A 60,948-nucleotide genomic window follows, 5' to 3' on the forward strand; every position below is an offset into this window, starting at 1 on the left:
TTTGCCTTTTTTGACCTAATTAGTGAAACATAATAATCAATATTTAGCATTATTAATGACATGGTATTAAAAAGAAAATCCAAAACAATGCAAGAATTCAATTCAATTCTCATGTTTGAAAAACAACCGTAATTGCTAAATTTAAAATGTTCTTTTTTTTTTTTTCTAAAAATAAGTAGTTAAAAGACATGTAAGGAGGTATTTCCAGTAAAGTTCTAATTGTTCTCATAAGACATACAAAACATAACAATCCAAAGATGAGTTTGAGAAAAGAAGAAGAAGAAGAAGAAGAAGAAGAAAGAAATTACCTTTCACTCTCCTCACTCTGCTCGTTTTCATCATTTTCTTCTTGTTTTTCATTTTCTTCAGCGGCATCGTTTTCATTTTCATTTTCTTCTTCATTGTGCATTTCATTCTCTGGTTTGTCTTCTTCTTCGTCTTCCTTATTGTCATTCTCCAGGGTTTCGAGGTAACTGTCGATTTGTTCCCTAATAAATGCTTTCCTATCCGATAAATCAACGCCGAAAACTTCCTCCAGTTTCCGGCGGACACTGCCAGCGGTGGCCGTGTTAAGGTCAGAGTCCTGGAGAATTTCGCGAAGTCGGGTCACGAGGTCCGAATCTGAAACCATTTCTTTAGTCTCCTTCGTATTCCGAAGTGGACGATGCTACTCCGGGGTGAAAGTTCAAGTTTTTTTTTTTTTGTTTTCCTTTCCCTTCTCGTGGAGAACACAAAAACTTTTTTTTTTTTTTTTGAGTTTTTCCAGTCCGTTTTCTTTTTTCTCTCGAAAATGGCATGCAGTGGAAGTGTTAGCGAGGATATTTCTCAAAAAAAAAAAGAAAAAGGTATTGAGGGTATTTTCGGAATCATGAGGAGGTTACCGAAACGACATGGTATGCATAAATTTCATTTTTATCTTACAAATGAGGTTAACATATTGCTCAGCTCGGACTAAGCCAATAGGTCCTTTAGCCAGTGGCATTAAAATTGATTCTAAAATAGACATTCTTATGGTATAATAAGATTATGAGATTGTCCAACTATAAATGCAATGGATTATAGTCAATTAGTAGATGCCTTTTATTAATTAACCCATTTTCATATGCTAAAATTATAAATTGTTATAGCATTTTATTAATTCTAATTTTTTATTTATATAATTAAAAATAAACAACTATTAAATTTTAAAATAAATATAGAATGATTAAGAATCTTAATAAAATTAAATATCTAAAATTAGGTTTAATATTATTTATTATTTATTAAATTAATAAATAATCAAATTAATTTGATTAACTAATATATATATAAATTTCTGAGACTTAAATTATCTTGACATGTATGCTTAATTTTTGACACATAATATTTAAGTTTATATGTGATTTCATAAAAAAAAATTATTAAATTATTTATTCATAATTAAACACTTATTATAATGCTAAAAACTAGCATAATAATTATATTTTAATATTACATTAACTAATAAATAGTTTTCTAATAAGATAATGATATTAATTCTATCATAAGAATTAGCATTTATTTATTCATAATTTACATCTCTAATTAAGCCATCACTCTAATTCTAAAAACTAGCATATTAATTATATTCTAATATTACATTAACTAATAAATAGTTTTCTAATCAAATAATAATACTAATTCTATCCTAAAAAGTAGCATATTAATTATATTTTAATAATTTATTGACTAATAAATTAGTTTTGTAATTAAATAATTCTTCTAATTCTAAAAGATAACATTCAAATTATATTTTTAATATTATATTTAATAATAAGATAATTTTTTAGTTATATAATAATTTTTAATCTTAAAAAATAGTAATATTAATTAGAGTAATATGTTAATTTATATAATATTAAATTTAATAAATAAATTTTATATTATTCTATTAATACAATTTTAAAATTTTAAAAATTAAAGACATTTAAAAATAGTTAGTTTACTATTATTTTTAAAAAATTTATAAATCAATATTAAATATTAAAAATTTTATTAAATTAAATCCATCAACTTGATTTTATAATTAAAATAATAATAACGCCGTGCAACGTACGAGTAAACAACTAGTATATATTAATTTATGAGATCTAAATTTTTTTAACATATGTGTTCAATTTTTGACACATAGAATTGTTATCTTGACATATATACCTACTTTTGATACATGGGATTCAAGCTCATGTATAATTTTATAATTTTTAATATTAATTTATTGATTAATAAGTTATACTCCTAATTAAACACGCATTCTAATCCTAAAAAATAATATATTAATAATAAATTAGTTTTCTAATTAGATAGTGATTAGTTTTCTAATCAGGACAATAATATTTTAAAATATTATATTCACTAATAAGTTAATTATTAATTATTTTAAAAAATAGTAATATTAATTATTATTGATAATATTAATTTATATAATATTAGAATTAGTAAATAAATATTTTAAAAATAATTTTTATATTATTATACTAATAAATTTTAAAAAAATTAAAAATATTTAAAAATGTTAGTTTATTATTATTTTTTAAAAATATTATAAATTAATATTAAATATTATAATTTTTATTAAATTATATTTATAAATTTAATTTTATAATTAAAATAATAATAACCGCTGTACAATGATTCTTTGTTTATATATGATTTTTAAAATTTTAACATAGCAAAATTTGAATCCATTAACCTTAGATCATGGAGTCTTAACTTTAACCACCCTGAAAATTTTGGCTTGGGTTCAAAGATTCTTTGTTTCTTAATCATTCATTGCGAAAGTATTGCAGATCGTCAGGAGCCATCCGATTCCAGAAAAAGAAAAAGAAAAAAACAAAAAACAAAAAATGCCAAAAATCATGGCAAGAGAAGAAATAAAGGAGAAAAAAAAAAAAAAGATATTAAGAGAAAAAGGGTTAATTAGTTTTTGCATTCCCAGCGAGGTAAAGACGACATAGCAGTAGCAGTAGCAGTAGCAGCAGGGTTATCCACAACCACAAAAAGAAGATGGCTGCATCCCAATTCGGTACTTGTCTATTTGATAACACCAAAAGCCACGAATCAGAGCTTCAAGACTTTAATGCTGGCCATAGACCACAAGAAAATCGCAAACATAATACGTACATAACTTTTCCTTCCCCGGACAAGAACGATATACTTTTGTCCCTTAGCAACCACCAGGCCCATTCCTGTCCTTATTTCACTATCTTCTCATTGTGCAGCCATCAGAAACACGACAAGGTTTTACTTGTTAACAAATTGGTGATCAAAAGCTACAGATAGGAGTCTATGACTATGAATACAATCACCATTCACAACACAAATATCATAAGAAGACGCACAAACATCTTAAAGAGGACTTCCAGTTCGTTGGAGGAATTTATTGTGTTTTTCTTTTGGAGGATGCCCGAATATATTAAGAGGACTAGAAAAAGAAGATCTATTTTGGGATGCATTTCTTTGACATTGTTTTTGTCAACTTGTTTAATCACATAACTACACTTCGTACTAACATTAAAATGTACAACTCTAAACTACTTGATAAGCACAGAAGGACCTGACTCATGAATCTTTGTCAATGGATGTGCTGAACGACCCTATGCGCAAGAACACACTCACAAAAGAAACCCTACCTATGAATTATGATCATCACTGTATTCAGAATCAGAACCGCTATCAAAATTTATATTTTCTGCACTATACTCCAAAGTCTGATCACCTGCTTTTAGAAAAAGTTTCAAGTCATCCAAAATGTAGGGTTCCACCAGTTTCCAAAACCATACAGAATCATTTCCCAGAAAGCCTATCCAGAAAACTCTTCCTTTTCTTTTCACCTTGCAGTTGAGAGATTTTGATTTCAATGTTTTGAAAACCTTTTCTACACCCTCCCTACTTCCTTTCAGCTTCAACAAAATATCCCCTGAAGAGGTTCTGTGGCCTGCATACATGTACCAGAAGGCAAGAACTTGTGGCGACAACCACCGATGAATTAGCTTTGGTATCATGGGCTGACCTTTTGGCCAAAACTGCTCGGCATAGAAACTAAAATAAGAGTGCGAGATGGTAGAAAATCTGTAAGAAGCACCATCGCTGCCATCACTAAGCTTACAGGAAGGATGTAACCACTCATGGTACTTGTCATATAGATGTCTCCTCAAAATGGCATGCGTGCTAGAATTTTCATTGAACTCAAACCGAATCATGTGTTTCTTCCTATTGTCATCTGATTCAACTCGCAAACTACCTAACAGCAATCCCACTAAAATTTCTCTTTGATCTTTGCTTAGCTTGAGGCTTAGAGGCTTCTTAACCACTTTCCTGCTCAAACTCAGCACATAATCAAGTTTTTCCATTAGTGAGGGTTCGATATCATATTTCTTCTGGCACATCAGATCATATATCTTCTCTGCCTTCACATAGTCTCCAGAAGAGAGGTATCCTCTTAGAATGGTATTGCATGATCTTATGTTGACACCAACCGCTTCATTACTACACATATTGTTGAAGGCCTCTTCTGCCTTGTCAAGATTACCAACTTTGACTAAAGAATCCAAGTATACATTATAAATATTCCGGTTTGGTCGACAGTTCTCCAGGCATGCAAAGAAGGTGGACTCCAATTTTTCATGTAAATTTAAATTAAGGTACATATTCATTAGATCGGTAAAAGATGGCATGAGGGGCTTCAGACCACTCTTAATGAATTCCTGCATTAGTGATTCTGCCAATTCCACTTCTTGAGCTTGACTTACCACCTCTATGATTTTATGATATGCTGCAATGCTAGAGGAACCCAAAAGTTCCTGCATTTCCCTGAATGTCTCCAAAGATTTCATATGCTCTCCAAGCTTTGCAAAGACTTCCATTCTATAGACAAAAGCTTGTGTGGGGAGACCACCATCAACTTGGAGGAGTTTGAGCCACGTTCTTTCTGCTTCCTCCACATCACCCTCCTTCGAACAAGCTCTCATAATGGACAAAAGAATTTCCCTGCCTTCCATTATTCCTGCTTGCTTCATCTCTTCCCTTATTGATGCAATCCTTACTTTATCAATGTTGTCCTGATAGCTGTGTAGCCAAATTAGTCCCCCATAAATGTCGTTCTGTATCTCAAGTCCAGATGTCACCAAATTATGATAAATAAATTCAGCTTGCTTAAGATAATGTTTTGCAAATCCTCCTGGTTTGCTCACAAGGGCTCTAAAGAGAGAATTGTGCAAACTCAGCCGTGGCTGGTAACCTCCTAACTGAATCATACGATTGTATATGGTACATGCTTCCTCCAGGCAACCTTGAACTGGCGCGCTAAGATATGCAATGATCAAAATGTGAAAAGTGGACTCGCTAGGCACACGTCCCTGATTAATGATATCATCAAAAATCTCCCTACACTTAGCAAACTTCCGCTCCTTCCCCATGTAGTCTGCTAGCTTTGTAGCCAACCCAAAATCAAATCGATACCAGTGTTGCTGCATCATCCATTTATATACCTGCGAACAACCAAAAGAAAGATGAATGAAAAAATCTGCTTTATTTTGTTCAATCTATTTGCTGATACTCTAGCCATAAAAATTGCATTTCATAACCAAAAAAAAACAAATATATACATTTTGGCTTCAAATTACCGTAAAGTTGCATGAACTTTGAAATTAAACAAAATCCTGAATCTCAATTTCCAAAAGGCAACTCAAAAGTCATAGATTCAACTTACTCGTACTGTTTGAAAAGTCTAAAAATGCAAGAAGCCTACTCAACTGAATTCCATTTAGTTAGTTCTCATGCTCGGAAATGTTAGTCACAAGAAATTAATTCTTTCAGCCTGAAAAAAGAAAAGGCATTTTGAAAATATTAAACTATGTCATAAATGACATGTTTTTCAAGAATTTGATTCCAATAATTCAAACCATCATTTTCCCAACAAATACTCAATTTATTAACTACCCATTCAAAACAGCTCATAAAAATGTAAATAAGAAAAATTAACAAAAACAAACACAATCAGATTTAATAGTACTATAAACCATCTAAAACCAAAGTATTCATTTAGATAAAAGTAAGAGAAGTACCCTAAACCCAGCCTCATTTTCGCGAATGCGCATGCAATGAACAGCAATATAAGTAGCATCTTCTTGTCTCATCCACTTCTTCTGGGCATTAAGTATTTTCACCAAAGTCCCGGCTTTATGCGCCGGCAACTGTTTACACAACCAAGCCAATCTCGCTCGCCTCCATTGCTCCGGCAATTCTTGCAACTCCTTCACTTCCAACGCCGGCGTATCCAAGTGCTTTAAATCAACACCCGCCCCGGAATCACCATCGAACTTAAAGATTTCGTGTTCATTATCATTGTAGCTAGAAATATCCCATTTCTCTTCATTTTTTGAAGGAGATAGTGACTCGCATGCCAACTGTTCGGCAGAAGTATTGAAAGAGCTTAGAGTACAAAATGAGGAAGTTTTTTTATGTTTATTCGGAGAAATGTGTAGAGTGCGAAGAAACGGGCGGTGTTGGTAGCAGTGATGATGGCGAGAGAGGGAGAGAGTGAGAGAACGGAGGAGAGAAATAGACGAGAAAGACAAGAGGGAAGTGCGCATAGGGGGAGTGAGGGTTGTCTTGTTAGAGTTAAAGTTAGGGGTAGGGTTTAGGAAGGGTTTATTGTGGAGAACGGTGAGTGTTGAAGGGAAGTGCTGTTGGGCTCTGCCAGTGCCAAGGAGCATGGCTATTGGGTTTAATTATCACCGGCGAGGATAGGGGAATTGATTTTGGGGGTTTAGAAATGTACACTTGGTGGGGCGAGGTTTGCCCGAACCCGTAATTGAATCGATTTTCATGTTGACATTTTGTCCTCTACCCTTTTAGTTATTTTCCCTTTTTCCTTCAATTGTTATAACATGGACTCCGGTCCAGGATTCTATATGGACCGGAGTCCATAAACATATGTAGGGATGAATTTTTTCAAAACGCAATGTCGGCTATTTAAAATTAAAAGTAAATAAATTAAAATTTTATAGTTTTAGTCAAGAAAAATAATCACATCTCACGTGTTTAAGAAAATATTACCTTCTTTATTTATTTTTTTAAAATTGTATCGTTTTCATTTATTTTTAAATTATAATAAAATAAATTTATAAAAGTTATATATTGAATAAATTTTAATATATTTTGTAAAAACTAGTCATTTATTTACATGTTATATGACTGCTATAATTATTTTACTGTCGCTATTTTAAAGATTTTAGTTTTGACATATGTATTTATTTTTGACACATGAGATTTTTATTTTTTAAAATTTTAATAATGAATTTAAAATTAATATATAATTTTAAAAATAATATTTTGAATATATAGTTTTATATATTTATAAAGACTTCTCGTTTACCTTCTATTGTGCGACCATTGTAATTATTTTGATTATAAATAATAATATAAATTAAATTTTTATATATAATTAAATAGATCTTTTAATATTTTATAATTAATTAAAATATTTAAAATAATAATAAATTAAATATTTTTGACATATTTATTAGTTATTTTATATTTTAAAATTTTATTAATACAAAACTATAAAATTTATAAAAAGAATTAATAGAAAAACTATAAATTCATACATAAACTTGAATTTTACATGTCAATAATAAGTACACGTATCAAAATTAAAAATAATGTGTTATAATATAGCAATATATGTCAAACAAATTTTATTAGACTAGATACATATTAATATTTTTTTTTTTCATTTACATGTACTAAAATATTCATTTTCTATATGTATAATATCTATTATATGCAATATTCTATAATAATTAATTTTTTATCATATCCACGGAGATACCTTACTTGGTTCAAAACTCCATACCAATGGACACAGGAGCTCCTTAAGCTTATTCATGACAACAGATTATTCACAGATAATAATCCTAGAGCTTCTGAGTACCATGCCATTTTCATCTTGCACAGGCCTTATCTCCAATTCTCGGAAAACACTTATGCAACTCAAAATATCTGCCATTATTGGAGAACACTTGATAGTCCTCTGCATCTAGCTCCTCCAACGATCAAAGAAAATCTAAAGCGGGCCCTGCAACTTAGAAATGAATTAAGGACGACTGATGTCTCTGCACCATTAGTCTGCACCTTCAATGGACATCTATGGACTGGACAACTCAATGAACATTTCACCTTTCCTATACTTCCGACCCCACTGGATGATCCAAGCCTGACCAATGAACAGAAAGAGGCCATCATGCAAGACTCTCAGCCTATGGATGATGATGATAGTATTTTCTAACTACTGATGGACGTATCCTCCTCAATAATCCAAAAGATAGTGGTTGTGTATGATAGACATCAAGACAAAGGAAGATGAGATGTCAATTCCATCTTTCGGTGCATTATTCTCACATGGGTATAGTAGCAGCATTATTGGGTCTTTTGTCTTAAGAAGCATATGAAGCTGTCGGCCATTATTGGAGAACTGTTGGCCATTATTGTTCTTTACTTTTACTTTTATAAGTGGAGCATTATTAAGACTTTGTCTTAATATGCATGTGAAACTGTCGGTTCATGTATTATTAGCTATCAGTTAGTATTATGGGTCTTACTTTTGTAAATGGGAAATCGAGATAAGATTCCCACGGTCTCTCTTTGTCATTTTGCATGAACACTTCTCCCTATATAAGGAGAAGTCTATTGAATAAAAGACCAAGCAAGTTTTTCTTTCATCTATGTCTATCATACTCTCTCTTATGGCTTTCTAAACCTCTTCTTTCTCTTCTTCTCGATCCATTGGCAATGAATTAATTGTTGCTACGATCTGTTTCTTCTATGATCCAAAAGAGCTAACTCGGTTATCGAGGTCCAAAAGAGCAGAAAGACCCCCATGGCGAGGTGCCTCTTTGTGGTCTTAGCTTGAGGATACTCTCTACCTTGAGTTTACAGCATGAGGATTATAGAATGAACAGCTTTCGGCTCCTAATTGGTATCAGAGCCATTGGTGACAGAGAAGAGAAATCCAACCATAATGATTTCAGAAATCACTACCTACACTTCAACCCTGCAACTCTCTCCTTCACGTAAGAAAACCATATCCAACAAGATAGACCATCTTGTAGAAATTTCTCATATACCTGAGAATGTTCAAATAGAAAACACCCTTGTACTCTCTCCTAATTGGTATCAAAGCCATTGGTGACAGAGAAGAGAAACCCAACCACAATGACTTCAGAAATTACTACCCACACTTCAACTCTGCAACTCTCTCCTTCATGTAAGAAAACCATATCCAACAAGATAGACCATCTTGTAGAAATTTCTCATATACTTGAGAATGTTCAAATAGAAAACACCCTTGTACCTATTATGAACCCATACAATATCTTTAAAAAATAAAACTTTGTCAAAAAAACCTTTAACCAGATTATCCATAAACAACCTCTTTCTGTAAAAGAATATGTCCAATCTTCTTCCCTTTCTCAATGTTCTCTCACTGCTACCACATAGGAGCAGTATGTTACTCTTGAGATCCCAACATCCTTCATAGAACAGTGGAGGAAACAGGGCTATACGCATCTCCATCTTGGAGCAGTTATACTAGTCCTATCCTATCATAGAAGGATGGGTCTACCAGTTACAGCCCGTATGTCGCTACTGGACACCAGATACCTCAAGTACGAACATGCAGTAATTAGCACGATCGTCACAACACTCAACACAGGAAGTGTTGTTTTGACCTTCTTCCCCAATTTCAATCTATCCCTTAACGATCCCTATCTATCCACTGCACTTAAAGTACAAGTCCAGATAAAAGGAGCAAATCAAGTAGATAACGCTCTCTCTGCGACTCTACATCATCAGATAGTCTACAGATTACAGGATCATGCCTTTAATCTACAGATCCCAGGCTTTCAAGCCTCTTCTGATGCTCTGTTCATTATGGCTGACTCTGGCCAGATTCCTACAATTGTCCAGGCCCCCAGGCAACTGGAAAAGGAAGATCTTCAAAAGTTGATCCCAACTGAATGGGTAACCAACTACGAAAAGCTTCAGGCATCCCAAGCTAAGCCTGTTCAAGCTACTGACCCTCTTTTTGTCAATCAAAAGGACGGGACTGTCAAGACGATCTTCACAAAGACAGGAGAATCTTCTTCTACACCAACTATCTTCCAAGCATCAATGATTCAGCCTGTATCTAGACCCAGAGAAAAGATCCCTATCCACTCATTCCAGCCTTCTGGGCACCAAATCTATGCTGCCAGAGTAAAAGGACACTTCATCTGGGATGTTGACCCAGGAATGTGCCGATCAGGATGCACTTGTGGAGATGATCTAGATTTTGCTGAACCATGTTTTCAGCATTCTAAGAAAGATCCAAGAAATATGACTCCAGAGACTCCATGTTCAATCATGGAACCAAGGCCGGATGACCAGGATCCAGACGGCACTTGGATTGGCATCCACAAAAGACAAAAAGAAAACCAAAACAAAGCTCTTCTCTCAATTTTTAAGGAAGCCTTAGATCTTCTTGCAAAAGAAGGAAAGACTGTCATTGACATCACTTTTGATGAAATGAAGACACTTTTGGCCCAACTGGGAGTTGAATTTGGGAAAAGTCCTTTTGCAACCTATAGAAAGGAAATCCAGGCTGATCTACCAGTAGTACAACCACCAATCCAAGGTTGTTACATGTTCCAACCGGAAGACTTCCCTCCTCTGGAGAAAACGGAGAATAAGAGATCTGAAATCCTTCCTTCAAGGATTACTCCTTCCGGATCTATAGAGCCCCTCACACCACCAAAAGAGGTTCTGAACTGGCAGACCTCCAACTCTATTGTCCAGAATTCCTATTTAAAGAAAATAGATGGAAAACTGGATCAGGCTTTACACCTGGCTCATAAACTGGATCATAAGATGGATACATTCTCTCAAGAAGTACTCCAGCTCTATTCATCGCTCACTGCCAAATATCAAGCTCTGGATAAAGAGCTTCGAGTTCCTCAGCCGATCACTCCAGCCTTCATGCAGAAGGAAAAGGAGATAACAAGGCTAAAAAGGTAAATAGACCAGATTGAGCATGATCTTCGAAAAAATCAGTCTACCGTAATCCCATCTTTTACATCAGCAGCTTCTACATCTTCTGCTATTTCTCCCTCATATTATTCTTCATTTCCCTTCCTCCCACAGCCAGAACAACAACAAGAAACTCTTTATCAGCCCTTTGGCACTTTTTCTCATCTTTACCCAAAAGACTCAGAAATCCAGCAAAAGAAAACTTCTCTTTCTCCAGCCTCTAAAGAAAAACTACCAGAACAATCTCTCATCAGCCCCTATGATTCTGATTCCTCCTCAAACACCTCAGAAATGGCGGATATTACTGAGATCCTGATGAATACTTCTACTACTGATCCCAGACCAGAAGTAGTGGAACCTGAGGATGAGGATGCACAATCATTCTTTACTCCTATTGGAGCTCCTTATCCAAGGTCAAAACCAATAGGACCTTGGTTCTCTTTTGATGACTTGCCTCCATCAAAATGGAAAGACAAGCTTTCTGAATTTCTGGCATGGATCAATCTCCAAATGACCCTTGAAGGGGCCACACTCAAAAAAGTTCTTGCCAAATTCGTCACAAGGTTCACAGGAAGTTTAAGAGATTGGTTTCAGTCACAACCTGAGTATACCAGGCTTCAATTTGTGGCACTGCCAACTCCTTCAGCAGTGGTTACAATCTTCCATAATCAGTTTCTTGGAAGTTATAATCTTGTCATACAACAGCAAAAATAAGAGTTCTTTGATCGAAAATGTTATTCATTAAAGATGAAAGATCTGGAAAGACATTATTCTACTATGTCTAAACTCTATTATGTCATTGGAGGACATGACGGTGATGATACACTGAAGTATACTTTTATCACCTCTTTACCGGATGAAATACAACTAGAGGTCAACAACATGATTGCTGCAACAAAGAAACCAGTCACCTCTATCACACTTGCAGAGATTTGGCAATTCACTCTCTCTTCCATCAAGAGACTTTATGACCAACAGGAATTATTTAGACGGTTATCTCAAAGGGATTTGATAGTCCAGAAGGCTTGTAATAAAAATCATCTCAAGATCAAGTGCAAGGCCTCAAACTGCGTCTGTTCTAATAATAATAAGAAGACTGGGTATCATTTCCAAAAATACCCGCGCAGAAATAAGGAGTTCAGAGAAAGAAAGAAACGCTAAAAAAGATTCAGATATTTCCGGAAGAAACGAAATCAAAGTCACAAATCTAACAGATGCTACATCTGCAAAAGAAAGGGACACTATGCAAAAACTTGTCCCCAGAATCCGGAAAAATCAGCAAGAATGATTCAACAAGTCAGCATGTCTATGTCCCTTCCAGACTCATTTAAAGAGGATATAGAATATCTCCTCTCAGAGCAAGATGATCTTACTCCAGAAAGTCTTTTTGGAATTGAGACAGAATTTTCAGATTCCACAGAATCCTCACAAGAGTCCTCTTCAGACTCGGATGAAAGTGAGATCCCAATTTTGATGATCAGTCTCTCTCTGAGACAAGAAACTGAAGAAGATATTCTGAGAAATGTGATGCAGTATCCTTTCTCTTCATATCCACTCCCTCAGTTATCTCAGTTTTCTACTCCACTCCCATCTCCAGAGTCATCTCAGCTTGCAACCAAAATACCTCCAGTTCCTTATGTTCCCATACAATATCTGCCCTCAAAATATGCAAAATCTGTCCCAGTTATAGCTTTCTTTGACACTGGAGCTCAAAGAAGCATGATGAATCCAGAGGTCCTTCCATCCAACACCGGAAGCCCATAATCGTTTTCGAGGCGTGTGGTCGACCTTCAAAACTACTCGATCACAAAGACAGGGTAAGATCTAATACGCTTTTTCCCCGATTGCATAGTATGGACGCATATCATCGGTTCGGATCTTCCAAGCAAAGATATTCTGATGGGGTTTGATGTTTACCATCAAGCTCAGAAGCTCCAGATTCTGCCAACTGGCATAAAATTCAAAAGACAATTTCGGCCATACGGGAAACCTCAAATCATTTCGCTATAACAGTCCACGAGTCCATCATTCCTACAATACACGGGAAAAATTCCTTCGATTCATCCGAATCTCATTCACACTTCCAACACCTTCTTCCTCTATGGAAAAATCCTCAGTTCTATATCAGCCTCCCTTTCAAGCTCAATGAAGACATCAACCCAACAAAGGCCACACATATGGGAATTTCTCCTACAGATCTGGCCCTTGCCAGATCGGAATGCTTAACCCTGCTACAGCAAGGCCTCATTGAGCCCACAACCTCACAATGGGCTTGTCAAGCCTTTTATGTGGAGAAACGGTCTGAAAAAATACGAGGAAAAAAGAGACTTGTCATATACTACAAGCCCTTAAACCATTTCTTACAAGACAACAAATTTCCTCTCCCTCGAATCTCAAACCTTAAGGTCCATATCCAAAAGGCCCAATTCTATTCCAAATTTGACCTAAAAGTGGGTTTTTGGCAATTGGGTATCGAGCCCTCAGAGAGATACAAAACAGCTTTTTGTATCCCTAATGCCCAGTATCAATGGACAGTCATGCCTTTTGGGCTAAAAACGACTCCATCACATTTTCAAAAGACCATGATTGAAATCTTTGGGCCTATCCTTTATTCCTCTTTGATCTACATAGATGACATTCTTCTATTCTCAGAAACAGCTGAGGAACACCATCAACTCCTACAACAGTTCCTCGCCATCATTCAAAAATATGGCATCATGCTGTCAGAAAAAAAGAGTCTTATCGGCCAACAGAAGATAGAATTTCTTGGCATGCATTTCACGAACGACCAATACACATATGGTTCCCATCTGACGAAGGAACTTGATCACTTTCCAGAAGAGAACCTTTCAGTAAAATAAATTCAACAGTTCCTTGGGATTTTGAATTATGTCAGGGAAGCCATACCACACCTGTCCAGTTACACATGTCATCTCTCAAAAATGCTAAAAAAGGACCCTCCTCCTTGGGGAATAGAGCAAACTATAGCTGTCAAAAAACTAAAAGAGTTGGCCCACAATCCTCCACCTCTCACAATCCCGTCCACGGGAGAACTCATTCTTCAGACAGATGCGTCTGATTATGCATGGGGGGCTATCCTTCTAGAGAAGCTCCATGACAAAGAACAATTATGTGGTTATGCATCTGGACAGTTTTTTTCATTGGAAAAACATTACCACACGACCTATAAAGAAATTTTGGCAGTCAAGTACGGAATAAAGAAGTTCGAATTCTTCTTGATTGGACAAAACTTCCTAGTTCTGATGGATAACTCCTCCTTCCCGAAAATCCTTGAATCCAACCAGAAGGTCTTACCTGAGCCTCAATTATTGCGGCTAAAATCATGGTTCAGTAGGTATGATTTTGAAGTTCAGCATATAAAAGGGACAAGAAATCTAATTCCCGATTTCTTATCCAGACTTTCAAAACCACAAAATCAACCTATAGTTCTTCTCACCTCGACAGTAAATCTTCCCATAATATTTATGGCTTCTTTATCTTCAAGAATCATGCTACAACCTCCCTCACCACCAGATCTTCCCACCAACCTCACAACCAAACAAGTCACTAGTTTTGCCCGAAACATGATGTTCCACTATCTGGCAGCTTTTCAACAAACCTTCTCACTACCAATGCAACCCAACTTCTTCTTCCCAGACTACCCTTGGTGTCTGATTTATCACCTATCTCCTACTCATCCGTAGATTGAAAGTGAGTTATGGTTCCTATGGTGTCTTTCTACCATTTGTCATCATGCTATTGAAGTCCCCATCATGAATCTCTTATATTTTTTCAATAATGAGACAAACTCGGGATCATATCCATGGAGATACCTTACTTGGTTCAAAACTCCATACCAATGGACACAAGAGCTCCTTAAGCTTATTCATGACAACAGATTATTCACAGATAATAATCCTAGAGCTTCTGAGTACCATGCCATTTTCATCTTGCACAGGCCTTATCTCCAATTCTCAGAAAACACTTATGCAACTCAAAATATCTGCCATTATTGGAGAACACTTGATAGTCCTCTGCATCTGGCTCCTCCAACCAAGCGAATTTGAGAAAATATCTAGAAAATGGCATCATCGCCAAGAGGTAGAGTCCCTAGTAGCTAAGGGATGAACGAGGAGTAATTTGTCAGCCGCGATCAGATGGTGAAGTCTTTGAGCTCGTCATACTTATTCAGGCACTCCACTAGCTTCAATGGACATCTATGGACTGGACAACTCAATGAACATTTCACCTTTCCTATACTTCCGACCCCACTGGATGATCCAAGCCTGACCAATGAACAGAAAGAGGCCATCATGCAAGACTCTCAGCCTATGGATGATGATGACAGTATTTTCTAACTACTGATGGACGTATCCTCCTCAATAATCTAAAAGATAGTGGTTGTGTATGATAGACATCAAGACAAAGGAAGATGAGATGTCAATTCCATCTTTCGGTGCATTATTCTCACATGGGTATAGTAGCAGCATTATTGGGTCTTTTGTCTTAAGAAGCATATGAAGCTGTCGGCCATTATTGGAGAACTGTTGGCCATTATTGTTCTTTACTTTTACTTTTATAAGTGGAGCATTATTAAGACTTTGTCTTAATATGCATGTGAAACTGTCGGTTCATGTATTATTAGCTATCAGTTAGTATTATGGGTCTTACTTTTGTAAATGGGAAATCGAGATAAGATTCCCACGGTCTCTCTTTGTCATTTTGCATGAACACTTCTCCCTATATAAGGAGAAGTCTATTGAATAAAAGACCAAGCAAGTTTTCCTTTCATCTATGTCTATCATACTCTCTCTTATGGCTTTCTAAACCTCTTCTTTCTCTTCTTCTCGATCCATTGGCAATGAATTAATTGTTACTACGATCTGTTTCTTCTATGATCCAAAAGGGCTAACTCGGTTATCGAGGTCCAAAAAAGCAGAAAGACCCCCATGGCGAGGTGCCTCTTTGTGGTCTTAGCTTGAGGATACTCTCTACCTTGAGTTTACAGCATGAGGATTATAGAATGAACAGCTCTCGGCTCCTAATCGGTTAATATACTTGTTTATTTCGTTTAATGTATTATTCATTAGTGTTAAGATTAATGTTATTTATCTAGTACTACAATGTTCATTATTTGTATATATAACGTTCATTAATATTCTCAAATAAAAATATTGATTATTGATGAAAGCTTTTATTATTTATATGATGCATATTGAAAAAAATTTATGATTGATATAAACATTCATCATTTATAGGTATAATATTTATTAGTTTGTCAATGGATATTCGTCATTGACGAAAATTATATCCATTAATTCATTTAAATGAACATATGTAATATAAATATAACATAACCTTCAATTCTATGTGTCAATAATAAATACATGTTTTCAAAATTAAAATCATATGTTCTAGAATATAGTAACACATATCAAAAAGTTTTTATTAGACCATATATATATTAATATGTTTTGTGCATTTATATGTATTAAAATGTTCATTTTCTTGATATATAATGTCAATTATATGTAATATTCTATAATAATTAATTTTCTTTATATTGAAATATCCATTATCTGTGAACTTAATATCCATTATGGTTAATATTTATGTTCATTTTGTTTGATGTGTTATTCATCAATGTTAATATTAATGTTTATTATTTGGTACTGCAATATTCATCATCTGTATATATAACATTCATTAATATTCTCAAATAAAAATACGATTATTTATGAAATATTTTATTATTTTTATGATACATCTTGAAATTTTATTAAGATTGACATAAATATTCATTATTTATAGGCAAAATATTCATTAGTTTGTCAATAAATATTTATGATTAATAAAAATCGCACCACTTACTCATTCAAATAAATATATATAATATAAATATAACATAAATCATTCTTATATAATTGGTAAATAAAAAAAACAAACTAGAGTTATACTATAAATATTTATATTGTAGTATACATATGTTTTCAATAAAATTAAATTAACAAACAATAAACCTTTTTACGTTTAAACAATAAAAATAAGTTAATGAATATTTAATATAAAATCAATAAACATAAATACTTTTTTAAAAAAGAATTATATTAGCGTCTGTGTCAGCCACTGACATTAAATTTTTATAAATACAACGATATTAGATGGACCACAGTCCATCTTACAATTTGCATTTTTTGTTTATCAATTCTTGAATTGTAATGGACCCGTGTCCATTATGAATAAACGCGTAATTCAAGTATGGCTTCTTTTTTTTTTTTTCTTTAGATGTTAGAAGCTATTTTATATTATACAAATATTATCTTTTTCTACAGTAAATTTTTTAATAAATTTATACCATATCACCAATAAACTTATAATATATATTTAATAAACTTATAATTTTTAATTATGAATATATCAAATAAAAAAATTTAATATTATATAAAATATAAAAATGATGTCTTAAAATTATCCTTAAAAGTTATTTAAAAAATTTATTTACAAAAGTAGTAAAATCTATAAATAAGAATCATATTGAAAAAATTTATAAGAAATTAACCCATTATTATTTAAATTAATATATATGATATTATAATTGTCACTATTACAAAAAAAATAAAGACAAAAATTCAACCACTAGAAATTAATAAAATTTTAATTAGAAGAATTAAATAAATAAAAGACTTAAACATTAATGTAAGATTTTTTTTTTTAAATCAATATATTTTTAATTATTTCTTGAATACTGAAAAATAAAATATTTTAATTTCAAAAATTACAAATAAAAGATATACTACAAAAGTAATAAAACATTATAAATGTATAGTATGAATAAGAGTTATGCGTTTTAGATCCAGAATTATGATGCATTCAATCTCTAAGTCTCAATTCTTTTCTCCATTCGCTTTAGCTTATAACCTTAGCACCAACTTCCAACTATTTCCTATTCTTAAAAAAAAAAAAAAAAAAAAAAAATCAAATATTATCCTTAGGGTCTTATTTAAAATAAAAGAACTCAATCAAGAATGATTAAGGTTCAATTAAATAGACTATAAAAAGCGGATAATTTTATGTTTTAGTGTAACAATGACTTTGGCTTATGCTTACTATTTTTGTATCTCTTTTCTATCCGTGGCATTCATACAAATGTAATATTTAAGTCTTAATTAATAAACCTAATATAGTTACTTGTCTCATATTTTTAAGGAAGTAAAATGTGAAAGGGTCTAAATTGAAACTTATTAGTAGAAGTTAATTATTCTTCAGGGTAAGTCAACCGAACCAAAAATTACTAATTGAAAAATTGACAAACATCAAATAATTTTTTTAAAATATTATTAGTTATTATTAAGATATTTAAATGTTTATAGTAAGAATAAATAGGTATTTAAATAGAATATAACTATCCAGTTACTAAATACTTTTAAATTTTAAAAAACATATAAACAAAAATAAAAAATGAAAAATATAAAAAAGTAAATCGAGGGAGACTGAAATAACTTGGTTCGATTGATTCTTATATTTTAATTTACAATTCTTTTGAGGAATTTCATTTACTGATTTTCTGAGTTGAGTTTCATGTTGAACTAAAGAAAACGAGAGTTATAAAAAGCAGAGTTTTGCAGCCACATAAAACTGAGGTGCAACAAAACCCTAAGAGACGACTCTAATTTGTTAATCCTACAAAGGTATAAGTAAATTTGATTGGCTGTTTCAGCGGCAACAAGAGGAGGTAAGTAGTTTTCCTACCTATAAGGGAAATACTTTCTTCTAGCATCCCAATCATTGGCTACAAACATCCCTGTTGGCAGCAGCATGGTTAAGAAAAGCAATCACATACTAAAAGAAAAGAAAAAGTATGAAAATGATGGTAATCTTGTCTTATATTTGTGCGTGTGTTATATGGCTGTAGCATTAGAATTAAACTTTTAGAATAGGCAAATGATACTGTGAAAAGCAGACTCTATTAGTACATGGCCACAACAATACAGAGACTCAATTGCTAATTTTAGGACTAACTTCAAATAACATTAGAATTCAAACTTCAAATATGATAAAATTAAAAATAATAATTATGGAACAAATGGGTTGGTTGAAGCATACCCATTTATTTCTTTTCTGAATATGGAGGAAATTAAATAAAATCAGAAATTTGAATAATTGGACCGAGATGAGTTCAAACTTAAATAAGTTGATGTCAAGCCCATACGATGATAGACAAAATTCTTAAACTCACCCAACTTAAAAAGATTGAATGGATGAATTGACAATCTGAGAGTTTTTACAGTAAAATAATAATATTTGAAATGAGGTAAAATAGAAAGGAAGGATAATATATATATATATATATATATATATATATATATATATATATATATATATATATATATATATATATATATACTTTCCAATAAGAAAAAGTAACTGTTATTTTCTCTTATATATTCCCTCTTTTGAAGAGAATATAAGAAAAAAGATTCATCTATGATATATTTAGAATCTACCCTTAATGCATTATGGTGCTGTATGATTTGTCTTATTAAGTAAAAATTAAAACAATAAAGATATAAAACAACAAATTCTTTTTCTTTCATATGTTTCATTTTCATTTATTTTTATTTCTTATAAGAGATAAGTAACTAAAAAAATTCTTCTTCTCACTGTTTTTCCTTTTTAGACAATTTTCCAAACATAATGTAAAGTAAAGCCCTTTTCCTCGTGAATTGTAATACCTTATCCATAGTAAAGGTCCAAAGTAGTCATTTCCCAAGTCGGATCACCTGTGTTTAAGACACAAGCCAAGAAAACGGAAGCAATTCATGGAATGGGCACGACCATCTCTGTCATTTCACCTACACTTCACTGACTTTGAGATAGATAAATAAATAAATAGAAAATACCCTCTCTCTATCCAACGGTTTTGGATAAAAAGGAACCCAGAAGTACTCTCTCTTCTTTCTAAATTCTACATATGTTTCTTATAGAGAAGGAAAGTTAAGCATTTAAAATATTTATGGGTTTTCGTTTTTGAGATGGAGAGTTTAAGTCTTGCTCTTTAATTCATTATTGGGTTTGTTTTTCATTTTTAGAAGGTGAAAGTTTGTAATTTTAAAGTTGAACTCACGAGCTCTAGCATAGCTACTTTTCTCTTTCTTTCTTTACTTTTATCTTCTGCAACTATTTCTTCTGCTATCAGAATTTCTTAATAAAATTAAGCAAAAACCCAGTAGGGGTTGGTGAGTTTTTCACGAGCTTAAACCCATTTCAGTCTCTTTCTTCACCAATATACAATCTTGTGGTCCTCCTCTCGCCAACTGCAACACCAGCACCACCTGCTTCTCCATTCGATTTTTCTCGATCAAGGGTTGTGTCGATGTCATTGATAATGTGATCAGTTCGTTTCAGCTTTCTATTTTTCTGGGTTCTTATTTTCTTTTTTTCTGAAGCGAATACTTTTTAATTGTTGCTTTCTTTAAGTAGAGATTGTTGAGGGTTATATAGAAATGGATCGATCCGCACTGACTATAGGTCCAGGTATGGATTTGCCTATTATGCACGACAGTGACAGGTACGAGCTGGTGAAGGATATTGGGGCAGGGAACTTTGGGGTGGCTAGATTGATGAGAGACAAGCAGACTGATGAGCTGGTTGCTGTTAAATATATCGAGAGAGGTGAGAAGGTTAGTAGAGTGGTCTGTTTTGCATCTTTTTACTAAGTTATATTATTCCTTTGTGTTGGTGTCTAATCAACAGTTTGTTATGCTTGGCCAAATTTATGTTATCTATGGCTTGGATAGGTGTTTGAGCTTAGGTTTAGCCGCTAATCAAGTTTTGTCTGTCTAGATTGTAAGTTCATTTATGTTTCAAGATCAGTAATTCCTAATTCAGGGGAAACTTAGTTGGTCTCTTTCTGAATTGAGTTTGTTTTCAGAGTAAGTGATTTTGTTTGTTCAGTGGCTAATCAGCTTATTGAGAGATTGTATAATTGGATAAAGCCCATTTAGGGATTAATGCCCTGGTGTCTGTTTGAATATACTTTAAGAATTGGCTTGGTATTGGCCATAATTGGTAGTCCAATGTTTAAATAAATTTTACAACTACATGTTTTACATGAGGGTACAATATAGAATTTTATGTCATTTCTTTTCATACATGAGAGTAATAAAGCGTTAATTAAATTGCTGTTAGTGAACTGCAATTACATTGAGGTTTTTGAGGTTCTCTTGTGGAATTGGAGGTTAAAGATTCCGGACCTAGGTGGATGTTAATGGAATCTACAAAAATTCCTATCTGAAAGCAGACAATTTTTAATTTGCCACAGAAGACTACATGAGTGGTAACTTTTCAGATGAAGTGACTTTAAAATCTATGGGGACCAGGAATCTTGAAATCGCACTATTTAGAGTCTCCAATCTGAAGAATGATGTGGAATGAGTCATGTACATTCTGTAATTTGTCACTGCATACTCACCTTTGAAGGTTTTATGCAGTTTTCAGTTTGACATTGTGATTTAACTTGCTTTTTTCTTTTTTTTTCTTTCTTCTTCAACAGATAGATGAAAATGTACAAAGAGAGATTATTAACCACAGGTCATTGAGGCATCCTAACATTGTCAGATTTAAGGAGGTCTGTCAAATCTTGTTACATATAATTCCTTCTTTCCTGAAGGGGTATTTTTGGTTCAATTATTTGATAATTTAAACTACAGGTTATACTAACACCTACTCACTTGGCTATTGTGATGGAGTATGCCTCTGGTGGGGAACTTTTTGAGCGGATATGCAATGCAGGGCGGTTCAGTGAGGATGAGGTTTTTATCCAACATATTAATCTTGTTGTAGTTGTGCAACACTTGTAATCAACTTTTTCTTAACAGTCTGGCTTATAATGCAGGCACGTTTTTTCTTCCAACAACTTATATCAGGAGTTAGCTATTGTCATGCAATGGTCAGTAAACCAAGGTTTCTGCCCGTAATTGTTGCTGTTACTTTACCCAGAAAGTGTAACAGACTGACTGGGTTTTTTTTTTTTCTTTTCTTTTGGAGGGAAATCCTACTGACTGAGTTTGATTCCTTTGATGTACTTCTTTGTGAAGCAAGTATGCCATCGGGACTTAAAATTGGAGAATACATTGTTGGATGGCAGCCCAGCACCACGTCTGAAGATTTGTGATTTTGGTTACTCTAAGGTACCAGAATTCTTTCTTACTATCCTCTTAATTCTTGAAGCAAAAACTCGCAAGCCAGTTTATTGAATATCTATGTGATTTTGGGCATTGTCAAGATTTCCATGTTGAATCTACAATACGTTTTGCTGGATTTCTTTTTTGAATTCAATAGTTTAATGTCTAACAGTTTTGCTATTTATCTGTTATTCTATGATTGCTCTATTTTTGGTGTATGCTGTCATTGATTGGTAATATACTGTTCTATTTACTTAATTGGGTTTTGACAGTCATCAGTGCTCCATTCGCAACCAAAATCTACTGTTGGAACTCCTGCATATATTGCACCTGAAGTGTTACTTAAGAAGGAATATGACGGCAAGGTAATATAACTGGTCTCTCTTGCTCTCTCAGAAAACATGTTTTATCCTTTGTGAATTTGCGGACCTAAAATCCTGTCAAATTGATGTGTATACTAGAAGTTTTTTCTATTTCATATAATGCCTGTGAAGGCCTTATCTTCTTCTTCTTCTTCATGAGTGTAGTTTTCTCAGAACCATGTTTATATGATAAATTTCTTATATCAGAATTTCTAGTTGTATCTTCAATTTAGCAACTTCTATGTTGGTTGCATCCCTTATATAGCTTATGTTGGTTGCATCCTTTATACAGACTTGCTCGACTTTTTTTTTGGATTTTTTTTGTTACTTGAGGCGAGGTATATTATCGAATAAACAGAGCATTCCTCGTTCTCATTAGTGTTTGTTTTCAACTTGCAAACACTCATGCAGAACAAGAATAGCGTTTTTGAGGCATGGCTGGATAAGAAAGTTCCTTCTAGTCTATATAAATAACTTAAAGTTGTCAAGGACTAGTCTGGAGCTGGAGTCTCCTTATCCACCAATATTAGTGGGAGCTTATCACCTTTATGGTGAAAGATATATAAAGTAATTGAATGTCCACCATCCAACAGAACTGGGGGTTTATCACTTTTATTGTTGTAGGAGGATGGGTTGGCTGCCCATTATCGTGTAACCCACGGTCCATTGGTTCTCCAATGAATCAAAAAGAAAAAAAATACATAATGTGGGGCTCTCAAACTCTCATGAAAAATTGTCCTTTTCTTTCAATTGAAAATTCCTACACTTGAAATCCCTATTAACTTTCTATATATATGACTCTTTATATCCAATTAAATTTAATTTCATTTAATAATTTGTTTATGTAGTTTTTCATTTATCTACTAAATCCCTTCTATTTCCACTTCAACTCTTAGTTTACTCTATGTAAATTGTGAACTGATTGTAAATGCTATAAAAGGAAGGCTTTTGCATAGACGGACACTTCTCAATTTTATGCATACCATTCTTCTTATGAGAATTTTCGACTGATTTTGTTCATTACATATATTTTAGGGATGGCTGGTGGTGAAGCACTTATTTCAATTATATCCTTAACATATAGCGCACGCTCTCTTAATTATATTTTGATGTGTGAATATTTTATTCATAATTTCTTTTCTTCTCTTCATTAAAATTTGCAATTTCAAAAGTGAAAGCACTATTTGAAACCTTATTTTTTTCTTTCTTTTATTTTATTTGAATAAGCTACAAACCATTTGTTAATAGGAATGACCATTTCCAAACTACTGTAATTATATTTAAAAAAAATATATAAATCAGTTGTGATTCTGCGCAGCATGCTGTCTAGCGACTAGTTGGAGTGGAACTCTAATCTCATGAGTAATCAGAACTCAAAATTTTCCCTATTGCAATCAATCCGACCACAATTAGTAATCAAATTGTTGCATCATTGAACAAACTGATTTTGCATTGGGCTGAAGATGAGGAAAACAAGTTGGTTCACAGATTTTTGGTCTGATCAATTAGAAGATATGAAAAATTGATGTTATCATTGGGTAATGTCATCACCCGACCAGCGTCTGTGAAATAAAAGTCATGGATATGTAAATGTGCTTTAGGCATAGAACTATGAAGGCTTGTTAGGGAAATACAGAAGCGAGAAAAAGAAATGTTTCTTATCGTGTGGTCTTAAATTATTGGGAAATTCGTTTTGCTATTTCATTCCACGCTTGGAGCTGAAGGGTAGAGCAGCAACAATTAATTGGGATTGTTATATAGTAGTTTACCTTACACATGCACCTAGTCAACCTTACAAAGTTGGCCTTACTGTATAAAATTACCAATATTACAGGTTGCAAAGGTAAATTTGCTATAATTAGTAAGCTTAGGGAGAAGACTTATATATGTCGTATAACATCAATTCTAAAACATGCTTGGTGAATGTGTTGATTATTGGGTAACTGTAAGGGATACAGTGGTTGGCTTCCAAAATGAAATTTTGCAATAATATTATCTAGTTCTTATTAGTATTAATAAAACAAAGATATTTTCACCAAACAGCATGCTTTAGACACCGTTCATTTATATCCATTCTAATGTCTTGCAGTTCATTGTATTACTCAGATTGCAGATGTATGGTCTTGCGGAGTAACTTTATATGTAATGTTGGTGGGAGCTTATCCTTTTGAGGACCCTGAGGAGCCTAAGAATTTTCGCAAGACGATACACGTATTCTATTGCACATCTCTGAGCTTATATAGTGCAATACCTTTGTTTAGATACTTGAATAACATGTTTTGTTGTTTGTTGCAGCGAATTTTGAATGTCCAGTACTCAATTCCTGATTATGTCCATATATCTCCTGAGTGCCAGCATCTGATCTCAAGAATTTTTGTGGCCGACCCTGCAAAGGTCAGAATGCTTTTCTTGATTCCTGAGAACAAGATCAGATACCTGAATGCTAAAATATTCAGGTCCTTAGAACATTGCCAAGTTTCCTTGTTAAACATGTAGACCTTTTGTTTTTTTTTTAAATAAATGGAGAATGAAGTGTCTTCATAACCGGGGAATAATTTGAATCAAAGGAACTCCTCCATCTACTAGGAGGATTTATAACCTTATATTCGAAATATATAACACAAAACAAACTACAATTTATGGCTCAACCAAACAAACTATATGATTAGCTAAAACCTGTACTTTTAGCATACCCCACCCCAGCTGTAAAATCTTCAGCTGAAATTTTCCTGGACTATAATCTCTCTGTGGGCCTTTGCACCTTGGATCACAATTGAGAGGTTTGATTATCCCTTTTGAATTTTAGTTTATCTTAAAGTAGTACCCAGACCGTATCCACTTGCAGAGCACCTCCAAAAAGTGTCAAAGACTTGAACCAAGGGATGGTGAAGAGAAACCACAAGTCCCGATTAGATTTGAAAAATCCAGACAACCTAAGATACTAGAAGAGGAAAAAACCCTGGAGTCTGTCCTAAAACTGCCCAAAATGAAAATAAAGATAACACAAGTACTTGGAGATAAATAAGAAAATTGAGAAAGGGAAGGTTTATTGTCATTAGTTTATGTTGAATAAGAAAAAAGATACTTTCGTCCTTGTCATATCTTCTTCATTCATTCTTGTAATTGGTCAAAATCATGTTCCTCCTTGTACTTCATCCTCTCTCTCTCTCTCTCTCTCTCTCTCTCTCTCTTCATGGTCCTGTTTGATTATATGTGAGAAAAATTGGCTGGTAAAAGTTTTTCACTTGAATATATTTTTGCAACAGAGGATAAGCATTCCTGAGATAAAAAATCATGAATGGTTTCTGAAGAATCTTCCAGCAGATCTGATGGATGACAAGACAATTAACAACCAGTTTGACGAGCCTGAGCAGCCAGTGCAGAGCATTGATGAGATCATGCAGATAATTTCTGAAGCCACCATACCAGCAGCTGGCACCGGTAATCCCAATCAATATTTGACTGGTAGCTTGGACATTGATGATGACATGGAGGAGGACCTAGAAAGTGATCCTGAACTCGACATGGATAGCAGTGGAGAGATAGTGTATGCTATGTGAAATTTTACAAGGAAACATAATGTCTAATGCATGGCATGGTTGCTGCAAAAGAATGGAATATGACACTTGCACCATTTCTTCCCAATGGACAATGTTATGGTTGTGAAATTCTGATATCTCATCTGGGAAACCATCTGCTTGCATCCTTTGTCATTTTATCACCTCTTTTAACGGAGTGTTTTCACTCTTCAGTAATATATGCTTTTGTGTACGCTTTGTAACACCGTAATATAATGAAGTCTTAATGTTGTGCTTAGAATCATGGTTTTCTCGATCGTGTTTCTGCAGATTTGTATTCTAATAATCTATTCGTCATTCCACTGGCTTTACTGAATTGCTGTCAAATTTGATATTCTTGCTGGCTGAGGTTGTGCCAGTTTTTGAAGCTTTCTTAAGCTTATTGATATCTATACGAAGTTCAAAGGAAAGTCATTTGAAATTTTGGTTACAACTAACATAAGCTTCTAGTTTGTAGTAGCCGGATGCGTTAGGATAGCTTAATTGTGTCTAATTAAGAAGCGTAATAAAGATCAAAAAAGAAAAAAAGGAAAGGAACTTTTGCCCTCGAAATTAGAATTGTCATCGTATATTTCACAATGAGAAGCTAATTGTTATTTATGTTTTTTTCAGTATTATCACTTGACAACTGAAATACAATTGTTCCGAGCAGGGTGTTGTCACTAATATTATGAAGCCTCCAGGCTCCAGCCTTACATGCAGCGTTGGAGTACAAAGGCTAAGTTCTGAAAACTCCTGTTAACCACATTGTCTGGGTGGTGTAGTTGGTTATCACGCTAGTCTCACACACTAGAGGTCCCCGGTTCGAACCCGGGCTCAGACATGTTTTTGGCTTTCGTTTCGAGGAATGAAAAACACGAAGAAATAAAAATGGGAATTGAACCCGACGTGAATCGAACACGCAACCTTCTGATCTGGAGTCAGACGCGCTACCATTGCGCCACGGATCCACTCTGTTGATATCATACGTGTATATTATTCAAAATAAAAATCAAGCTCTCACACGGATTAGTCCAATTCGATTATCTATAAATCACCAATACCATACCAAACCTCGGTTCTTTCAAAATTGAAGGTACCAATACCGTACCAAACATAAAAGGATCCGTACCGTATTGTACCAAATATTACAGTTAAATACAGTTCGGTTCGGTGCTATTTTCGGTTCTAAAAAATTAAAAAATACACAACTTTAATCTCATCTTTAATCAAATACATTTAGAGAAAATATGATTACCAACCTAAAGAAAGTAGCATGAAAATCTGAATTAAAATTGCAATCAAATTCTTAACAATCTGTTTTGCAATTCAGTCACTTGCAAGTATTGCAAGTATAACAATTCATTCAATGTTCAAATACAAACCATTAAAATATATGTTACTGCTTTGCAGATGGCAATCATTAAAATAAAATATTTTTCACAGTTGCAGCCAACAATCTATCCATCAAAAATAAAAATAAAAAAGTAAAAAGAAAAGAAAAATGTCCAGGACTGAACAACGACGACACAGTTATGGGAAGAGAGAGCGCTAAAGAGGAAGACATCTACACGAGCCAATTCTTACTTCTGCATTTTTGCGAGCCAATTATGTGTGGCGCTAAAGAGGAAGACATCTAGGCGAGCCAATTTCTTCCTTTTTCTTTTTGATTTTCTGTCTAGAAACTTGTCTTAGGTATTGTCTTTTTGAATTGAAAATTGAGAGGTGCAGCAATGTGTTCTAAAGAGGAATATGTCTACGCGAGCGAATTTCTTCCTTCTTCCTTTTGATTTTCTATTCAGAAATTTGCCTTAAGAATTTTGTCTTTCTGAATTGCAAAATGGGAAGTGCGGCGGTGTATTCTAAAGAGGAAGACGGTGTGTTCAAATTGTTAAGTGTATACTTGTAGCTTGTAGTATATGGTAAGAAAAGGTATTAAAGTTAAGTTAGTAGATAGTAAATTATAAATTTAGTGTTAGAGTGTATATTAGTATCAGTATACTATATAATATATTAATATATAATTTATATATTTTTTATAGAATATAATGTATATTATAATATTAAAGTTATTTTCAATATGTAGTATTTTTTTTTATTTCGATAATAATTGTTTGAATTATATAAAATGATAAATATAAAATAATTTCTTTTATATAGTATAAAGTATTTTATAATATTATAGTTATTTTTAATAGCTATTATTTATATAATATAAATAATTATTAATAAATATATGTAAAAATTCGGTTCTACGGTTTAGTCCGGATCAGTACAAGAATCAATACCATACCGTAATAGAAAAAAAATTCGGATTAGTTCAATTCGGTTATAAAAAATTTTGGTTATTTCAATTGTGATATTTTTCGATACGGTTATTCGGCTCGGGCGGAAATCACCGAGATCCTCAGCCCTAGCCAAGGACATCCCTACTCTGACTTGAGCATTCCTACTCTCGTGGGTGCAAACTTTAATAGCCTTATAAGAATCTGAAATAGTTGGACTACTATAACCGCTTGCCTCAGCCCTAGCCAAGGACATCCCTACTCTGACTTGAGCATTCCTACTCTCGTGGGTGCAAACTTTAATAGCCTTATAAGAATCTGAAATAGTTGGACTACTATAACCGCTTGCCGTTTCTATGTAAAACAAACGCTGGTCCAGCGCTTCCCCTTCTTGAAGGTGAGGTAGCAACATGGCATCAGATGGCAATGAAGACCACTGAACTAATTGGTCTGCTTTTCAATGGACCAGGACACATGGGAATATTTCTTACAAACCCTCAAATTTAAGCACACTCAGAAGGCCAAATGTGCCAAAATTATCTGGAGCTTAATCTTTCAAAACCGAGATAGCAAATTCTATTTGTTTTGAAGTTCAAATAAGGTTGAATGTGCAAAATTATGATTGTCAGACAAAATTTCCCAACATTACAATTCATAATCCTAGAAATGTAATCACTCTCATGACTCGAAGTAGTATACAGGAGTAAAAGGACTCGTGCAAATGCCACTTTTAAACAGTTTGCACTTCATCTCTCAGAAGGAACTGCTTCCTTCACAGAAGGATTTGAACCATGCCCTGGATTCGAATTCCCATCATGAATTTCAGCTCCATAGGCCAATGATTGTGAATGGCCGTTGTTTGATGGCTGTGACTGTGGCTGTGCCTCAAGCTGTGGCTGTCCATAACCAAGAGGATTTGTTCCCTGAGCATAATTTGCTGCGGCAGGAGATGGCTGAAGAGGATATCCACCTTGTCCATAAACAGGCTGATTTGATGAGAGGGAGACTCCATAACCAGCTTGTGAGTACCCTGTTTGATCATATCCTGTTTGAGGTGGTGGTTGGCCAGCATAGCCTGCAGCAGTCCAGTACGTTTGAGGGTCTGCAACTTGTTGATTATAAGCTGGAGGCGGATATGCAGGTGCTGCTTGAGTTGATTGGGAGGAAATTGCCCCATCCGATTGAGATGACACAGCAGCTGATCCATAATTTGAAGTTGCATATGGTCTCTGCTGTTCCAGTGTTGGAGTCTGACTAGAGATGTTTTGTCCATAGTTTGATGTCTGCTGACTGTAGCTATTACCATAGCCACTGCTGGCAACAGGTGGTGTCTGATTATAGCTAGAATTAAGAGGAGCTGATCCCATTTGAGGTTGTTGTCCATAGTACCCATATCCGGCCATTTGCTGTGTTTGAGACATGGTCGTTGGGTTTGATTGATCCCAAGCAGGTTGCTGGGTGTAGTTACCATAGTATGCAGGGGGCGTAGGTTGGTTTCCTGGTTGTGCATATCCATATTGGGGTTGTTGCATAGGAGTTTGTCCTGGCTGGGCCCAATTACCAGTAGCCGGATATGTTGGCTGTCCATAGCTACTGGATCCCGTAGGATCTATTATGCGTTTCTGCAGGAAATGAGTTAAGCATTACATATTTAATTTAAAATCTTATATGTTAAGTGGAATTCATTTCATTTACAAATGATCTTTTATGATTTTATAATAGAATTTATTTGCAAACGAATATTGATATTATAGTATGCTATACAACAATTGTATACGAGATAAGTTTTGTGTTTAGTTTAAGTGTGAAAATCAATTCAATATTTTAGTTTTTCAAAAATGCCCTCCATAATATATATTATGTTGTAATTTAAGTATTAGAAAATAGTTAATATGAGATAGAGAGAAACAAGATAATTGAACCAAGGATGTTTCTTGTCTTAAACAAAAAGAAATTCATAAGGTTAGAATTCATTTGGAAATTCTATAAAATTTAGTTTGGTTACAACCAATTCCATGGATTTAAAGAGATAGAATTCCAAATGAATTTTCATTTATACCGAACACACTAAATTTGGTTTTAGAAATAAATTCCATAAAAACTGATGGAATGCATTTACACCAAACACAGCTAATTTTGTAAAATGTATGAAACATCAAGAATTGTACATAAATCTTAAAGCAAACAAAAGAATTTCAATCATAAATCCATCTGTTGCATTATAATTATGACTACTCAACTTTTTACTTGAAGTAGAAGTTCCAGTTTGCATTTGGTCAAAGATTAGACACTTCTACTCAACTAACAACAATTTTCCAAATTAAGGCCAGCAGTGTGCCATCAAACACAAAATCACAGCCAGAGTTGAAGGGCCTCAATTTGGCAGTAAGTACAAAAAATAGTGCTGAAAGCCAAAATTGGGAAAAGGAGAAAAAGTGAAAAAAAGGAAAGGAGAAAAGTTATACAAGCAGAACACTGATTATGTCCTAGTGTTTCAGTTCACTAAGACAATCGAGTCAATGGCTGAAGGGTATGTTAGATGCTTATTATAAATGGACAAGGAGGTGACTTACATCGCCATCCCAAAACTTAGAACCCATATCTTAAAATATATAATGATTAATGATCTATTGATCTTCAAAAAATGTGAAAGATAAGAAAGTAAGTAATAAAGAAAACTAAGATGACTTACCCCATTGAGTACGTCATTGACCAATTCTTTAGCTGCCTCAATCTGTTCTGTCAAACCATTTATGTAGACGGTTCTCTCTGTTGTAGGGTCACCAGGAGGAAGGTGAAGTGGAATAATCTGAATAAAGGAACGAGTATTGAACCTTAAAAGTGAAACTACAGCATTTACCTCATGAGAGATGACACAACCACTAATAGCATTAAACAAGGCAACATTCACATAGCAGAGTTGTCCAAGTGTTCATGTGTTGGACTTTAAAAGTAAAAGAATGCAAACAATATAAGCCAGAGACACACAGTATTGCCGACCAAATATTCCATGTATAATACATCTCAAGATTAGACTGTAAGGGGAAGTGTTGTTTTGAACTGCATCCTTATATTACCATGGGTGATTCCATCCCAATATGAAGAAAGAAAAGCACAAACAACAATTTGACCAAAATTGTAAAAAAAAGCACCATGATGCTACCTTTATCACAGAGATAATTATCATCATTAATATTAAAGGAGATAGAGTGCTGGGCAGAAATACCCAACAATATTTTGTGAAATGTTAAACCCACATTTATCATAACAAAATAAGCATTCCCCATTTTCTTGACAGTTTAATTAACTATCAGCTGAGCTTCACAATAAATCAAGAGATCAATAGTTGCAAATCTATATCCTCGCAAATATTTTAAAATTAACAGAGGAATCACTGAATTGAAGTGCCCAAAATACATGTGATGTTGAACTGTTAAAATGTGCATCTAGAATCTAGACACGAAGATTTATCAGACTGGACTGTACATAGCTATATCTTCTCAACATTTGCAAAATAACCCCCCCTAGAATGAATTATTTTGCAAGCTATTGAAGCTAAAGTAAATCCGTATCATCCTTCTAACATTGCATTTCATATCCTAATTAGAATAAAAGAGTTTTTGCACTTTGAAATAGCACCATTTTAAGCAAAGCTCAAAAAGATTAACAAGATCACCATACTGCCAAATTATAATTCAGAAAACAAAAGGTGATTTTAGATGATGTTGCAGGACTCATGACCACAATATTTTTCATTTCTTTATTCATTTTCACTTTTATGATCACTACCTGCATACGTGCCCCTGATCTGCTTTGCATGTACTTTATGGTTTCACCACCCTTGCCAATGAGCAATCCAACCTAGACACTCAACAGCAAAGAATTAGAAAATGTAGCTGAAACTTTTGTTATAGTTGCACCAGAAAATGTAGGATGATAGATTCACCTTATCATTAGGAACTCTGATTGAGAATTGTTCAGCTCCAGGTTGCTTTGTATTCAATCCATGAACTGCCGAAGAAGCAGAGCCCCCTGCATCTGTCTGTTCCAATATTTTGAAACGGCATGTTAAGAATGAGAATGAACCTTGTAAATTTTCAAAAATTTTTGAGGTGCATAACAAATTGAGCACAATTATACCTCCGCAATCACATCATTAATAAGCTCTTCTGCCCTGCTAATTTGTTCTGAAGTGCCCATCAACTCTACATCCCTTGTCAAAGAATGGGGATCAGCATCTTGATCCTTTGTAATTTGGATTTTAGCCCCTGACTGAAGTTGAATATTTTTAATTGTTTCTCCTCCTTTCCCTATAACAACACCAACCTGGAAGGAAGAATCAAGATTGTATAAGACAAAGCAGTCCCACAACAATATTTAGACATAGCAAGACAATGTCATACCTTGCCACTAGGAATAGTGATTCTCTTACTTGTGCCTTGTGAGCCATGATACTGACTTTGTTGTGAAGCATAGGAAACTGATACAAATTTTTTAGTAAACAATCATGAAGTAAAAACAATGGGATTATTTGCAGCTATATAAAATGACCAATTCACTCTCAGGGGTTGAACCATCATAAACTACATCAAGTCAAACAAAATTCCCAGACTTGTAGAAATGCAGGATTTTTCCATATAAACATTACAACACCACCAAATTCATAAGGGTATATCAAACATTTAACAACATAACTACCTCATCGTAACATTATCCTTCTCAAGTCCCTAAATTGCAAAATTAAGAGCTATCTATGGCTTAGGGTAGAATACACACTAACGTCTACCAGGCAAGTCTCTTAAAAACGGCGAGTTTCAAATCCTAGCTATAAAAAGGCATACAACTCTGTGAAACAAACAAACAAACAAATAACTAGAGTTAAAGAAAAATCAAACTTTTAAGTCAATTAATTAATTAATCGAACCCTAGAAACTGAAAAAGAAAAGAGTAGAGATTTAATTAAAATTACCAGTGTAAGAAGGAGGGGCAGGGATGGAATTAGAGTATAAAGAAGGAGGGTCAGGTGAGCTATCGGAGACGAGACGAGGTCGTTTTAAGTCAGCGTCATTAGCGATACGAGAAGCGATTTCTTGTGCTCTTTGTTTAGCCAGTTCAAAAACATCTAACTTTCTCTTTCCTCCATCATTACTCCCCAACTCTTGTTGTTCTGGTTCTCCCATTGAGTTTGTTGCACTCGTGATTATGACTCGGTGAGCCGCCACCGAGTTTGGTGCCTCAGTCGAGAGTGAAGAGAACAATTTTTTTTTTTTCTTTTCTTGGTTTTATTTTCAGCTACGAGGAGGGAGAGAGAAAGAGAGGGAGAGACTTTAAACGGGTAAAGTTAAAGCAAAAACGGCGCTGTTTTATCTTGGCAGTTTAAAAGCTGCTTTCATTACTCAGTATTCTTTCTTTGCCCTCAATTCCATAACATCATACTTGGCTTAATTATTAAATAAATCATATAGAGCCTCTATTTTAAATTTTTAGCATTATTATTCAACATAGCCTTTATTTTCAATTTTTAGCATTGTTGGTTAACATTAAAATTAATTAATAATTTACTTATATAAATATATAATCGTAATTATTATTTTAATTATAGAATCAAATTTATAAATATAATTTGATAAATCTTTTAATATTTAATATTGTTCTATAATATTTTAAAAAATAAAAAATAATTATTTTTTAATGTCCTTAATTTTTTAAAATTTTATTGATACAATATTATAAAAATTATTTTTAGAATATTTATTTATTAATTCTAATATTATATAAATTAATATTATCAGTATAAATTATATTATAATTTTTAGAATTAAAAATTATTATATAATTATTAGTTAGGAGCATTAATTTAAGGGAGGAAAAGCGTGGTTGACAAGCCACTTCGAGACTGGACTGGAGTGCTTTCATCAAATGATGCATGTGGGTTGAGCCATTCCCATCGTGGTGGCCAGAGCTGGTTTGGAAGAGATTCACATAGAGACTACTGTACTAGTAAATATAATATATTTTATAATTATAATTATATATAATTAAAAAATTAATTTATTAATTAATATAATATTAAAATATAATTAATAATTTTATTATTTAAATAATTATTATATAATTAAAGAATTAATTATTATCTAATTTGAAAATTAATTATTATTTAATTAGAAAACTAATTACAACTAATATTTTTTAGATTAAAATAAGTGTAACTTATTAATTAATAAATTAATAAAAATATTATAAAATTATTTATAAGTTTGAATCTCACAAAAGTAAATAGACACGTGAATATCATAATTTTATATATCAAATAAAGAATTTTAGATTTTAAAAATATATAATATTATATAATATATATATATATATATATATATATATATATATATATATATAGAGAGAGAGAGAGAGAGAGAGATTTTGGCATTCAATTCGTTGACGGAAGTACAGTTTTTGCAATAATTAAAAAAATTAGGACCCGTATCTAAGAATAAATTATCTAATAAAAGATACTTTTCCTAACATTTTATTCATTTTTATTAAAATTCAGAAAAAGGTGTAACAATATTTTATTTACTTTTAAATTTTTAAATTTATTAATTCATTTCACTTGTTGCAATAGCAAAAAGCATTTTTAAGTCTTAACTTTTTAAAATTTGAAACCGAAATTGAAAACAAAAATTATCTGAAGTATCTAGAAATAAATTAGCAATTAAAAATGTTGGTTAAATTTCTTTTTTCTATGGCTGATAATCTCTCTAAACCTAAAATTAGAAATAATATTAAATTTATGTTGCTAATATTAAAAAAAAATGTATGCAAATTACATTATTAATTTGGGCAATTAAGCCTGATACTTTTAGTTTCAATCTTAACGAAAACTCTTTATTAGCCCTAAACACACAATAATATGATAAAAATAAAAATAAAAAATACTTAAGAATTAAAATAGAAATAATTTATTTTTTTAATGCAGCAATCTCTCTTTATGCAGAAGATTTTTAATACATTCCATAAGAAGTAGCCAAGATTTTTCTATTTCGCACATGTTATTATATTCAGACATGAATCATCAGTCTACTTTGATTTTTCAGTAGATCATATGTCACGATGACAAAATAAGAGGATTCTTCAGTTTTATCCAAGAAACTTTCAGATGTAGAAAACAAAAAAGAATTGCAGCCTTCAAACTATTGACTTTCTAGAGAGCCTTTTATCTTATCAATCTACCAACTGGTCTCTGCAAATACATTTTACGTATCCCAAACTTCAATTTTAAACATCTAAAAGCAATGGTTAGAAAAGAACTGACACTCTCTCCCAAAAAACCTTTCTCCGAAGGGGGCAGGGATGAAGAACTTATGATCCCTTTATCATCCGTCTTAGCCACTGTAGAGGTTTATGCTTCTTAATGCACCAAAGCACTGATCTCTGGATCCAAAATGCACCCCGTTTTGTATCCGCGGAATGTCTGACCCAGTCTTGATTCACTGAAACATTTGGGAATAACATGCAATGAAGCACTCAAATGTTAAAAAGCCGAAGAGACATATGGTACATGCATTAACAGAAGTCCATGCATAAAACCTCCACAAAAATTATTGAAGCCATCTTAAAGGCGTGAAACATGAGTTAGCTCAGGAAAACTGATTCTGGGAAAAGGACAAGCAAAGGAAAACTAGGAAGCTCTCAATATAACATCACTAAGCCATGACCAAACGCTTGTTTCAGGCAGCCTTCCAACTAATGATGATCAGGTCAAAAAGAGAAAACACAAGTATGTATGCCTTGGTTCAGCAGTAAGGTTGTTTCATTTTTGCATTGAGAAATCCAATCCACACAAAATATTTTCCTATATGTTATATGCAAGTAACTCATGCTAAACTCTAACATGGACTGGACTAGCTTATAAGAGCCTAAGAAAAAAAGCATGAACTGCGCAGAAATATAATTAGAACCTGTGATGTGAGTGAAGACATGATGTGTGCTCAACTAAATGCTCATAATTTATAGGACCTAATCACAGCTTATAAATAATGATGTGAATCGCTTTACTGAGGTAGAGTGCAAGAGCACATCCAATGCGCTGTCTCAAGAACTAGGTAATTGATATAAATCAAAGACAATAAGTTTATCACAAATAATTGTTTCAAATCATATAAACAATATGTACCTTGATAAATCAGTTTTTGTTTGTTCCAGAATTACTCCCAATTACTGAATCTTGCTTCAGCATTGATTGTGATGCCTTTCGGGGTTTTCTATACCACAAAAAAGCCGACCATATAGTTCTCCACAACACCCCATTTGCAAAGTGTGGTATAAATATGCGTCCCCAGTATGGGTAATATGGACCAGGCAATTTGATCAAACTGAAAAATATTGCAATGGCAATCAGATGCCATGGAACTTCTGCATCCTGCAAATGAAACAGTAAATAGATTCAAACAGGAGAAAAAAATCATGAACTATAATTTTCTTTTCTTATAATTTTCCTTTCATTCATCTAACCCAAACAGATAAAATATAAAAGCAGAACGCAGTTGCTCATACAAAAATAGGGTTTTCTTCCAGGTGTTCTGCTCTTGTATCATTAGAAAAGGCTTTCAAATCACGGCCTAAAGAATTTTTTTTTTTCTTTAGCAACAGAAATTCCCCTCAGATAAGAGAAAATTTTAGTTCAGATCCATATAAGTAAGAAGAACCAGTTGTTGCTGATATCTGTTTCAGAATTCAGAATCTAGCAACAACTAATTTGCCATATATTTCCACTGAATGTGGCGATTTATCAGTACCACAAAAGACTCAGATGAGAGCATGTTTAGTGCAGACAAGTATTCCAGGTTCCCTCAACTAAGTTTAAGATGTCCTACAAAGTGATTCTGCACTTAATTTATGTTTCAACCTTGAGAAGTGGAGATAGTTCCAAAGCGGTCTCCTTTAAAATCCCAGCAACAACAATGCCAATTAGGAGGGGGAGTGGGACAAAAGATAGCTTCTTGTGATGTGCACAATATGACATCTCACTAAGGGAGGAAACTGCCAGTAAAGGTACACATAAGTATTTGACAACTGCCACAACTAGATCAAGGATGAGTTGAATGAAGTTCTCCAATGCTCTGTTCCAGGGGAAGCGCTTGACTGGCTGAGGAGAAGTGTCCCATAAATTTCTTGCTTTGTCAATAATATGGTCTACATTTAACTTCTCAGGATCACCAGATTGTCCTGCAGCCACATTCATTGCACAAGAGATATTGAGCCTAGCATTCCGAAAGCTCTTATTCAGTTTGCCACAAAAACAGCTGCGGTGTGCTTCAAAATACTGTGATGGCCCCTGAATCAACTACAGATGTTTAGTAGTGCAGGAAGATGCATAAATAAAAATCTTGGCAAAGTACGAAATCGGGAGTGAACGACATGCCACAGCCAGATATTGTAAATGCTTTCTTCTACCGTCTTAAGACATTATTGTATATAAACTATTCCAGAATATGGACTAGTGGGACTAGATATTCCAATCACATATCATTTACTGCCATTGGCTTATTAACACAGTAATTTATAAACTCCATATATGTTCCTAATACTTGAGAGTCCAGTTTGGAGGTCTTAGATTCAATTCCATGAGGTAGTAAAGGGGGAAAACTGCCTATCTACAGTTCAGTGACTGGACCAGAAAACTGTTTCAAACATTAAAATACACTAATTCTGGTAAAAATTTAACAAAACAAATAGATGGAAAAAAAAAAATTATTAGAGGTCAAATCACTATGTAATTAGAATAGCAAAGTCAGATGGACTCTAGTATTAAGTATCTATTTAATAAGAACTCATTACCCCAGCAACAATTGCTAACAAACTCACTCTATCCTTGGCAAATGAAGAGTAAAATTTAGTCTTTCTAGCAAGCCTGCCAACCAAATAGCAAATGTGAATTGACTATATGAATTCAAGGGTCACAATTACATTGTATTGGAGGAACTGCACATGCTTCTTGCTTGGCAGATTGGAGAAACAAGCTAGATAATAAAACTTATCAAACTCAAAAGTTAATGCTTCTATATAAAAGTTGATATATTGAAGTACTGAATACCTTCCAGGCTATCATGAAAATGAACAAGTCTCTTAACAGGGCAAACAAAATACAAAAATCTAAATTCGTCATTTGGTTGAACATAAAATGTCTTCGTGGAAACAAAATATACGTTTGAACTTTGTCAAAAATCAAAAGACTGCCCCTTTGTTCATGAACAATATCACAGTTCTTCAGAACACATGTTTAGATGAGATGATTCACCCATTCCAACATAAAACTATTCCAAAATCGGGTTTTACCAATAACCAAGCAAATCCATATAGACACAATTTTTATAAAAACAAAACAAAAACAATACTCATAACACAGAAAGTCTATTTAACGTAGGAAATAAAACGATTTCAGCTCAAAAGTAGCAGAACCCATATCCCAAATTAGCATAAACCATTAAAGAAAAGGATAAAAAGCTAACCTTGAGCCTTTGGATGGAAATAGAATGAAGTCTCGGACCAGGTTTAGTGGAGATTTGGAGATGAGAGGAAGGAGATAATAAGGATGATGATGGTGATGATAATGCCATTTGAGAAACACCTTTTAGCTGTGGGAGATAGAGACGCTAATTGATAGTTGAGAATCGAGAAAGGGCCATTCTTCGAATTCAATTCAAAGATAAGATTTTTAGTTCAGTTCGTTCGAGAGAAAAGCTGCTTCTTTCTAGACTGAGAGGGTTTTAGGAGGCAGGAGGGGCTATGATCCAGTACTGGTGATTTCATAAAAAGTTTGTAGCAGTCAGGATTTTTTTTTTTTTGTACATTTTTCTTTTCAAATTAAAATTAAGTTTGGTCTAGGCGTCTAGCTGATATTGTTAAAATTATCTTTTGTGACTGTACTTTAGCCGAATATAAATGAAATATTGATATACGGTTTTTATTTATTTGTTTTACTACAAGAAGATGATGTTAGAGCTGATAGTCTGAACATGGGGGATTTTGCACATAAATTTGGTCAAATTTATGTGTCAGCTGTTTTCATTTCAATAACAATCATTTTAGTGAAAGGATGGGACACCAGGAAAAAGATAGCATTAATGGCACACCACCTCTCTAATTAAATTCCTACAACTTTATTGAAATTAAAATTACAAACAGAGAAAAAAAAAAAAGGCAGAGTTGGTGGTGCAATCACAAAATCCTTCAAATCACAACATGTAGATCTCCATTAAATAAGCTCATCTATCATCTAAATTACATATCCCATATCCACCTCAAGACCTTGTTAAGTAGGCCTAAGCAACGCTCTCAGCAGTGAGCCAAAATCCAGACCTCTTCCAGGCAGAATATATGAGCTTTAGTAGAAAGAAAAGTTACATTCCACATTACCTGCAACTAATAAAATAGTATAATCAGCCAATGATATAGTTTACTGAACAAAATATAAATCCATTTCACATCATAAATGGAATCCTTTTCATGACATTTAAGGGAATAAGATGGTTAAATAGGAAAACGAATTCAAAGTAAATTGGACAAGCATGAATTAACATGGTCAAAGACCCTTTGTCATGCAGAATCACAGGACTAGGGTGACATGCTTACATGTTTAGAGACAAGGAATTAAGGTATCAAGGAAACAAGGGGAGGCAGCTAAGCCCTGTATTTTCTGGAAATCCCATCATTATGTTTAGATTTTGAAGAGCTTGACCAGAAGCTCCCTTAACGAGATTATCAATCTACACCAAAGTTTTAAAAGATTAGCTCATGACAATATTAAGAACAACAGGGAAAAGATGTGCATGTAGTGAGAAGAAAGTTTAGCATAATGATTGAGGAACTGATACATACCACTGATATAATTATTGCTCTACCAGGAATTCGGTCAGGAAAGACATTCATGTAGCAATAATTAGAACCTCGAACGTCATGAGTGCGAGGAACAACTCCTTTCTCCAATAACTTGACAAATTCTTCACCCTGTTATAATTATCAAAGAGAAAATAGACAAAAGAACAACTCACCCTTAATCAGTGTAGAACAGATAACAAATATATCACAGCAGACAATTAAATGGCCTTCCTTAAAGTACAATCACTTAAAATTCAACTCAAAGATTCCAAGAGGGGGGGGGGGCAGTTAGACATCTCACAGGCTCTCCTGCCTATCAAGGAAACAGGGACAGAACGACCATGCTAGCTGCATCCAGTTTCATGCATTTGCATGGGATCTACTTGGATCATAGAAAAATAGCTACCTCAACTTTTCTATTGAAACTGCATCAACCTTCTAATCATTTTAATCTTTCCAACATTAGAGTAACATCTAGTTTTTTTTCGGAAATTGCACCATAAAATGGCCAATTTTCTGATTAGTACCTAAAGAATGAACGATGAACTTCCATTTTGTGTTACTCAAGTCTTGATGCAAATTTACCATTAAAAGAATTTTCTTATGCATAAATTCTAGGAGAAGAGTTTGACTCTACTACCAGTTTTGATCAGCAATATATGCACTACTAGTTTATCCAACAAGCAGGACTAGTACTTAACTAATAGAAAGATTACAATATACCTCATAGGAAACCTTTAATTGCTGGTATAAATCCTCAATTGTCACTTCTGAAGCCATTTCCACATATATTGTTGATTGCATCCCTCGGCTCTGAAAAATGAAAAATAAAACACTAAATGAGAAGCCAAGATAATATAGTCAATAGGTTTTACCACATATCAATGAATGACTGTTACCATGGGCATCAAGTGTGGGGTGAAACTGACAATTACTTTTGAACTTGCAGCATCAGATAATCCCTGTTCAATCTCTGGAGCTGCAATTTAAAACCAGAACTAGTACTCAGCCCTAATACTATAACTGAATATGACAATGCAATTAACAACTCATGTCATAAAATCCCATTTTCTATGATGAGAATCACCATGACGATGCCTTGTAACACCATAAGACATAATTCCTTCTGTTAATTCAGTATACAGATTTGCCACCTTAGCACCACGCCCTGCATAATGTAATAGCCATCATAAGCTTCTGAAGAAATTGGTTCTAGTAGCACAGCAAAAGGACTGCCAATCATGTGTATCAAGATGTAAGATGCAACAGATAAAGCCAAACCTGCTCCGCTCACACCAGATTTTGCGTCAATAATGATATTTTCATATCCAATAAGATTAGCCTGGAATAATTAGAAAATCATTAGGCGTTCAAAATTAAAAGAACAAATAGCCTCACCAACATTAGGAAATCAACGATGAAGATATAACAATCATGTTTGAAACTAAAACATATGAAAGAAATCTAAGGGAAGAGAATGCTCCGCCAAAATTCGGAATTGTCAACTATGAATACATATCACATCCTCCTTATCAGATATTAGTCCAATAAACCTGAGTTGAGATATGGTATTTCCTTAGATAACAAAAGCGTGTCCAGGGCAACCAAAGTCCCAAAAGTAATTAAATCAAGTTAATGAAGCAAAGGTCATGTTGATGATTAAAAGCATAAATTTAGATAAACTTTTATAACAAAATAAATGCGGTGAAGATACTAGAGAGGAGGTCCTAAGGAAAAATAGCTCGATGCCAAGATGATAAAAGTTATTATCTGAGAAGTATGCGTATACAATTAGTCCTCAAATACATAATTCCTTTGGAATATAATTAGTAGCTTTCTTAACAGTTAATTAAGATGTTGCAGAATATTTTCTGTCACCAAATTATTCACAGCTGATCAATTAAGTAGCAGGAATACTCGAACATAACAACAGACACAAACCTTTATCAAAGGAACAAGAGGGAGTTGAATTGACGTTGGATAGCAACCAGGATTAGCAACTAAGCGGGCACTTTTTATTTCCTCTCTGAAGATCTCTGTCAAACCATATATGGCTTCTTCCTGGATTTAGAAAGAAGAACTAACCAAAATTAAATATAAGACCATCATTTCAGAAAGGATAATAACTATTCAAGTTCCCAAACTGATCAGAGAAAAGATGCTAGTCCTAGAATATAGCTTCGCATCAGAACAAATGGACTTATCCTCACAGTGTGGCATGTTGTATCCCCAATTTGTAGAAGTAAAATTTGAACTTTATTATGTAAGCAGGTAAAGAGTATGAAACAAATGCAACATATCAATAAAGTGAATTACCAAGATATTATCCAACCAAAATGAAAAAATTAGATACGAGCCAAAGAATGAGAAGTGAACCACATTACTCAGTCATCTAACCATTGGCACATAAAAATTGAACTCAAGGCCAAAGACACCATATTTACATATAGTACATGATGCCTCCATAACAAATTCACAAGTTCAAATACTACAATAAAAATTTGTATTTTTTCCAAATATTTTAAGAAATGCTTCAGTTTGCATTTCAAAGAATCTTTTCCACAAATGAAAATTTACATCTAAGCCCACTATAAATAAATAATCTATGCTTAAGGGACATGCATAAGTACTCAGAGGAGCAATGGATCTGAGATACCTCACCTGCAATTTAGGTGCTCTGTGCGGTTGGCCATACCATTCTTCATACTCAGAGATATCTCGTAGCCTGAAGTCCTGAGAAATTATTAGATAATACATGATATGAGCATATATCGAACCTCTAAATTAGTGCATGATGCCATAGAATCAGGACTATAAAAGAGTGCAAACTAGGGAGTGTGTCCAAAGCATACTGCTGAAAGATCGACAACTTTTAATCCCTCAGGAAGGCTTTTAATAATTTCCTGCAGAAAGCATATATGAACGGGTAAATGATAGAGACCAGAGGGTCAACAAACAAATTCCCTTGAAACGATTGGTAAATGGACTGAAAGATATACTGGGAACAAGAAGTGACCTGTGTGGTTCCATGAGGCAAACAACAGAATACGGCATCCACATCAGAAAACTTTGCATCATTAGTAGAAATCAAAACTGGTAAGTCCTGCAAATATAAGAAGAATTTTTCAAATAAACTCTTCAACTAACTTTCTGCCGAAATGTCTTTTCAATAAGGTAAATGTCAAATGACTAAGGAAACACCTAAACAATTTCACACCATTCCTAAATGTTATACTTGGACCTACTCTAACTATAAATGCTTTATCACTTGTGTGCATAATACATTAAATAAATATAGAAAGGCTCTATTTTATCAACCAACGTCCAGGAGAACATACCAGGAGTCGTATCCATACCTTTTGTGTGATCAAATGAGGAAACACTGACTCTATTGATTTGCCAGCATTTCTATCAGCAGTCATCACAGTAATGCCAAAGAATGGATGGTTAGCAAGAAGCCGAATAATCTGCCAATAAAATATAATTTTTTTAAAAGAATTTCATCCTTTAATCTCAAGGAAAATTACCATATTAAGTGTGAAAAGAAAAAGAGACCTACACGTACACTAATGAACACAGCTGAAACACAGAAAAACATCATTTTCTTTTACCTCTGCACCAGTGTAGCCACTAGCACCAAGAAGAGCAACACGAACTTGCTTTTCTTGCTTAGAATTCCTAATCTGCAAGCTTTTTCGTGACGCATTGGATCTCCCAACATAAAGTCTATACTCACATTGTTTCCTCAATTTAGAAAATCTCACTTCACCCTGAAATTCAAAATGCACAGTTTTTTAAGCATTACTTCAATTTTATATTATAAAACGATCTTTTTGTAGAACCGGAACAACTGACCTTCCATAAGCACTCTCTATCGAGACAAACTGAATTGAAAACTGAAGTGCTCATTTTTTTTTTCTTTATCAAATTCTACAAAGCCGAAGGGTGTATTTATAGATAAGTGAAGATGGGTTGAGGAATAGGATGCTTAGGATGCTTTTAACAGAGAGATGTGAAATTTGAGGTTTTTAGTTCAGAAAGAGAGAATATAAACATAAAGAGAGCTTCTTTTTTAGTTACTTTAGTATCATCAGAAAAGAGCAGCAAATGCCTCTTTTACAATTGGTTGGACCAAACAAATTATTAATGGTTTTTGTGGGATTTGGGAATATGAACAGAAGAGCTCATTTTGTTCATAAAGTTAGAGAATTTGATTAAATAATTCTTATTTTCTTTTAGCAGTCAGCATATAATCGTAGTAGAGAGACAGAGATAAGAGGACGGAGGAGGCTTTTAGGTTTTCATATATATATGTGTGTGTGTGTGTGAAGATGAAACGACGTTGTATTTGAGGAATAACACTGGGTTTACACAACTTATTAGAGAGAAAAAGAAAAAAAAAGAGATTCCCATTAATATTTTTGAGTTTAGAACGAGAGAACAAAATTATGAAATTCTCAATTTCAAATATGATGATATTGTAATAAATAACGATTTATTTATTTATTTATTTATTTAAAAGTTCGTAAATAACATTCGATCATAAAGCATAAGGAAAAGGAAATGAATAAGTTTGAGGAATGAAGATGAAACAACGTAGCATTTGAGGAATAACACTGGGTTTACGCAACTTATTAGACAGAAAAACTTCCCATTAAAACTTCTAAGTTTAGAACGAGAAAAAAAAAATTATGAAATTCTCAATTTCAAACGATGATATTGTGATAAATAACAATTTATTTATTTAAAAGCTCGTAAATAACATTCGATCATGAAGCATAAAGAAAAGAAAGTGAACAAGTATCAATTTTCATTGAATTATATATTATATTTAGTTATTTACATGTAAATACTGCACAACAACAAAAAGAATTGATATACAGCTCGAGAGAAACGGTATGATATACAGCTGAACCAGAAACTCCAATGGAAAACCAGATAAATGAGCGCATCCAAGCTTGACTTCTATCTGTTGTTACGATCGCTAGCAAAAAGCTAAAATATCCATTCTTCTTTTTCAGACAGCTTAGTGCTGCTACCTGTCTAAAGCAGAAAGAAAAGAACTTTGGCTCCTTCTTGGAGTAGTTTGACAGTTCTCATTCGTCCTTGAGTTGCTTAAAGGCGATGCTTGAGGCATTAACTCGGACAACCGAATTCTTTCATTGGTAATTCTATTCTGTGAATAAGAAATTTAAGACTTATTAATTTCCTTCATTGATATGTATTCTCAGGTACCGGGTAGTGTTCACAATCTGCATTTGCCAGAAATGAGAAATCCAAAAAGACAACAACACAATCCGAATGCGCGTGCTTACCTTAAACGTCAAATCTTGGCATTCTCTTTCTAGCGAAGTGATTCTGTTTTTCATCTGCTCAAGTGCCTCTTCAGCCACCACAGGGCTTATATTGGATACTGGTTTTGTTATTCCTGCTGCCTGAGATTTTCAACAATATGGGAATACTTTTTAGATGTTATGGCCTTTTGATTTCGAAGTGAAAATGAAGACTGAATGAAGCTATTGAAAGTGGATAACCATTATGTTCATACCTTCAAAATACTGGTACATAAGCCCAATAACTTCTGTGCTATTCGCGTCCTGTCCTCCTCAGTTTCCTGCAGCAGATTCAGCTCCATGATTAGCCATCAACGATAGATAGTTATAGATTAAATCACAATAAAGGTTCTCTCTCTGTACTAACTATCAGTTTGTTCATTAATTGTTGTTCCTCATCAAAGTTTATGTAGGAACTTTTTCCAATGGAAGCACGATAATGGGCAAGTTCCTCCTTCACCCGTGAAAGCATGATCTCTGACCGTTTCAGCTTCGCACTGAGATCTTCATTTTGAATTTTAAGCATGTTGTTCTCCTCCTGTTGAATATAACAAGATCCACCTTAGTTTGATTAGGAAGAGAATTAATAACAGAGAAATTACAGATGCCATGCTGGTGTCAGAATGCACCAAACAAAGTTCAGCAAATTTTGATTTTCTTATAATTCAGAAATTTAATTGATTTAATCTTGCCTTGATTTTTGCATGGTGATGGATCCGCTGTTGGATGTTTTGCTGGCCAGACAGCTTCTTTACTTCACCTTCAAGTTCTATCACTCTCTTCTTGTTATTTACATTCTCCATCTGCATGGATTAGGCAAGCAAAGAGAAAATACCTTCAGAAAGGAGGAGAAAAAGCAAATGTCTCCTTCAGTATGTGGCTTAACTCTATCAAATCCATTAAAAAATTAAATACAAGTTATAGACTCAAAATTTTCACCTTCAACATTTCATTTTCAGTTTTAAGTAACTGATCTCTTTGACGAAGTTTTTCCAATGCTATTTGTGCTGCCACCATCTCAGCCTGTTTCCGATCAATTTCCTCTAGCCACCTAAATGTGGAAAATCATAAACGTGCTGCACAATTTTATTTTTTTCCTCCTCTGGGAGGGTAAAATAATGAAGCAAGATAAACTTACCCTCGCCTCTCCTCAATAAACTCGTTCAGCTGCTTTCTGAGCTTCACAACCTCCTGCTGTTCCTGTATGGAAAGTGGACGCTGTTGAGATAGAATATCCAATAGTTATCTGCTATCTTCACTGTCACCTCAAAGCATAACATAATACCTTCGGTTGAGGTTCTGAGCTATAAAGTTGAGCTTTCTCTGCTATCTTCTGCACTTGCTGGTTATCCAACAGTGACTGCCAAACCAAAGGAAAACATAAATATAAAGTGGCTCAATGAAAAGGATGGGTCATATCACTTGTGCCAAAATTATTAGTTTAAACGGACACTAGAGCAGGATGGCAACATATACCATAGATTATGCTATATATTATTTATAGACTACTTGAACTATGTAGCTCACCACATAATTTGTCATATCCAACTTCACTCCCAATAAATCTCGAATAACATCATGTGTCATGCTCTCAGCAGCAGCTAATCTTGCATTCAGTGCAAATACCTGGAAAAAAGAACAAGCACATCTAATAACAAGATTACTGGGGCATGAAGATGAACGGAGATTTGGATTTGCAAAAGCCTACCTCTTTCTGTCGACATACTGCTAGGGATTCTAGCTCTTCAATACGCAACCTAGCAGCACTAAGCTCCTCATCCCTTTCAGATTTTATTTGTTGTGCCAAACCCAATCCAATGCATTTAAAAGGGGAACCAGATCCCCTAGACTTGGCAGCATTTTTCTCCAACTTGTTTGATGAAGAATTTGTAGTGTGGGAGAAATGGCCATCAGGTTTTACTTGTTCAGCCATGGCTTCCAAGGACTTGAACTATTTCCAGGTTTGTCAAATCAGAAACTATGAAGAATTAGAGAAAAAATGCAGTTTAAACTTCAAATCCCAGCTTACCTTCTGCTTATATTCACTAGCCTGAGCTTCTGCATGCAAATTTAACTCAGATATGTGTTCCTTGCATTGGGCAACCTGCAAATTTTAGTCAAATTCTGAGACCTTATTAGAAAACACTGGAATTTAAAACTTAGTTTTCGACTGCACAGGACGAGGTTAAAACATAGTGTAGAAGTACAAACAAGAACTTCACCTCTGCATCTTTTTCTGCTATATCCCTCTCAAGAATTTGTAACTGCTTCAGGGCTTCTTGAAGGTTTTTCTCCTTCTCATCTAAACGCCTGCAGGCAAAACAAAATCATGTTGGTGATTTGAAGCAGCATGTCAATATTTACACAAGTAGACCGCAATTGAAGATAATGAATCTAAACAATTGATGTAAACCATTTCATGTCAGTGTCAGCACTTCTAACATTCTGCATCTGATGATTTAGCGCATGAAGCTCATCTTCTATCTCCTCTCTTTGCAATCTTTGCCGATCAGCTTCTCCTTTAAGAATGTCAACCTAACAAATGTACATATAGAAGACATACAGGTTAGAGAAGTATATAAGTTCAGAAACTTTTCTTGAAAGTTAATTTAATACAGGTTAGAGAAGTATATAAGTTCAGAAACTTTTCTTGAAAGTTAATTTAATAAATGAGGATGAACAAGACAGTCATTATTGAAACTTATGCAGACGAGTCAGGTTCTCCAACCTTGTTTTCCAGCACATTAACAGTGCATTCTAGCTCTTCAACGGACCTCTCTAGTAGCTTTACCTCTGCTTCCTTTTCTTCAGCATATATCTTCTTGGATTCAGCTATCTGCCATTAACTCAACCAATTAGACTTGTGAAAGATTGCAAGGAATGCTCTGTATATTAGAACATGAATGATAAACTGCCAGAAAAAAAGAGAAAAAAAGGCTCCATATCAAGGCAGGCCAATTCCATTCAAGTTGTTTGAGGGTTTACAATGTGCGCCAAAAATCAGAACTTGCCTGTTGTGCCTCCAATGCAATAGCTTCATTTTCTTCAGCCCAGGCCTGTGTGTTTCCAAGCTTTTCTTTCAAAATATGGATCTCTACTTTAAGCTGGTCTCTCTCGGTAGTAAGTTCATCTAAGTCACTCCGTAAATACTCAATTGTACCATTCATTTGACCAAGAGTATTGCCCATTTGTGAGAGTTCCATCTCCAAGCTCTCTGTCAAATTAGTTCTCTCATTTAACTCCTCCTCAAGCGAATATCTTGCAGCTAAGGCCTCTTCAATTTGAGTTCTCAGCTCCTGATTTTCAGAAGAAGACTTTTCCAAAGACTTGCTTTCCTTTTTAAAATCCAACTCAAGAGCAGAGATAATTCCTATCTTCTCCTGCAACTGAGCTTCAAGCTTCTGATTATGTATAATAGCCTCATCAAGCTCACTCGACTTTGCAACAAGTTCATCTTCTAATGCCTCAAGGGAGGCCATCATTTCCTCAATCTTATCCTTTTGATCCTTGGAATTAGATGCAGACTCTTGCAGCAGGCTCAAATCAAACAATAAGCCTTTCATAATGTCATCCTTCCTTAATAGCTCGGCATGAACACTCATGTTTTCAGATATCAGCTCTTTAGCTTGGCACTCCAAACAATTGATTTCTTTTATGAACTCAGATGTCATCTCAATTGCTTCACATAACTCCTGAAACATTTTGTCTCCAACCATGTTTTCTTCTTTCTCCAGTACATTAAATAATCTATGAGTAGCCATGCCCACATTCTCCACTGAATCAACAGACTTCTTAGAGTTCAAGCTTGCACTGATGAGTGCCTCATGCATAAATTTATCACGAGACTTGAGTTTATTTCTCAAACTAATGTTCTCATTCTTGAATGTATTCACTTTGTCGACAAATATTTGCAAATCCTGGCCTTTTGAGCTTAAATCTGCCATGGCAACAGATTGAGATTGCAGGAGTTCATTCACTTCAGCATTTTTCACTTTCAGATCAGACTCTAGACCAGCAATAACAGTGTTCAAGGAGAAAATCTTATCTTGCAACCTCTGATTTTCCATGTCAGTGATGTTTATATGGCATACAGATGATTCCATTTCAGAACTCCTCTTCTCCAAATCTTTGAGAACCAGATTATTCTCTGTCTTCAACTTCAAAATCTCACCTTTAAGTGACTCGTTTTCCTCTTCTAACCAGCTCATCCTGCAGAGTTCTGCATCTTTATCGTCCAGCTCAGTTTGAAGTGTGCTTGATGAAGTTTCCAACAGGCGAATTTCCATCTGCGACTTCTGGTTTTGTTGATCAAGAACAGAGATATGGCTGGAAGAACAATCCAATGCTGTTTCTTTGGTTTTCAACTCCTTTAGCAGTTTTTCATATTCAGTTTCAAGTGCTTGAATCTGGTTCATCAGTCTTGCCTTAGTTTCCTTAACTTCACCCAGTTCACCCTTCAAGGCATCATTTGAACAAGCGTCATCCTTCAGCAGATGAATTTCAAGTTCAAGAGCCTCATTCACCTCATCCATCTCTGTAATTCTTGACTGTAAATATTGAGCCTCCCATAGTGCTTCTGCAACTTTTTCTTTAAGAAGAGCAATCTCAGCATCCTTAGCCATTAAAACTGCTTCTTTCAACTCTCCATCTACCATTAAAAGAATCATTTGTTCCTTTACAGATTCAAGAATAGAACCACATTCATTATGCTCTCGCTTTGCTGCATCTTTCTTAAAAGACATCTCTTCTAGCTGTGTTGCCAATACAAGTGACTCAATGTCTTTTGAGCATAATTCTACCATAAAAAGCTCAGCCTGAGAATTTAGAAGCTCCTCATTGTCTTTCAGCATTTTCTCTTGACCAAGAAGGGACTCAATGTTTCTATTACCGAAGTCTAAATCTTTCATTAGAATAGAAAGCTGAGATCCCATGTAATTAGACCTCTGTAACATTATTTCCTCTTGTAACTGCAGGTCAAAGATCTTTTTCTCAAAAGTAGTTATCCTGGTATTAAGCTCCCCAGTTTCCTCTTCTTTCCTTAAGATACGATCAAAACTGTTCTTAATGTCAGCCAGTAGTTTCCCCTTAAGAGTTCTGCACATCTGGAGCTCTCTACTTGACCTAGAATTATGCTCCCTCAGACCAGCAATAATGGTGTTTGATTCACACAAGCCATGTTGAAGCAAACCATTTTCTGCATTCAGTCCTGTTACTGTTTCCAACAATATGCCCATATGACAGAGATGTAGCACTGATACAGCACAGTCCTTCACGATTATCTCAGACCAGACATCTTCAAGCCATGTCCGCACCAGCTTTCGTGAGTCTAAAACCAGAGTTTTAACAGAATGAAAATCACACACCACAGACATGTAGTTTTTCTGAAAAGTAGACTGGACGTGTGAAATTATACCCTCCAGCTCCATAACCAGCTTATTCATTTCCATCAAGCTCAAGGCATACTGCTTTTCAAGGTCTTCAACTTGCAGATCCTTGACAGAATTGGTAGATTGCAAGCTGCTAACCTTACTCAGCAGTATATCCTTATCATTAGTTAATGAAACTTCTACCTGTTTCAGTCTGTCAATATCAAGTTTCATTGTTTCATTGGCTATAATCAGTCCATTGATCATGATATCTGCTTCTTTCATGGTATCTTGGGCCTCTTCAAATTTGGCAAGAATACAAAAAGCTTCAGCTGCCTTTTGGGCTGCAACTATCTTCGCATCACCAACTTCCATCTCAAGAAACTGCATAGAAATTGTTGAGAATGAAATGATTAAGCTGTTGATAACTAAATATTTAATATTATGTATTTCATGGGCAGCAAAAGAAAAAAGAGAATGCTACCATGAAAAGACTGATAAATATCTGATAGGTAAATCTGCTATATCTGACTGGGAAAAGCAAAAGTAAAAATGCAGGCATGTACAAAAACCAGTGGGTTCTTTATTTACACATCATTTCAATTGTATCCCTATCAGGTTTGTTATTCTCCATGGGGAACCTAAACTAGCAGTGACTTACAGCAGAAAATTGAGAAAATAAGTATAGAAAATCTGACAAGTTACCTCTTTTGTTTGGCACCAACAAGATCCAGCTTCTTGGACTATTTGTTCAAATGCTTGTAGCTTGCGATTAACAATATTTATTTTCTGTTCAAACTCCTTTTCAAAGTTACTTATAGCTGCTTGAAGTGCAAGCACGAAGCATTTCAAGCTCTCTTGACTACGCTTCTCAGACAACAATAATTCTTCTTTCTCACAACGCAGTTTTGCCATCTCCATTTGCACCTGTTGCAAGCTTTCAAGGGCAGACTCTATTTCCTTTTTGAGAAGAATAACGGTAACATCTCGATGACACACATTCTTGGAAGCCCTTATGAACTCGTACTTTTTATCACAGGAAGTGCTGCATGAACTGTTGCTTATATGAAGAGCACAATCAGGAACATCAGATCTTAAGTCCTCTCCAGCATCTGTCTGCAACAATGTCCAGATATACCAGTTAAATCAAATTTCTGTCAGAGACAACCGCAATATAAAAGAAATGTAAAGGAACACCAGCTTAGCAGAAAGTAAGAGCATTAGCTTACCCGTCCATCGCTGCTGTTAAGAGGCAAACAAGTTCCCTCTGATTCATCCATTTCAGGACTTACGCCATGCTTTAAAGGAATGCTCATGCATGACCTGAGTGAGGATACGCCAATTTGCAACTCAGTTAGTTTCTCTCTTGTCTTCAAAATGTCATTCTCTTCAAGCGCTTCAAGCTTTTGTTCCATACCATTGGCACGTTTCTCCTCCATCAATAGTCGCTGTTGAAGTTCAGAATTTGTCTCTCTCAAATCTACTAGTTCCATTCTCAAAGACTGGCTCTCTTCCTCTGCCTCTTTGATAGCAGCAGCCTGGACATTTAGAAGGGCGTCTTTCTTCTGATTACATTTTGTTGATTCACCAAGTTGGACATCCTTGTACTTCAATTTATTAAGATTATTAACATTCACTTCTGATAGCCTATTCACTATCACAAAAGCAGCTGTTGCACAAACTGATGCTTTACTAGCATGAAATTCTGCCGCCTTTACCTTGTCCTCCAGCTCTGCGATGGTAGATATTTTTGCTTTTAACAGAGAATTCAGTAGGATAATTTCTTTTTCCTTTTCATTGCACTCCTGCTGATGTGCTTCATTGATTACTAGTGCTGCTCCTCTCAAAGACTTAAGCATGCAATCTACATCATTTCTTTTATTGTTTGCATCTTCTAAACATTTGCCAAGTTCTTCAATCAGCAACTCCTTTTCAGAGATGATTCTTACTAGCCTGCCAACCTGTTCAGAGATCCAAATTCTTTTCTCTGGAAAGGTACTGGAGATAAGGTCAAGCTGATCAGAGGCGTCTGTAAGTGTATCTCGCCCATCTGCAAGAATTTCTTCCATCTCACAGGCCAAAAATTCCCATTCATCAGATACTTTTCTGAGTTCTACCTCTTTACCCTTTAGCTTCCCATGTAACTGTTCATTGTCTTCAGTTAAGAGATGCAACTTTTCTTGCAGCTCCTTCATTTCAGTTTCTAGAAGCACCACAGCCCTTTTAGTCTCCATTTCTTTCGAATGGCAATCATGGACCTGCTGCTGAAGAATGGATAGTTCTTCCTGCATGCAGACAATAACCTCGGCAGTTTCACCTTCTGCCTGCCTACGGATTGCATCCATTTCTTCTTCATTGGTTGCCTGAAAGGTGCGATCATTTTGGTACCACTTATTCAGTCTCTTGGCCTTCTCAAGGGAATCGTGCATCCTCTTCAATTTTGTCTGTAATGTGGAGTCATCGCCCTTTGATTGGTTAGATGGGTAATCTAAGAATTCCTTTGTAGAAAGTTGCTCTGTTAAAGCTGTTATTTTAAGATCTTTTTCACTCAAAAGCTCCACATAATGACTGCTGCTTTTTCTCAGGTCTTCTATTTCATTTATTGCTAGTGTTTGCTCAGACTCAAGGGCTTCAACAACTGACTTTGCCTCCTTCATTTCCCGAGTGGCATCTTCACATTGTCTGCTTAAAAACAGAAGCCTTTCTTGGGCCAGCTCAAGTTCTCTACCCAAGCATGTTGTCCTTTCCTCTGCTTCACCACGAGATGATCTCTCTTCTTTGAGAACCATCTTTAATATGTCCAATTCCAGCTGTAAATCCAAAATTTCTGCTGCATGCTTCATTGTTGAAAAGTCGTGCATGCTCTCCGCCTCATTTTGAACTTCCATAAGTGGGCCAAGTTCAGAAGTTAGAGCTTCTGAAGAATCCTGAAATTGATAGCGGGCTTCAACATATGCATGACACAGGATAAACACAAGGGAGAAACCAAGTGTGTGTATGTATATGCATATAGCTTAGCCCAATCCTGCTAGTCATATGTAGTGATGCTATGGAAATATTGTGCATCCTTTTGTTATGATCCTTCTTATGCAAGCTTCTTGTTCTTTTATATTTATAAGTGCGAAACATGGAAGTACCTTAATGGTTTCATTCTGGGTGGTAGAATTCAGATTGTCCAACATTAATTGCAGACTATTTATTTCTCTGCAAAAGATGAGAGAATAAAAATGCATCAGTAAAGCAGAAAACTCAAAGCAACTATTGAGGGATTCTGGCTAGAATAGAAATACATATAAAAAAAGCGCAGAAAAAAGCAGGATTGAGATTCCTTACCTGCTTAGTTTCTGGTTCTCCTCTAAGCAAGAATTGAGGTTACGCCTGCAGTCCTCTAATTCATTGAGGGCAGTCTTTAGCTGAAAGAATTTAGAAAAGGGAAAAGTGAGCTTATTAAGTATTAATAAATTTCAAAGAGGAACAATTCTGTCTTAAGAAAGCAGTAAGCAACCTCTAAGTGAAGGGAACTGTCTTCATTGGCAATGCACGTAGCATCCTGAGTTAAAAAAGGAAAAAAGGATATTCCAACCAGTAAGAAAAGCAAAGATACTTGGTGTCATGTACAAAATTTTGGCACCACAAAAAGGACAGCTAAAGGAGAATGCAACAGAAGCAACTAAAGTTTGTAAAGAGGGGAAGCGAGGAAGATTAAATAAGATAATAGATACACAAACCTGTGGTTGGCCATTTACTTTTGGATAGCAATGCGGCAAAGATTTCCCATCAAGATAATGAATAAGCTGCAAAAGATAGCTTTTTTAGTTTCATATAACAAATCAAATGAGACAAAATACTGATGTTGCTGCCAATTCAAAAATACCTGCTCCCGAAGTTTAGATAATTCATCCAAGATTATCTCTCTCTCCCCTTCTTCATAGAATTCTTGAAATCTATAGATAGACAGTGAAAAGTCAGTAAATAGTAGATAATCTTCCGTTTTTCAGGAAAAAAAGAAAGCCAAAAACCTCATCACTATATTCCTTAAACAAAACAAAGAAAAATTACCTTCTAAGTTGGTCCAAAAGTCTAATATTCTCCAATGCAAATCGCGTTACTTCTGGATTTTTATCCACTTTAGCTTGAAGCAGCTGAATCTCTTCACAGAGTGCTCTATTCTCTTCAAGCAAATAAGTATCTTGAGGTAATGAACCACCAAGAAGTGACTCCATTCTTTGAATTTTGTCTTCCCGAAATCGGAGCATCATTTTGGTGCTCCTGGTGTCTTCCTCTCTTTGACGAACCTGAGGTAGTCAACACCAGATAGCTTACAGTTCAATAGGCAAAAGGTAGGACATAAACACCACTACCAGATTAACCGATTAGTAAAGGCAAAATACCAAACGATTCAGCTGCTCAATTTCAGCTTCAAGTTTTTTGATGCAAGTCTCAGCCATCTGCTCTCTTCTCAATGCACCGGCAAGTGTTGTCTCCAGAGATTTCAACTGTTTCAGCGTCATTTTTCAGTAAAATGCAATGCATACTTAATCTAGAAAAATTGAGGAAAATTAGGGTATGGTTGATATCAACTTAGCATGGTAGGGATAACAGACATCCTGAGAACAATTTAATGACATACTAAATCACAATATTCCACTTTGGACATTTATAAATGAGGAACCATATGTCTGTGCCTCATCATGTCACTTCCTGCTTTTTGTGTTCTATAACAAATATGAATCAAACTAGTTCCATTTTTATGTAAATACCATATAGCTATTTGGTAATTATCATAGTGCAAAAGGAGACCTGCTTAGTAGACATTCTAACGATGCCTTTCGATTCAAAACCAAGCAATCCATCGACCTGCTGTTGATCTGTTTCGTATATATTGTCCCTGAAAGCAGCATCTTGTACTTGACTTGTACCTTTGACGGTTGAATCAAAAGACAAAGACCTAGAGACATTCTGACGTTTTAGGAGAGAGAGCTCCTCCTGTTCCACAAATGATTGATTCATTTCTGTACAAGTTATTGGTAAAACAGTGATAAAAATGGTTGTCAGAATTAAGGGCACACCTTAAGAAGCCGTATTTGATGCTGTAGCGCAATGACATCCCCAGTGGAATCTTCATTCACCACAGCCTATACCACAATAAAGTTCATACCATAAATTAATGAAATTCATCCACTCAAGAAAGTCAACTATAGTGCATATATCCAGAAACAAGCTTACATTGTTCTGGATAAGTTTTGCTCGCTGAGCAAACTTTAGTGTGTTAAGTGTTTCAGCTGCACAGCTGCAAAAGGTAGAATTTGAAAGAAATAAACGTCTCATCGTAATGTTTTAACAACTGGCAAACTGAAACTATAGAAAGCAGTTTCAAACAAGCAAACCAACCAGATAGAAGGGCTGACATTAGCAATGATCATTGTTTTCGAATTTCCACCAAGTGAGTCCTGTGTCATTTTAGTAACTTGCATTATTAGTTTATTACGCCATGACTGAGAAACATAATGGGCGGGTGGGGAGACAGCAATAGAATTAACCTGAAGAAGGAAGGTCAGCCTTGAATCCCTGTAAGGAATGTGCCTTGGCCGGCCATTTGCCACATCAACTAGAATCATGATTACATGACTGCAATAGCAGTTCAAGTCCATTTTATTAACAGAGAAGACAATAAACCAAATAAAAACACATAATAAAAAGAACATGAACTAATACTTGTCAGATGAATATGATAATAAATATAGTACCCTAATGTGGACAATGATTTGTTAATATTTGCAGCTTCCTTTAGACGCTCACCTTCTGCACCTGAACTCTTCTGCCTGTATTTGATATTATTATCGTGATTCATGAATGAAAATATAAGATCATATTTATTTCACCAAATTTCAAAAGCAATGTACTTACCTTTCTGAACCGGCAAGATCAACCAGGTTCAATCTAGCAAACCTTAGGTTAGTTGTGGAGTCCTTTTCCCACCTACTTTCAATAACGCATGTAAAGACACTATGTGACCTACTGCTCTCTCTATTCATATTCGTTGCTGCAACTTTTCTATTCAAAGAACCCTATATGCAACAAAGTTTTTGCTTATTAGAACACATTCTTGCAATGTGAACATAAGCAATGACACAAAAAGGATGGAGACAGGGATAAAGATGTAATGAAGGATTGCTAACCTGAGTCAATAGCTTCAGAATATCGCCCACAGTTTGAACTTCAAATTCTGAGAGATTTTCTACATAGACACCCTTCTTGACATCCTCTCTCAGCTACAAACCAAGAAAATAGCATAAGTAAAAATATCTCTAAACAGTCATAGCTAAATTACTTGCAAAAGAATTGTTAAACTTACTAGCAAATTGGCAGATGAGGGATCAAGGAGGTCAGTAATTTGTTCATTGTAAATCTCTAAGAAAGAGCATTTGCAATTATATTTTAGTCTTTCATCCCTCCGACTTTCTTCTTCCTGCAATAAAATGAAGTTAAACATCTGAAAACCTAAGGATTACTCCCTCCATCTCAAAAAAACAGTCCATTTTCAATTTACATGTAGACTAAGAAATATAGGTTATTTTTACTTAATGTCATTAATTTTTAACACTAATTCTATGAAATATCCTTGTTAAACTTTCTACAAAACCTACAATTTTAAAATATCCTTGTGATGATATCTATATTTATTAATGAAGGTTATTTTTGACGATTACTTACTAAACTAACAAATTAACAAGGAAAGTAGATTGTAATTTGGGACGACCGAAAAGGGAAAAATGACTATCATTTTGGAACGGAGGGTGTATATCATTCACGCTTCAATCTACAACTAGAACTTTTAGTATTTCACAGGTCATCGTGTAAGCAAAACATGACATGGACTAAAATTTTATATGCTTATATACAAAATTCAAGTGATAAATTGAAAATATCAGGAAAAGAGTACATACAGCTTGAATCCTGGCGAACAAAAATTCAAATATCCTTGGTGTCATTCCACGATGTGGGCTGGGCCTGACTTCTAAATCATCAATTTCACCGAGCATTGTGTATGTCTTCCCGCTTCCAGTCTGCATGATCTTGAACTTGTTAAATTATGTCGATATGTATTCATATACCCCACAAAAGATACTATTGGGATTGTAGTTTCAAGAGTACTATCCTAGAGCATCGCAATTTTAGAGAGTCTTGGGTATTTAGCTACTTTGCTTGCATTTCATAAACTTTCCAGTTAGTGAAACAAATGGGACAAAAATGGTCATTCTTGATGCAGTGAGAAGAGTAAAAGCTAACCATAAGAACGAAGTAAGGGACAAGAGGATCCAAAAAGATGGATGATGCTTATTTGTTTATCCACTCGCAAAGACAGCTAGAAACTATATACGATATCTGAGAAACCCTTAAAGTAGAACTGTCTTTAAAATGCATATGAAACTATTCCTTGTACACCTTATGGAACTTAAGAGACACGCTGGAGAAATCCGAGTCTTCCTGTCTTCCATCACATTGATATTTAACTTAGACATATGTGCATAAAAGAAGAAAGCGCTCTCTTAGAAGAAGAAAAGCAAAAACATAATTATTATCGATGGATCCTGTTTATGTAGAAAGACTGCATTCTCAAAGTAAATAGCATTGTATTTATTGCATCATTTATGCAAGTTACATAAAAAGATAAAGTTAAGAGAATATATGCTAAAAGGAAGTGCGTTTTAAGTTACCACTTTCTGTACCGTTATGCATAGTTAGCCTACTTACGACCAGTAATTAGACTTGAGGAATCTCAAGTAAAAGCAACATAAATGATGTCAAAAGCATACTATAGTTTTGAAATTACCTGACCATAAGCAAACATACAGCTATTATATCCAGATAAGCAATTCTCAACCATTGGGAGACAAGCCATCCTAAAAAGCATTTCCTGCAAATGACAATTTATAACATTTCTTAAATTCTAAAAATGCATCAACTAATAAATCAACTAAATTCATTTTTCTATTCTGACCTGATCTACTGTTTCGCATGCTACATGATCAAATGTGAAGCGAGTTTCTGGTTGCCCAATCCAAGTTAAACTTTGGGCACTTTCTTGTTTCAAGCATCTGTTGTACCCGTGGATACTTTTCTCCATGCTATTGAGAGGACGCACACGTATAAGAACCTAGATTAAGTCAATCATCATCAGCATAACTTGCAAAGTATCCATTCAAAAAGAAAAGAAAAGGGAAAACAGAAAGCAAAAGTTACAGCAACCAAGCTGAATGCAAAATTCGAATCTTGCAAACATTACCAGCAAACTCTACAGTCAATGCACCATCATTCCTCTTAAACATTCCTCAGAATTCACCTTCTTCTAGATACTAGGCCATACCAAACTTAAAACATTATTTAAAATTACAAACCGACACCTATAATGCCACTTTTGCAGTTCTCTACTATAACTCTTTGATAACGCTATCTCCTAATTAAGCAAAAAAAAAAAAAAAAACAATGCAACAAATCAGACCTAAAAACATAAACTCACCTGTACACTATGATCCATCCAAAATGATGGATCTTCTTTAAGATCAAAATGAGGCACGTCAACAGAATTAACAACAGTGCTAATCAAACCACCACCAGAAACCGGAACCCCTCTGTACAGCGCAGCAAAATTCCCTCCACGACCACCTCCATTACTCCCATCAAGCTTATTCCGAAACCCTGAACTCACGGGAGGCTTAGAAACACTCTTAGTAGGTGTACTTTGCGTAGAATTACTCTCAGAATAACCGGAATTAGCCCTCCCTATTGTCCTTGTCGACCTTGGAGTCATACTAGTCATCGAACCCCCTCGACTCAAATAATTATTCATATCAGTCCTCACTTCATCACTGTGATTGGAGTTAGGTTCGTTACTATTCCTCTGAGCCCAACCGAATCGGTGTTTACCATGCTTATCTGGAGTACGGAGAGGCAAAGTGGAGTCAGCATTTTTAGGTTTAGATTTTGTTGGGGTTCTGTCAATTCTAGCTCGAGTTGCTAAGCTAGCTTCTTGTTCAAATCTAGGGTCTTGAATTGTGTTTAATGGTGGCCTATATGATGATGATGAGTCAACGCTGGTTTGACTACTCACAAATGAATCTCTAGGGTTTATAGGTACATTCTCAATTTCTTCATTTTGTTTCCCAGAATTTCGACGCAGGAATTTGAAATCTCTCAACATCCTGATAAATGTAACAAAAAAAGAATTAGTTAATAAATAATAGATTTCAAGTTTTGGCAGCTAAAACTGAAAATTGAATTAGAGAGATAAAACCTGAAAGTGGAATTGAAGAACAAAATCTGTAGATTTCGTTTGAGTAAAATCTTTTCTTGACTAGTTGATCTCAGCTGGATTTTGATTTTGTTTGTTTACTTTTTCTTTAGGGTTTCTAGTGGAAAACGAATACTGAGAAACTACTGGATTTCAATTCCGGGAAACATCTCTCTCTCTCTCTCTCTCTCTCTCTCTCTCGCTGGCTCACTCTTTTGTTGAGTTGTTGTCTTTCTCTTTCTGTTCAGTGTTACAAAAAGATAAAAGTGTGTGTGAAGTTTGAATTGAGAGAAAAGGCGAGGGTGAGAATGAACGGGTGAGATTGAGTATAGATTTCAAAGTGAACGGGGAGTGAGAGTGTCGCGGTTTTGGGATTTGAAATTCGGGAGGGGCTTTTTGGTCAAATAAGTAAATTACAGGGGTACTATTGCTCTATTAATTATTATGTCTAATATTCAAATTTTAACGGCTATACTTGCATTGCCTACGTGGCTATTGAGTACGGCTGGGTGAATGTTGAGGGTCGGATCCGGGTCGGCGCAACAGTTCTTCATTTTGATCGAGGGCCGGGCCTGGCTACTGGGGTCCATATAAACACACCTATTTTTGAAGTT

The 60,948-nt window shown here is 34.6% G+C and overlaps 7 protein-coding genes and 2 non-coding genes across 18 annotated transcripts in view; 2 read left to right on the forward strand and 7 right to left on the reverse strand.

Annotated features, from left to right (window-relative positions):
• LOC8283267 (myb-like protein X) overlaps positions 1–952 on the reverse strand; it is a 10,539-nt gene extending 9,587 nt beyond the window's left edge. The window contains exons 1-2 of one of the 7 annotated variants that reach the window (XM_048374289.1): positions 309–941; positions 1–15 (exon numbers count right to left, since the gene is read on the reverse strand). The exon at positions 1–15 is cut by the window's left edge and continues 88 nt beyond it. In XM_048374289.1, the coding sequence (XP_048230246.1) occupies positions 1–15; positions 309–631 (338 nt within the window). In that variant the 5' untranslated portion in view covers positions 632–941. Of the gene's footprint in view, positions 16–308 lie in introns of all 7 variants that reach the window. The other 6 variants (XM_025157843.2, XM_025157841.2, XM_025157842.2 and 3 more) reach the window with 6 other exon arrangements.
• A 2,409-nt stretch (positions 953–3,361) lies between these two features.
• Positions 3,362–6,870, reverse strand: LOC8283266 (pentatricopeptide repeat-containing protein At2g15820, chloroplastic). The gene is made up of 2 exons (XM_002521792.4): positions 6,081–6,870; positions 3,362–5,504 (listed from the first exon to the last, which is right to left on the reverse strand). Exons 1-2 carry the CDS (start codon positions 6,729–6,731, stop codon positions 3,648–3,650), a joined length of 2,508 nt encoding a protein of 835 aa, XP_002521838.2. The 5' UTR covers positions 6,732–6,870; the 3' UTR covers positions 3,362–3,647.
• A 13,023-nt stretch (positions 6,871–19,893) lies between these two features.
• LOC8268159 (serine/threonine-protein kinase SRK2E) lies at positions 19,894–26,446 on the forward strand. 2 transcript variants are annotated; one of them, XM_002521791.4, is made up of 9 exons: positions 19,894–20,762; positions 21,635–21,709; positions 21,792–21,893; positions 21,977–22,030; positions 22,179–22,271; positions 22,538–22,630; positions 24,734–24,838; positions 24,923–25,021; positions 25,894–26,446. In XM_002521791.4, the coding sequence occupies exons 1-9, from the start codon at positions 20,586–20,588 to the stop codon at positions 26,185–26,187; spliced, it is 1,092 nt and encodes a 363-aa protein (XP_002521837.1). In that variant the 5' UTR covers positions 19,894–20,585; the 3' UTR covers positions 26,188–26,446. The 2 variants fall into 2 exon arrangements, with proteins under 2 accessions (XP_002521837.1, XP_015576490.1); XM_015721004.3 differs by having other exon boundaries at positions 20,574–20,754.
• A 508-nt stretch (positions 26,447–26,954) lies between these two features.
• On the forward strand, positions 26,955–27,028 carry TRNAV-CAC. Its single transcript has one exon. It is a non-coding gene; the product is annotated as a tRNA-Val (tRNA).
• A 55-nt stretch (positions 27,029–27,083) lies between these two features.
• On the reverse strand, positions 27,084–27,155 carry TRNAW-CCA. Its single transcript has one exon. It is a non-coding gene; the product is annotated as a tRNA-Trp (tRNA).
• A 1,867-nt stretch (positions 27,156–29,022) lies between these two features.
• LOC8283264 (far upstream element-binding protein 2) lies at positions 29,023–33,792 on the reverse strand. Its single transcript, XM_002521790.4, has 7 exons — positions 33,439–33,792; positions 32,873–32,949; positions 32,610–32,795; positions 32,416–32,511; positions 32,259–32,330; positions 31,162–31,278; positions 29,023–30,091 (listed from the first exon to the last, which is right to left on the reverse strand). The coding sequence occupies exons 1-7, from the start codon at positions 33,647–33,649 to the stop codon at positions 29,216–29,218; spliced, it is 1,635 nt and encodes a 544-aa protein (XP_002521836.1). The 5' UTR covers positions 33,650–33,792; the 3' UTR covers positions 29,023–29,215.
• Positions 33,793–35,402: 1,610 nt separating this feature from the next.
• Positions 35,403–39,453, reverse strand: LOC8283263. Of its 2 annotated transcripts, none has more exons than XM_002521789.4 (4): positions 38,975–39,453; positions 37,372–37,800; positions 36,640–36,885; positions 35,403–35,956 (listed from the first exon to the last, which is right to left on the reverse strand). In XM_002521789.4, the coding sequence occupies exons 1-3, from the start codon at positions 39,080–39,082 to the stop codon at positions 36,649–36,651; spliced, it is 774 nt and encodes a 257-aa protein (XP_002521835.2). In that variant the 5' UTR covers positions 39,083–39,453; the 3' UTR covers positions 35,403–35,956; positions 36,640–36,648. The 2 variants fall into 2 exon arrangements, with proteins under 2 accessions (XP_002521835.2, XP_015576446.1); XM_015720960.3 differs by having other exon boundaries at positions 37,372–37,809.
• A 153-nt stretch (positions 39,454–39,606) lies between these two features.
• Positions 39,607–44,740, reverse strand: LOC8283261 (probable N-acetyl-gamma-glutamyl-phosphate reductase, chloroplastic). The gene is made up of 14 exons (XM_002521788.4): positions 44,199–44,740; positions 43,955–44,113; positions 43,700–43,810; positions 43,360–43,446; positions 43,196–43,246; positions 43,005–43,076; positions 42,285–42,404; positions 41,625–41,685; positions 41,431–41,511; positions 41,243–41,322; positions 41,067–41,156; positions 40,344–40,472; positions 40,098–40,231; positions 39,607–39,887 (listed from the first exon to the last, which is right to left on the reverse strand). Exons 1-13 carry the CDS (start codon positions 44,250–44,252, stop codon positions 40,124–40,126), a joined length of 1,203 nt encoding a protein of 400 aa, XP_002521834.1. The 5' UTR covers positions 44,253–44,740; the 3' UTR covers positions 39,607–39,887; positions 40,098–40,123.
• A 396-nt stretch (positions 44,741–45,136) lies between these two features.
• LOC8283262 (kinesin-like protein KIN-12F) lies at positions 45,137–60,675 on the reverse strand. 2 transcript variants are annotated; one of them, XM_015720994.3, is made up of 38 exons: positions 60,338–60,672; positions 59,564–60,245; positions 59,045–59,200; positions 58,877–58,960; positions 57,990–58,109; positions 57,398–57,511; positions 57,222–57,314; positions 56,950–57,110; positions 56,790–56,864; positions 56,583–56,670; positions 56,434–56,492; positions 56,269–56,332; positions 56,112–56,177; positions 55,843–56,028; positions 55,434–55,538; positions 55,102–55,337; positions 54,917–54,986; positions 54,771–54,836; positions 54,548–54,592; positions 54,376–54,455; positions 54,180–54,246; positions 52,272–53,969; positions 51,748–52,158; positions 48,688–51,426; positions 48,405–48,512; positions 48,090–48,211; positions 47,899–47,986; positions 47,706–47,780; positions 47,385–47,627; positions 47,204–47,302; positions 46,962–47,036; positions 46,815–46,876; positions 46,616–46,727; positions 46,369–46,479; positions 46,044–46,214; positions 45,892–45,957; positions 45,659–45,778; positions 45,137–45,519 (listed from the first exon to the last, which is right to left on the reverse strand). In XM_015720994.3, the coding sequence occupies exons 2-38, from the start codon at positions 60,242–60,244 to the stop codon at positions 45,379–45,381; spliced, it is 9,057 nt and encodes a 3,018-aa protein (XP_015576480.2). In that variant the 5' UTR covers position 60,245; positions 60,338–60,672; the 3' UTR covers positions 45,137–45,378. The 2 variants fall into 2 exon arrangements, 1 of the variants encoding a protein (XP_015576480.2); XR_003079454.2 differs by lacking the exons at positions 45,137–45,519; positions 45,659–45,778; positions 45,892–45,957; ... (5 more) ...; positions 47,204–47,302; positions 47,385–47,627 and having other exon boundaries at positions 48,119–48,211; positions 60,338–60,675.
• Between the last annotated feature and the right edge of the window lie 273 nt (positions 60,676–60,948).

The sequence above is a fragment of the Ricinus communis genome, chromosome 5 (genome assembly GCF_019578655.1).
Source record: "Ricinus communis isolate WT05 ecotype wild-type chromosome 5, ASM1957865v1, whole genome shotgun sequence".
In the NCBI taxonomy this organism is placed as follows: Eukaryota; Viridiplantae; Streptophyta; class Magnoliopsida; order Malpighiales; family Euphorbiaceae; genus Ricinus; species Ricinus communis.

Bases quoted from the DNA above. Each gene is read 5' to 3' on its own strand.
- LOC8283264 (XM_002521790.4), bottom strand. From the start codon at position 33,649: ATGGGAGAACCAGAACAACAAGAGTTGGGGAGTAATGATGGAGGAAAG. The intron at 31,279-32,258 runs GTAGTGATCATA...TCCTTTATTCAG, and splicing joins GATCAGGGGCACGTATGCAG to ATTATTCCACTTCACCTTCC. The intron at 30,092-31,161 runs GTAAGTCATCTT...CATTTCCTGCAG, and splicing joins TCAATGACGTACTCAATGGG to AAACGCATAATAGATCCTAC.
- LOC8283263 (XM_015720960.3), bottom strand. From the start codon at position 39,082: ATGGCATTATCATCACCATCATCATCCTTATTATCTCCTTCCTCTCAT. The intron at 37,810-38,974 runs GTTAGCTTTTTA...AAACATCTGTAG, and splicing joins TTTCCATCCAAAGGCTCAAG to TTGATTCAGGGGCCATCACA. The intron at 36,886-37,371 runs GTTGAAACATAA...TTTCATTTGCAG, and splicing joins AACTATCTCCACTTCTCAAG to GATGCAGAAGTTCCATGGCA.
- LOC8283262 (XM_015720994.3), bottom strand. From the start codon at position 60,244: ATGTTGAGAGATTTCAAATTCCTGCGTCGAAATTCTGGGAAACAAAAT. The intron at 56,493-56,582 runs GTTAATTCTATT...AAAATGACACAG, and splicing joins GGCTGACCTTCCTTCTTCAG to GACTCACTTGGTGGAAATTC. The intron at 51,427-51,747 runs GTAACTTGTCAG...ATTTCTATGCAG, and splicing joins GTTGGTGCCAAACAAAAGAG to TTTCTTGAGATGGAAGTTGG.
- LOC8268159 (XM_002521791.4), top strand. From the start codon at position 20,586: ATGGATCGATCCGCACTGACTATAGGTCCAGGTATGGATTTGCCTATT. The intron at 20,763-21,634 runs GTTAGTAGAGTG...CTTCTTCAACAG, and splicing joins ATATCGAGAGAGGTGAGAAG to ATAGATGAAAATGTACAAAG. The intron at 25,022-25,893 runs GTCAGAATGCTT...TTTTTGCAACAG, and splicing joins TTGTGGCCGACCCTGCAAAG to AGGATAAGCATTCCTGAGAT.
- LOC8283261 (XM_002521788.4), bottom strand. From the start codon at position 44,252: ATGAGCACTTCAGTTTTCAATTCAGTTTGTCTCGATAGAGAGTGCTTA. The intron at 43,811-43,954 runs GTAAAAGAAAAT...TTTTATTGGCAG, and splicing joins GTGGCTACACTGGTGCAGAG to ATTATTCGGCTTCTTGCTAA. The intron at 40,232-40,343 runs GTATGTATCAGT...ACTTTGGTGTAG, and splicing joins GAGCAATAATTATATCAGTG to ATTGATAATCTCGTTAAGGG.
- LOC8283266 (XM_002521792.4), bottom strand. From the start codon at position 6,731: ATGCTCCTTGGCACTGGCAGAGCCCAACAGCACTTCCCTTCAACACTC. The intron at 5,505-6,080 runs GTACTTCTCTTA...GGTTGTTCGCAG, and splicing joins AAAATGAGGCTGGGTTTAGG to GTATATAAATGGATGATGCA.